This window comes from Gopherus evgoodei, chromosome 5, assembly GCF_007399415.2.
Source record: "Gopherus evgoodei ecotype Sinaloan lineage chromosome 5, rGopEvg1_v1.p, whole genome shotgun sequence".
In the NCBI taxonomy this organism is placed as follows: Eukaryota; Metazoa; Chordata; order Testudines; family Testudinidae; genus Gopherus; species Gopherus evgoodei.
The window spans coordinates 67,680,706-67,740,383 of record NC_044326.1 but is presented as its reverse complement, the minus strand read 5'-3'; the positions used below and the strand labels follow the sequence as shown (position 1 = coordinate 67,740,383).

At 39.1% G+C, this 59,678-nt stretch overlaps 1 protein-coding gene across 1 annotated transcript; it reads right to left on the bottom strand.

Annotated features, from left to right (window-relative positions):
* Positions 1-30,191: 30,191 nt before the first annotated feature.
* Positions 30,192-48,405, bottom strand: AGA (aspartylglucosaminidase). Its single transcript, XM_030563542.1, is given in 10 exon segments — positions 30,192-31,373; positions 32,214-32,347; positions 35,692-35,799; positions 36,844-36,919; positions 38,044-38,161; positions 39,416-39,528; positions 42,859-42,971; positions 43,860-44,013; positions 48,238-48,381; positions 48,384-48,405. Coding segments are annotated over 10 exon segments (1,083 nt in total). The 3' UTR covers positions 30,192-31,272.
* Positions 48,406-59,678: the final 11,273 nt, after the last annotated feature.

Here is a 59,678-nt window from a genome sequence, read left to right as displayed (position 1 = left end):
GTTAAATGCTATGCTATACAAACTGAAACAAATGCATCTCACTATTTTTAGGTTAAAGGGTTATAGCTGTTTGTACATTTTAGTGCCGATTTTTTTTGTGCCCTATTCCAGCAACTTGGGAATCCATATAGAAAAATATCAGACTTGAAAGGCTAACAATCTGATCAAAGAGCAGTGAGCTATAGAAAGCAATCAAATATTAAATTTATTTTTAATCAGAATTCCCCATTGAAACAAGTGGTCAGTCCTGCGTAAACTCAGGACATGATATGTGCCATGCATAACATCAGCAGATCAGAAAAGGGCTTCTCTTTAAAATGTCTGTTGTTAGGATCTGATCCAACACACAGTGGAGTCAATGAATAGACTCCTAATTATTTCAGTAGGTTTTGGATTAGGCATTTAATACACATACACTGTTACTGCTATTTAGGCAATATTTGAAAAAAGTCTCTCGCTATAAATTGCAGAAAGCAATTTAGAAATTGGAGTAAGAAATATGTTAAACTAAATATTTTTCATGGTTATGGCTAATCTCTTTAATAATGAATTTTCACAAAGCCTGAATAATTTAAATGTATTAGAAATAAGTTACTGCATTAAAAAAACTGCATTCTTTTAAAATGGTACATCTTGTATCAAAGCTTGCAGTTAATTTTTTTTATTATCATAAAAAAGAAAGCTCTGCTGAAAGCGTTTATCCAGGACTTTCCTATTAGTAGCCCGCAGTGAGTATAACAATTAAACATATTAGTACATTAAAGCCTAATGCATAGACTCAGACTTAGCATCAAAGGAATGTCCTAGGATGACCTACTAAGTAATCAGAAGTGACTCAGACTCAGACTCTAGGACTGGAAGGGACCTCGAGAGGTCATCGAGTCCAGTCCCCTGCCCTCATGGCAGGACCAAATACTGTCTAGACCATCCCTAATAAACATTTATCTAACCTACTCTTAAATATCTCCAGAGATGGGGATTCCACAACTTCCCTAGGCAATCTATTCCAGTGTTTAACTACCCTGACAGTTAGGAACTTTTTCCTAATGTCCAACCTAAATCTCCCTTGTTGCAGTTTAAGCCCATTGCTTCTTGTTCTATCATTGGAGGCTAAGGTGAACAAGTTTTCTCCCTCCTCCTGATGACACCCTTTTAGATACCTGAAAACTGCTATCATGTCCCCTCTCAGTCTTCTCTTTTCCAAACTAAACAAACCCAATTCCTTCAGCCTTCCTTCATAGGTCATGTTCTCAAGACCTTTAATTGTTCTTGTTGCTCTTCTCTGGACCCTCCCCAATTTCTCCACATCTTTCTTGAAATGCGGTGCCTAGAACTGGACACACTACTCCAGTTGAGGCCTAACCAGCGCAGAGTAAAGCGGAAGAATGACTTCTCGTGTCTTGTTTACAACACACCTGTTAATGCATCCCAAAATCACGTTTGCTTTTTTTGCAACAGTATCACACTGTTGACTCATATTAAGCTTGTGGTCTACTATGACCCCTAGATCTCTTTCTGCCATACTCCTTCCTAGACAGTCTCTTCCCATTCTGTGTATGTGAAACTGATTGTTCCTTCCTAGGTGGAGCACTTTGCATTTATCTTTATTGAACTTCATCCTGTTTACCTCAGACCATTTCTCCAGTTTGTCCAGATCATTTTGAATTTTGACCCTGTCCTCCAAAGCAGTTGCAATCCCTCCCAGTTTGGTATCTTCTGCAAACTTAATAAGCGTACTTTCTATGCCAACATCTAAATCGTTGATGAAGATATTGAAGAGAACCGGTCCCAAAACAGACCCCTGCGGAACCCCACTTGTTATACCTTTCCAGCAGGATTAGGAGCCATTAACAACTACTCTGAGTACGGTTATCCAGCCAGTTATGCACCCACCTTATAGTAGCCCCATCTAAATTGTACTTTCCTAGTTTATCTATAAGAATATCATGTGAGACTGTATCAAATGCCTTACTAAAGTCTAGGTATATCACATCCACTGCTTCTCCCTTATCCACAAGGCTCATTATCCTATCAAAGAACACTATCAGATTAGTTTGACACGATTTGTTCTTTACAAATCCATGCTGGCTATTCCCTATCACCTTACCACCTTCCAAGTGTTTGCAGATAATTTCTTTGATTACCTGCTCCATTATCTTCCCTGGCACAGAAGTTTAACTAACTGGTCTGTAGTTTCCTGGGTTGTTTTTATTTCCCTTTTTATAGATGGGCACTATATTTGCCCCCTTCCAGTCTTCTAGAATCTCCCCAGTCTCCCATGATTTCCCAAAGATAATAGCTAGAGGCTCAGATACCTCTTCTATTAACTCCTTGAGTATTCTAGGATGCATTTCATCAGGCCCTGGTGACTTGCAGGCATCTAACTTTTCTAAGTGATTTTTTACTTGCTCTTTTTTTATTTTATCTTCTAAACCTACCCTCTTCCCGTAAACATTCACTATACTAGACATTCCTTCAGACTTCTCAGTGAAGACCGAAACAAAGAAGTCATTAAGCATCTCTGCCATTTCCAAGTCTCCCGTTACTGTTTCCCCCTCCTCATTGAGCAGTGGGCCTACCCTGTCCTTGGTCTTCCTCTTGCTTCTAATGTATTGATAAAGTCGTCTTGTTTCCCTTTATTCCCATAGCTAGTTTGAGTTCATTTTGTGCCTTTGCTTTTCTAATCTTGCCTCTGCATTCCTGTGTTATTTGCCTATATTCATCCTTCGTGATCTGACCTAGTTTCCATTTTTTATATGACGCCTTTTTATTTTGTAGGTCACGCAAGATCTCGTGGTTAAGCCAAGGTGGTCTTTTGCCACATTTTCTATCTTTCCTAACCATTGGAATAGCTTGCTTTTGGGCCCTTAATAGTGTCCCTTTGAAAAAGTTGTTTTTCCCCTCAGTCTTAATTCCCATGGGACCTTATCTATCAGCTCTCTGAGCTTACCAAAATCCACCTTCCTGAAATCCATTGTCTCTATTCTGCTGTACTCCCTTCTACCCTTCCTTAGAATTGCAAATTCTATGATTTCATGATCACTTTCACCCAAGCTTCCTTCTACTTTCAAATTCTCAATGAGTTCCTCCCTATTTGTTAAAATCAAGTCTAGAACAGCTTCCCCCTAGTAGCTTTTTCAACTTTCTGAAATAAAAAGTTGTCTGCAATGCAGTCCAGGAACTTATTGGATAGCCTGTGCCCCGCGGTGTTATTTTCCCAACATATATCTGGATAGTTGAAGTCCCCCATCACCACCAAATCTTGGGCTTTGGATGATTTTGTTAGTTGTTTGAAAAAAGCCTCATCCACCTCTTCCACCTGATTAGGTGGCCTGTAGTAGACTCCCAGCACGACATCACCTGTGTTTTTTACCCCTTTTGGCCTAACCCAGAGACTCTCCACACTTCCGTCTCCTATGTCCATCTCCACCTCAGTCCAAATGTGTACATTTTTAATATATAAGGCAACACCTCCTCCCTTTTTCCCCTGTCTATCCTTCCTGAGAAAACTATACCCATCCACACCAACATTCCAGTCGTGTGTATTATCCCACCAAGTTTCAGTAATGCCAATAATGTCATAGTTGTATTTATTTATTAGCACTTCCAGTTCTTCCTGCTTATTACCCATACTTCTTGCATTTGTATATAGGCATCTAAGATACTGGTTTGATCTTGCCTTCCAGCTTTGCCCAGACCCTTCTTCCTCTCTGCCATTATAGCCCGTGCTCCCTCCTGTTTCCAACCCATCTCCCAGGTCTTGTTCCCCACTTACCTGTGGGCTTTGCTCACCTGTCCCCGTCAAACCTAGTTTAAAGCCCTCCTTAAGTAGCAGATAAGTAGCTTGTGAACAGCTGCACAAACTCAAGTTTTATTTTAAATCTGAGACTTCACACCAACCAACTCTGCTGTTCTACTGGGGGACTTCAACACTCATGTGGGGAACAATGGCAATACCTGGAGGGGAGTGATTGGGTGGAATGGCCTCCCTGGCCTGGACCCGAGAGGTGAGTTGTTGTTGGACTTCTGTGCTAGTCATGGATTGTCCATAACGGATGCCATCTTAGAACACAAGGTTGCTCATAAATGTACTTGGTACCAGATCACCTTGGGCTGAGGATCAACTTCATAGTCATCTTGTCAGACCTAAGGCCATATGTTCTGGATACTCAGGTGAAGAGGGGCAGAGCTGGCAACTGATCACCACTTGGTGGTAAGTTGGATTTGATGCATGGGACACCAGGCGGACAGACGCGGGAAGCCCAAATGATCAGTATAGGGCACCTGGGAATGTCTGTGGAAGACCTTGTGCGGAAGAACTTCTGCATTCTGGGTGACGTCTTGGACATAGAGTCCGAGTGGACTATGTTCAGGGCCTCAATCATTGTATAGCTGTGACCTGAAGGCGATTGGTCCCTGTCATGGTGGCAACACTAGAACCTGCTGGTGGACTGAAGTGGTGAGGAAAGCTCTCAAGTCAAAGGAGGCCTTCCGAGCAATGCTCATGAACCAGACTCCTGATTCAGTTGAGAGGTACCGACTAAGAGGGCTGCGGCTGAGGCAGTGGAAGCGAAAGCCCAGGCTTGGGAGGCATTTAGAGATACCCTGGAGAATGACTACTTACCAGATGGCCTCAAAGGTGTTCTAGCAAGTCATTTGTCACTTTAGGAGGGGTTAGTGGGACATTTCACAGGCTGTACTCAATAAAGGGTCATGAAATGCTGATCTTGACTGAGGAGATCATCAAGAGGTGGAAGGAGAACTTTGAGGAACTCAACCTGATGGACATGCTCCTCTTCCAGGAGGCAGCACCAGAAACCGACAGTGAGATTAGATCTATTTCTGATGCTGAGGTTGATACAGCAGTAAAGTGCCTTCATAATGGTCAAGCAGCAGGAGTGGACAAGATTCACTCAGAGATGTTGAAAACCCTGGACAATGTTGGGGTGTCATGGTTAACGCACTTTTTCAATGTTGCGTGGAAGACAGGTGCAGTATCTCTGGACTGGCAAACTGGGATGGTGGTCCCAATCTTTAAGAAAGGAGACCAACTTTGTGTTTCAACTATAGAGGGGGATCACACTCAGCCCCAGGTTGCTAGAGAGGAGGTTATGCCCATTAGTTGAACCTCAGATTCAGGAGGAACAGTGAATTCCATCCCAGCTGTGGAACAAAGGACTAGCTCTTTGCTCTCTTGCATATACTTGAGGGGTCATGGGAGTTTGCTAATCCGGTCTACCTTTGTTTTGTAGATGTGGAGAAGACACATGACTGCATTTTCTGAAGTGTCTTGTGGGAAATGCTGTAGGAGTACGAGTTGCTGATGCTGCTTTTGCATGCTATCTGGTCCCTCTATTCTCTGAATGAGAGTTGTGTTCGTATTTTTGGCGTCAAGTTCATTCAAGGTGGGCATTGAACTCCATCAAGGGTGTGTGTTGTCCCCACTCCTGTTCATGATTTTCATGGTTAGGATATCAAAGTGCAGACAAACTGTGGTATACATTTGGTGTGGGGACTTGGAGGTGGCATCTCTGCCGTTTGCAGATGATTATGTCCTTGCTTTTTCAGACTGCGATCTCCGATGCACACTCGAATGTTTCACTGCTGAGTGTGAAGCGGCTGAGATGAGAATCAACACCTCCAAATCAGAGGTCGTGGTCCTCTGCCCAGAAGAAAGTGGACTGTTCTCTCCAGTTGATGGGGGAGCAGCTGCCCTTAGTGGATGAGTTCAAGTACCTAGGGCTCTTGTTCACAAGTGATGGCAAGCAGGAGCATAAGATTCAGGTGGCGGTGGCAGTGATGAGGCTGCTGTATCGATCCATAGTACTGAAGTGGGAGCTGAGTTCTTGGACAAAGCTTTCTATTTACAGGTCACTCTCCATCACTATCCTCACCTATGGTCATGAGCTTTGGGTATTAACCGAAAGGACGAGATCGTGGGTACAAGTGGCTGAAATGTGGTTTTGCAGTGGGATTGCTGGGCTTACTCTTTGATATAGGGTGAGGGGCTGAGGTATTTGGGAGATTCTCAGAGTAAAGCTGCTACTTTTCCAGATCAAGAGGAGCCAGTTGAGGTGGTTTGGGCACCTGATAATAATGCACCCTGGGAAGCTTCCGCTGGAATTATACCAGGCATGTTTCACTGCGTGGTGGCCCCGAGGCAGACTCAGGACACGTTGGAGGGATTATATTTCCCAGTTGGCCTGGGAACACTGGGGAATCCCCCCAGAAAAGCTGGAACCTGTTGCGGAGGAAAAGAAGGTCTGGTATTCCCTACTTTCCAAGCTACCCCTGTGAACCTCACCAGGAAAAGTGACATAAAGGAAAAAGAATATGACTTCACATAAAAGGGAGATTTTATATAATATTTGATTTTACTAGAAAAGGCTCAGTAAAACAGATAATTCCAAGCAAGTTCGCAAGAAATTTAAAGTTTTATGAATGAAAGTGATTTCTGCTACAACACTATTGTTTGAGCTAAACAGTTATCTGAAGAAAATGGAAATCTAGTTCAAATAAAGCCAATCAAAAAGAAAAATATGGACTGGTAAAACGTATTATAGGTATTTTGAAGAGCAAATAGCTAAAGCTTTCAGGAATAGGGAGCAACTGAAGAAAATAGGCTATTAGAAATGCAAACGAAATATATTCAGTAAAAAGGATGCTACTGAGTTACCTATTTTTCATTAATTCCATATACAGAAGCTTCACTTAGGAATGATTTCCCCACTGCCTCAATAAACCCTTGAAAGCATTTAAATAAGGTATGAGACACCTACCTCTTTACCTCATTCTGACATTGATACAGTATGTTCCTATTGACAATTCTCTATCATCCCAAGGAACTTCCTACTCTTCCCCTCATTGATAAGGAAATTTTACACAGAACACATTAATCTCTGCAAGTATAACCCCAGTCCTTGATTACAACCTCATGCTTGCCCCATAAAAATACCACAAACTTAAGCTGTTTACACTTTAAGTGAATAGTTGAGGTTCATAAGTAAAGTTTCCAGAGCTGTGCTTTTTGGTGGAAATAAGCCTTTTGGGATTTGGGCAGTTATTTCCTTGCCTTTAGGGTGCGTGTGGTGGGGCTGAGGTGTATCTTGGGATAAATAACCTGAATCCCTTTTTAAACAAAGTTGTGGTTCATGGAATTTCCTGGGTTTTTAAAATGGCAGGCACAGGAAGGTTTGATGGGGTAATGGGGCAGGTATGGTGTGTCCCCCGTCACCCTCTTATGTATGTATTATGGCAAGCGGAGGGATTGAAGATGGTTCTAGTGTGGGGAAGGGGCAACTAGTACAAGGCCATGAGTTCTAATCCCACCTACTCTTTTGCCAGTGCTGTTCATACTCGTGTGTTTCACAGCCCTTATTACTCAACAATACTTAAAGGCTACACCTCAGGAGGCAGTCAAGTATGAGGTACCACTTTTTAACAAACAGGGTATCTAGAAGATTGCAGTGCTAGGAATTAAATGTAGGTGCATAATATAGTACACCTCAATATCATCCTCTTAAAAAGCATTTGTCTACATCAGCGCTCAGCAACCTTTGGCACGCAGTCCATCAGGGAAATCTGCTGGTGGGCTGGAATGATTTGTTTACCTGCAGCGTCTGCAGGTTCGGCTGATCGCAGCTCCCCACTGGCCATGGTTTGCCATTCCAGGCCAATGGGGGCTGCTGGAAGGAGCATGGGCCAAGGAATGTGCTGGTCTTCGCTTCCCACAGCCCTCATTGGCCTGGAATGGCAAACTGTGGCCAGTGGAAGCTGCGATCGGCCGAACCTGTGGATGCTGCAGGTAAACAAACCGTCTTGGCCCGCCAGCAGATTTCCCTGACAAGCCACATGCCAAAGGTTGCTGATCCCTGGTCTACATGCTTGGCAATGTTCTCTGAAACCACTAAAGTGAGGTCTTCTAGGTTTCATACCCTGTTGACAGCTCGTTTGGGGGATTCTTACGTTTGCATTAGTGTGTTTCTGGTTTGTAACCTGGTTTATTGTATTTCTTAAACAGGTTTTCACTATGAAACCTATTACTATGTCAGTTATGGCAAAACATGAAACAAAACAGGTTTTTTTAGATTTCAATACTTTATCAGAAATTGTGATGGCTTAAGTTACATGCTGGTTTGAAGGTAGCTGACTATGATAGCAAAGCCATGAGTGAAAGGGGAGTCATCTTTCCCAGGGGTAGTTTGTGACTTAAGTCCCACTGAAAACAATGAGAAGGGGTAGCCATCTTTACTAGGAGTCTCTGAGGACTCTGTTTCAACCTGTATCTGTACACAGATAGGAAAAATGGAGTATGCTAAAACTGGTATATCAAGTTGTTATAACTTGTAAGCGAGACTCACTGGGGCTCGACCCTCCCGGATGAGGAGGGGAGCCACACCAGCCTCGACTTGTCGTCTGCAGGTCTCGGTCTCGGGACTGTCGCCCACCGCGCGGGTAGTCGGTCCCTATGGATAGGACCGGGCAGTGATACAGTCAGCGGGGGCCCGGCCCTGGGTTCGGGCGGGCACCAACACACAGTTAATTAGGAGCTCAGGCCGCCTGCTGCAAGGCTAAGCAACAATATACAGTCAGTTCGGGGCTCAGACCCTCTGCTGCAGGGTTGAGTAACAATACACAGTTATCCCAGCTCCGGCCCTTTGGTTCAGGGCAGGCTGGCAGGAGTGCGGGTCGCTCGGGCCCTTTGGGGACAGGGCCGAGCAGTGGCCCAGGCAAAGGGGGCCCAGGCCTTGGTTCGGGCGGGGCACCAGTTACACAGTTATAACCGTTCTGGCCTTTTGGAGCAGGGCAGAGCAGCGGCAAAGTCAGAGGGGGCCCAGCCCTTGGTTTGGGCGGGGCACCAAACACAGTTATAGAGGCTCAGATCCTCTTGCGTCAGGCAAACACACAGTAGGCCTAATGGCCTCCTCAGGCCAGGGGGAGGGGGGATTCTGCCACCTGGCTACGGGTGGCAGGGGGAACGCAGGCCCACCCACTCCACTGCGTTCCAGCCCGGGGCCCCAGTAGCGGTGATCACCGCTGCAGGTGGTCAGTGGGGATCCTGACCACAACACACTGCCATGGGTATCGGGAGGTCTGTAGCCTGACTCAGGTCTGCTGCTCCCGGGCTACTTCCAGTATCCCCCTCCGAGCCTACCTGGTTCATGGGATCAGCTTCAGGGACGTCCCACCACATCGGCTCCTCCCGGCCAGGGCTGGGCGGCAGGTCCGGCAGCTCTTCTGGGAAGTCCGGCCAGGCCTGTTCCGGGGGGTCCTCAGGGCCGCAACAAGGGCGGGGCGGGGCGGCTCCAGCCACTCCTCGTCGTAGCAGGCGCAGGGCAGCTCCGGCAGCTCCTCGTCGTAGCAGGCACGGGGCAGCTCCGGCAGCTCCTTGGCGTAGCGGGGAGGTTCTGGCCAGTCTGGACACCGGCCTGCGGCCTCAGCAGCTTCCCAGTCAGGAGCTCCCGCGGACAGGTCTGCTCCTGACGGTGGCTGGGCTCCAACTGAGGGCTGGCTTTTATTCTTCCAGGTCGCCGCTTGACTCTCTGGGGGGGCGGGACTTCCGCTTTGAGGCCCCACCCTGATGGATGATTGACGGGGCTCGACCCTCCCGGATGAGGAGGGGAGCCACACCACCTCGTTACAAACTACTAACCCATTATACAAGCCCCTCTTTAAATAAACATTTTCTTTTCAATGGATGTGATCGTTTAGTGCAGTAATACTGTAAACAGAAGTGGTAACTAATTTTTCAAATCATCTGACTGGCAGTGTTACTCTTAAAGGCCAGTCATTCAGCTTTGTGCAGGAAATAGTACTATTTCACATTTTAATAACCACACAGATTTCCTTGTAAAGCACTGTGAACTTTGCTAAGATGTTGGGTAAAATTGTTTGAGGATAAGAGAAAGGTCATACTGGAAATGAGAAGTAGAATATTTAAATCCAGAAAATGCTAATGTCATACCCAATTCATTTTATGTTAGCACGTTCTCTATTATTTCATGTTGAATTTACAAGGGAGTAAATCTTTGGCTTTAAAAGGAATACTTGTTTTCCAGTGTATGACATACTGGTTATAGTTGACACATTTTATACTTTAGTCTCAGACCTTTATCCTCTGATTTGGATTGATTTTATTACCATTTATTTTCTAAGGGCCATGTACTGTTCTCAGTCCATACACATAACTCCCCTTTGATGTTAATAGGCATTCCACAGCTGGATCAAGGTTAGTCAGTGGCCTTTAAGTTCATAATTCACTAGAGAAAAGAGAGGCAATTCATAAGATACCCACAGTATATATTCAAAATTTAAGAAACTATTAAGGCAGAATTGTGACAATTTTTTCCCATTCTACTGCAGAGAGATTCAAGTTTGAGCTATATATTAAAAAAAATGCCTTTGCATGCAAAATGCAAGTTGCTCATAATGTTTTCCTGGAGCTATAAAAAATGTACATGAGAACTCAGCATGTAAACCCTAGTATGAGAAAAAATGTAGGTACAGTTTCAAAGCTAGGCTTAAGACCCTTGAAAGAGGGCATGCTTTTGATCTATCTATCTGTTAGCTGCCCCATCCTCATAACATCCAAGCACCAATCAAAAGTGAGAGCTAAGTTCTTGTTTCACTTCATGGAGTGTCTGACCCATCTCCCTTTTTCAGAAGAAAATTCCGCTGGGGGTAAGGATTTTGATTTCATAGATTTTATATCAGTCACTTGCCTTACAATTAGAGGTGTTTTAAATAAAATCTGTGTGTAACTTGTTCTGTAGGAAGCAAGAGATTAAAAACCATAAACCCAACAACACTAAATCAAAAGCAATTTTAATATTTTCTGCTGCTGGAAATATATTTACTTTGCTCTAAAAAAACCAAAAGCAATTGACTGCTGCCATATTTTTGCTTATGACCTCTCCTATAACCTCCAAAACACTATCCCAAACAAGAATTACTGTATAATGGTAGCTAATAGACTTCTAGGTGGGTTACAGTCATCACCATTTTGCCTTCCATTCTGGATCTTACCTGTACTCACCTACACTTTTATGCATTTAAACCGACATTTGGCCTGTGCTCTTGATACCAGCAATCAATGCTCAGCATATTGTACCTGCCTTCCCTTTCATTCTTCTAATACCTCAAAGCTTATTTCCATTTTTTTTCACTTCAACATTCAAGATATAAACTAAAAATCCAGTCAGACCATTGTAGAAATACAGTATAACCAGTATAAAAAACCAATCAAAGGCAGAAAGAGATGGATGAGTTTTTATTATACTGTACGTAGAACAGAAGGTGATAAGAGCAGATAAATGGGTAAGAATAGTTCCTCACATTTAAATAAAAACCTAATTTAAAATTCCATGGACACACAAGCTCCGTGTTCAGTTCTGCCTCTGCAAAGTTATGAGTTGGTGGAACTTGGAAATGTATAGATATCTAAATGTAACTGGTGCTTTGGTTGTTTTACTTGGCTGCAAGAGGACCTAGTCTCTTGGCGGCCACTAGTCACTTCTCCATGATGTGCAAGTCTTCTTGGACCCCAGATTTTATAATTTTCACTGTGAAAGCAGGTTCAAATAACATAGCTATTTTCTAGCTCTTAGGGTTGTGGGTGTGAGCTAGAAATTTAGTATTTGTTTTTAGTAGGAAGGCTTAAGATGAATGGCACCTTGCTGCAGATAGCTGGGTGTACAATTGAAAGTAAGGCCCCAGTTGTTGAGACACAAGGAAAGAGACAAAAGAAGCCAAAATTAGAGGTGCAAAATGAAAGTCTAAGAGTGAGGGAAAGTTTTTTTTTTTTTTAAAAAAAAAGAGGATTGTTCCTAGTTATATTTGGATATGGTTAACAAACCAATGACGGTGGAAGTGATATGGCCCTGCTCTTTGAGTGACATCTGACTGCAGCATTTTGCAAGCTTCTTTGCTTAACAAATGCAAATTGGTAAAGAGACTTGCACTACTTGATAAGGAATGTGATTAAGGCATGGAAGAGAACTGCCTTAGAGGAAGAATTGAGGAATGTGCTAGAGATGGTAACAGATTTCTACATAGGAGCAAGGTGGAAAAGTGTTCAACATTAAGGATGACCAAGATTTTTGGACTTTGGAAAAAAATGTGAAGTCTTATATTAATAAAAATGACACAGAGATATATACCAAACAAAGAGGACTCTTTACCTTGGAGAATGTTCACTCTGAAGAATTCAGAAGAAGAAAATCAGAATGCACCCAAAAGCTGACAGAATCCAGATAGATAAGATTCATGGGAAAAAAGACTGAGACAAGAAAAATATGAAGTAGCAAGGTGTCTCCTCCAGATTCAAACATGTATTTGAGAGTTATTTTAATCAAGAAACCAGATCTCTACTTGGCACACTTTTGATAAATGATATCCATCTATTAAAGAGCATTTATTCTGAGATTAAACTGCCAAATATGATGATCGAGTCTGTTTTCTCACATAACCTAAGCCTTAGAACATGACAATCATGCTCATTTAATTGCCCCACGTGCACTTTGTCCATTAAGCAATCTCCACTGGCATCTATTCTAGAATTCCAGTATCATTCAGACAGTGGCCATTTAAAACATTTCCTTTCCTCCCAATGTAGCATTTCTTCCACCAGAAATCCACTGGTTCAGGAAACAGTCAGTCCTAATCCAGTGCCAGAGTTATGCTTGATAGCTAGCAGACTTGCAGTGTTAAAGAAAGGCACCACATCCATTGGTCCATCCTGGGCTAGAAGCAAATACTGTAAATTCTGAGATATTGGACTTTAGTGTCCTGACATTTAGCTAAAGAAAAGTTTTTAGTGGTTTTATTTAAATTAAGTTAATTTTGTTCTCCCTTAGTTCCTTACAGTTGGGACCATTGCTACTACAGAGTGTCAGAAGCGAAGGAATACACTTAGCTTATTTTTGTATTTGACACTTCTTAAATACTTTGTCAAATGTTTGACAATGTGTATAGTGGCAGATTTTATTTACCATAATGTGAGATAACCCACATAAGTGATTAATGGCTTTGCAGTTACTGAGTAATGCAACCTCTGCTATTCATGCTGATGTAAATGTTACACCATGCCACTAGGAGTTCTCTATATAGATAACAGGTATTTCCAAAATGAAGAACTACATATTTTGGCTTTCAATTATAAATTCAGAAGAGAAATACAAATACATGTGGTAGTTGTGCTTAACTTTTACACTTACTGAACAGCAATAATTTTCCTATACCATGAAATCTCTATGTAAAAAGTATACCTCAAAGTTGTGTGACTTAACATCAAGGTTTTTGCTGGGGTTCACTATGATAAGTTTGCTTTCATTTAATTTTAAATTGATAAAGTAGTAACTAAACTTCCAATGTAATCATTTTAATTGAAAACCAAAGTTAAAAGCAGTTTCCAAAGAAGCTAGTGACAGACATGCACAACTCAGTGCTTGGAGCATAGGACAGAAAAATAGGTTCAGAAAGATAAACCAATAAGACTTAGACTCAAATATAGTTCTAAATATTAAACTAGATTAAAAACAAGACAAATTGCATTTAAGAATGTCAGATTATAGTGTTTCAGTTTTCTTCTTCTTTCTTCTTTTTAGTTAGCCTTCTACAATTACATATTTTTCATAAGTGAAGGATTTATTCAAAGGTTAGCTTGATTTCATAATACTAAAACATGTTATATAGTCTCAACCTCCGGTGGCTTACAGTTTAGCCTGATGTATAGTGTAATATCCTACAATGACATCCTGTTATGCTTATTTACTAAGAGTGATTACTCACTAGTAATTGTGTATTGTAGTCTTTTCTTCTCCCATTCTCCTCATGTGAACCCGAACACACCTTCATCTATCTCAAAGCAAGAGACAAAGATCAGACAGTCACAGGTGGAACACTAGCACCAATTTGCCCCATTTTAGAACAATTTCAGAGCAAGAAACAAAACTGTAGAAGGAAAGTGATAGGTAAGGCTAGTGGCACTTCTTAAGCAGGGAAACCAAAGAGATGGGAAAATGGGAGAAAAGGATGCAAAATTCATGGTAAATAATATTCCCTTGTTTTAGCTATGACCCTCTTCTGTTGTAATCCACCAGTGTTTATTATTAGTAGATGTTGTAAGTAACATTACCCTACAGGAAGGTTTGAGTATAAATCTGAAAAATGGAACACTGACAAAGAGCTCTAAATCTGCAGTAAAAAGATAGGGCTAAACTAGGAGACTGTCTCGGAAATAGGAAATGGATATCTCAGCCTACCAAGTTATAGATGTTGCCATACTTTGAGAAGGCTACACTATAATTCTAGTTTAAAATATCTTATCTTGGTCATAAGAAGGGAGCATACAGTCACTTAGTGGGCACCTACAATTGTTTTAAACATTTTCTAACTGGGAAGGAAAGGATAGATGAATTTATATGCTACCTATCACTGACATCTTTGCTTCCCACTTCTGGGCAGAGATGCTGTGTTTAAGGCAATCACTAGGAAGGATGAAAGTTTGTAAGAATATTTCCACTCTGTTCTATGTGATTTTCTTCAATATTCTGGGATTCAAGTACAAAGCAGAAAAGCAGTCTCTTAGTGCCTAACTTCAATCTCAGGAGAGGGCCCCTCTTCCTCAGGGGGGTTTTGTATCAAAGCTCCTAGCTATCCTTGCACCACAGGATCAGTCATGAGATCTGCAATCGACCTGGGCTCACTCCTTAACATTCACATCCAGAATGCATGTGCAAAGGAAGTAACTTACTTGAAGGTCTGTTGAGGTTTTTTTAGACTGTGGGTAGGTGGGAGATAAGGGAGGTTGAGTTTGAGAAGGACTTTTAGAAGACTCCATATCCCTAGGCAAATATTTGAAGTCACTACCCAGCAAAGCTAGGCTTCAGTGGTTAAGGAGTCTACAGCTACGTTATCTTCGTCTTCAAGAGTTGGCCAGAGCACTGAAGATGAAGAGCTTTTGTTGTCTAGATGATGAAATGGAGGAAGCGCTATGCTCAGTGGAAAGATGAGGATACGAGGAAGCTGTGTGGAAAGAAAAAACCAAGGCTGAAATACCTCATGGAAATTTTGCTTTAACTGAGCCTAAGGTAAAGAACTGGGAGGAAGGAGGCAAATTGCAAGTTATATACCATCTATGATTTGCCTCTTGCTCCCTAACAGATGGTGCTGTATTTCTTGCATAGGAAGTTGCCAGGTGTAACTGGAGAAAAGAGATGAACAACAAAATCACCTTGCATATACAGTAATTCAGTTCACTGTGCCTTGTACATAATGAGTACTTTTCCACCATCAAATAATGTCATTAAGTTATTTTAAAAGAACTGAATTAGGAAAACTATGATGTAAATTCAAACACAGTTTTTTTAATAAGACAGGACTAAATCTTCTGCTCTTGCATATTAAAACTTACTTTTACATGATCTCACACATACAAATAGAAATGATTGCTCACTGTGCTTTACAATAAATATTCAAGCAACGTAAGCTGTAAAATACAACCTTGCAATTTAAGTGACTTATTACTTTAACCTTATGCTTTAGTCATTCTATAGACACTGAAAAGCTTATTATTTCAAGTGGAATTTTGAAGGTAAAGGTGGTGGGTTTCAACTTCTTAGAGTACTTCCAGCTGAAATGGTCTTGAATGCAATGGTATAATTTACTCTGATCAGAACCATAAAAAACTCCTTACGCATGTTCTGTGCTTAGTCTATGAATAGTGTAAAAAGTGATTTTAAAATGCTGTGTGCTCAAGAGGAAAGGAAGCTGAAAGAACTGAATGAGAAACCAATAGTTTATTGAACTATTTTAAATATCTCCATGAACAGAAGTTTGACATCCACCCTCATATGGGTTGTGTTATTGCAAGGCTGTTTTTAAGTCATATTCATGTTACTTGAAATACTTCAAAAGAAAGCATAGAGTTCAGAGAGAGAACTGAAGACTACTGGAAATAGGATGGAACACAGCCACACTTGGGCAAACTTTAAAGGATCCAGAAAAATATAATGCACATCTTATATTTTTCTCATCATTGTTCATTACAGCATATTCATGTGTAAACAGTATCTTTTCCCTTCTGTTCTCCACTGCCTACATTTCCCTCTTCTCTTTTTCAAAATTACTTGTCAAGATCCAGTGTTTCGACAGTGCAGCTCTTCACCATACAAGCACTTGTATCAAGCACTTCACTTTTGTATGAATAGGCTTGTCTTCACTAGAAAATTTGGCTGGGGTAGAACATAACCTCGAGGAGTTTGGTTTTATTAAATACTTTTACTTAATATGACTTTGCCATCAGAATAGATAGGAACAAGTTGTGCAGTTAACATGACGTCTCATGGTTGTGTACTACCACAACTTAATTTTCTTGTGAAAAGAATCATGCAGGAAGGTAAAAGTTGCTAACCTCTCCTCCCCCAAATTGTTTACTTCTATGTCTTGTGGATAAACAGTAGTTGGAAACATAGGCTCATTCAGCTTTCAGAAAAATGTCATTTTTAAAAGTTTATCCATGTGTGATATTTTAAACGCAATTACCATAAATCAAAAAGAAACTAAGAATGTAAAACTAGAAGGTTATGAGGTGCTCAGATACTGCTCAGAAAGGTGCTCAGATAGGTGTTGGTGGTTCAGATAAGCACATAGGAAGAACTTGGAATTTTTAAAATTAGACATGACATGTTTGTATTTTCATTGTTCTGCTTATGTCAGTGTACCCTGACTTTAGAAGACTGTCATTCCTTTGCAGTAGTACAGCTCTAAAAGACATGCAATTTTCTTTTGTTTTCAAATTCTCCACTGAAGGTCTTTTGAACTTTATATACATATTAATCCACTGTAAATCCTGTGGCGCATTGCATGTGGTGGATTACCTTATTTTTAATTGCTTTCATGAGATTCTTCACTTATTTTTATATCATTTAGTATTTTTACACATACCACATTAAATCAATTAAAAGGTATATTTTACATGCATCCATTTTTGCCGTAACTACCTTCAGGGAAACTCTCTTAACAATAATAGAGAATGCAGCGTTGACAGCTTTTCTCATAGAGATTTCTTATCAGAGATCAGTCCCTGTGAGGGCACTATTAATCAAGCACAATTAAGTAGTAATCACAGGGTTCATGACAATGTTTCAGTGACCACCATCAAGCAGCCTTTGATAGAGAAGAATCTTTGAATGACAGTTTAGGTGAGTGAGTATAATCCCTGTTTACTGACAGCGTAAACCAACTGACTGAAAAATTTTTGATGAGGAACTTGCAGCTAAAGGTGAGATTCTTCACTGGGCATGGTAATGCCAACAGCCTCAAATAGCTCATTGTCCTCAGGATTCCTTCCCCCCTGCTGCCCGTTTTGTAGTATGCTATAGCCTTAGCAACCAATGGAAACTGATTGTGAGCACACTTGTCTTTAATGAATATTTAAGGAGTTAGGCAGAGCCTGACCATACTCAATATTCAGGTGCCTAAATGGTAGGCTTAGCTTCACCTCTTTTGAAAATCCCATTTGGTGCATAAACCCTTGGCCACAGCCGCAATACCTAAAAATCTCCAGGTATACCTAGTGTCCTTGCCCCATTTTTGAAACTAGCATAAATACTGGAGCACTCATGGAAAAACAACTTAGGGGGTGCTTAGCACCCACTGGCAGCCAGCTCCTCCCCCTCCCCCCTGCACCTCCCGTTCACCACGATCAGCTGTTCCATGGTGTGCTGCTGGTGCTGGGGGAAGGGAGAGGAGCTGTGTTGGGATGCACTCAGGTAGGGGATGGATCTGTGTGGGAAGAGGTGGGGTTGAGCACCCCCCGGGGAAAGAAGGAAGCTGGTGCCTGTGATATAAAGTCACATTAAAACTTATTAGCATGGATTTGGTCTCTCACAATTAGTGGAAAATCCAGTTCTAAACAACAGGTTTATTCTCCTTCCCCAACCCTGCAGGAAACATGAGAATTATATGCATGTAAAACATACCATTCTTAAGGGAAATATTTCTGTCTCCTTTGCGTATGAAATATATAGTTTATATAGAGGAGATTAAAGGGAGAGACAATACAGCTCAGTTGAAAGGATGAACTTGCTTGTGGCCTTTTATAGACCCAATCTTTGCCAACCTTGTTCCAGGACAATTTCCTGGTGGGGCAGGGGAGCAGAAGAACTACCAGCTGGTCCTAAAGCCCTGCTCTGACAAAGGCACAATTAAGTCAAGCTATTTTTCCTCTGTTACCTTCTTCCTGAACGGGAGATTTGAAAGGCTTTTTTACTTAAATACATTTTATTGATAGCATCCCCTAGAACTAGTGAAAGATTTGTGGTGTTCTTAGCTCACCAGATTTAAATCACATTAACAATGCAAAGAAAGTATTTATTCAAAGATTACAAGAGAGGAAGTAAATAGATAAACACATTTAAAGGACATTTGTTCCTTATAGTTGAGGTTAGTGAATCTACCTCTGCTAAGGGAAAAAAACCTACATCATGACAGCTACAAATCTCCCTCTCTCTCTAGCCCCTCACCACTTTCCTCCAGCCCCCAGCAGACGCAGTCTCTGACCCTCAGCAAATATTGTCTTTACTGTAGTTTAGAGTGGTCTGATTTGACAGCAACTTGTATTTCCTTTTCACCTACAATACTTCAAAAACCAGTGATTCTGGCTAAGAGTAGACAGCATTAGTGAATTCTGGATCAGACACAATATAGGTCCACTAACTACACTAGCTCTTTGAGATATGCAGTAGCTACACCTCAACTGAAATGCCACCACCATTATGGGCTGGACCCGTCACCTAAAATAGACTGTAGCCCAGATTCTCAAAAAGGTACTTAGGCTCCTAAGTTCCATTTATTTTAATGGAATTTAGTAAGCTAAATTTACCTTTGAGAATCTGGGCCTGTGTATCTGCGAGCCTCTTCCCCATGGAAAGGGTAGCCCTCTGCTCTGGTACTCCATCTACCCAAGGATGAGCATTCAAATAGATTCTTTCTGTGTTTTATACCAAACTTAGACTTGAAACAGTTGCTTAATTTTCCACCACTTCTTACAAGCCCTGCAGGAGTCTACATAACTTCAATTACAAAAGCTATCTTATCTGGAACACCATATGATTTTGCTACTTTTCATTGGCTTCATGAATGCATTTGATTCAGTTTGGAGGGAAGCATTATGGAAACAGCCAACATCTTTATCTCCATTCTTGTTTTCTCTCGACCCCTACCTCATCCCCAAATCAACCATCAAAGTGTAAATATCTGACCAATGCAACTTCAGCTTGCTCTAAAGCTGCACTGTTCCTTGCCTACTACTTCTTTTAAAACTGGCCTTAATCTGTTAATTACTTTCATCATGATTTTTCCCAGTACTGACAAAAAGCTTATGCCTCTATAATTATTTAGATCAGTGGGATTTCCTTTCTTCAAGATTGGTACAACTATTGCCTTTAGCCAGTCATCTGGTACCTCCTGTTGCTCCCATACCTTCTTTTATATATATTTTATAATACTTTATTAGAGGTTGGTCTGCTGGTGTTTAGCAGCTCAGCTGTTACAAAGTCTGTTCCTGCAGCTCTCTTATTTTTTAAACTGCTTCACTGCTCTTTTAGTCTCTTTTGATGGTGGTTCAGTGCTCCCACCCATTCTGCCTTGCAAGCTGCCCTGTTAATCTACCATGTCTAAAATGCTTGCATTTGGACAAATACAAGGTTCAACACTTTGTCAACATGTTCCTTCTATACTTTACCACTTGAATCATTGACCTGTATTGTTTCCACAAAACTTAAATCTCTTGGTATATAATTTTCTGACTTCAAAAAAAAAAAATGTTGAGCCTTTCCTTTCCAAAACTTTTGCTCATCTAGCCTTTGTGATTTCTTCAGCATAATGCTTTTACTTCTTAAGCTATCCCAGCAGTCTTTGTTTGTTTACACTTTTTCCTGTAGTGTTGTTTTGCCCTGCTTTTCCTTGGTTGCTTATGTTTACCAATAATTTCCTCCACTATGTTTTGCATCACTTCCTTGAATATTTCCCTTCTGGTCTTTCGTGATATTTCTTCATCACCACAAATTAAAGGCCTGAAACACTCTCCAAGTGTCACCTTGCATGCTTCCCTCACACAGCTATTCCTGAACTTGTCAAGATTGAATTTGACTCCATTTGCACCCATCTTTTTGGTTAACTTTAAGTTAATCTTTCCTATTAGTAGTTCATGATCACTGTCCCATTAAGCAATTCTATAGATTTGAACATCCAACACTGCATATTTATGCATCTAGGATTTTTATACAAGATCAAAGTTTAACTTTCAGTCTCCGTTTTGAAAAGGATTTCATTCTTACGAGTATGAAACACTACAGAAATCTAACTGAAAAGCAATGAGTGCTATAAACTATAGAAATAATGCAAATTGTCACAATACTTGTTTGAAACTGAAAATGTAAGACCTTCCATGCTGACAAGTTCATATTAATTACAAATAATTAAATTCAAATAGCATTATAGTTCATAGACACCACCGTGTATTAACAAATCTCAGATTTCACTTCATGCTCCTAAGAATTACTCCAAACTTTCATAAGTACAAAAGCTGAAGTCTACTGTAACATTTCAGGTTATTTTCATAAGTAAAGTAGATATCACTCAGTTATAGTTATACCAGTATGTTGCTCAGTATTGACTTTTAATACTTAAATTTCAATTTGTTCTTTATTGTAAACCTTTAAGAGTATTTCTTTAGAGACTGATCATCCAGCCGTTACACAAGGAAAATTTCTACTAACAGCATATAGACAAAGGATTGTCTTATTTTCACACCATTCTACTAAAACAAAAAATTAATCATTTTCTTTAGAAAGTGTCAGATTGTACAATTCTTTGGTGATCATCAAGACTGCCATTTTATGGTTGTTTAATGAGATAGGTATTTGTTTTCTGTACAGCTGACCTCTGATTGTTCCCCAGGCTGTATCTTGTTTTTTTTATTGCATCACTGCAGCATTGCTCTATTTAATTGTAAAATGGCTGGCAGAGCAGTAGGAAACTCTGCTAGAGACATGGCATTCTTGGCAGAAAATATGTGACAAAAGAAACTGTCAATTCTATATTGCTTCTCAGTGTTACAAAAATGACTGTTGCAGATTGAAGTGTTTAGTTAAGGAAAGTTTTTGTCTGTTCAAGCTACAGTATATACCCACCTGTCAAGCTTAGACTCATTTCTCAGAGACCATACATGGTAATTTGCTTTGGAATTTTTCCCATTAGAGGGAATATCCAGGAAGAAGACTAAGCCACCAGTGTACTGTTGTAGTTTAAAATAGTATCTTCTTGTCAGTCTATTTTTTGGGATGACAGCACAATTATTTGACACTAGAACAGCCATTTTGTTTTCAAGTAGCGTACCACACACTGTAACAACTACCATACCAACAAAGCATGTGTTATAAACAATACACATGACATTGCCAAGTTAAAGTAAATCTATATAGGCAAGTGTAGTATTGCTTCTAACAAGTTAAAATATATACCAGAACAATATAGCTATATGGCGAATTGCACCCTCGTATTCATATGCTATACACTATTGTAATAATCTTTGTACAAAATATGCCACATAAGATATCATTTGAAAACAAATAACTTGCTGTGTAAAGTGAAATATGTGGTGAAATATGTGTAGCAACATTATAAGTAAATGTATGAATATAACCTGAAATCATGACTGAAGTGTGTTCACCAGGCAAGTCTGGGAAGTGGGTAAGCCTGTCTCTCTAAAGGTAAAAGGGTTAACTGATGTATCTAGATAACTTTCAAAGTTGATGGGCTATCATCTATCAAGTGGCCATTCTTTGGCAAGTAACTTAGCAAACAAGAACTCCTTGTCTCTATCCTCACAGTGGGAATGAAAGTTATCTAGGGGTAACCTCAGGGGAAAAAATGCATTTCAAAAGGCGATGGCTATAAAAATGAGGGGAATACACCCTAAGTTCTCTCTCCCTATCCATCTCTCTCACCTAAGACTACTCCTGGAGGAATTCTGCACCAAAAATTAAAAATTGTGCAAAATTGTGCATATTTTATTTGTTAAAAAAATGCAATACAATCATACTGGTTTCAATTATTTTGGTAATTTATCTAAACTACAATACAATGGATGGAGAATGGGAGTGGGGAGCATTGGAGGAAATCCCCCAACCCCCTCTGCCTAATAGCAATGTAGCTAGTATTGACCCTTTACTTCTAGTTATTATTCAACAAATATATGCAGCCATACGCTCAGTGTTACATCGTAGGCAACTGAAGAGCAAGCGAGAGCTGGGAAACTCAAACTCACAATTTATATTGGCTATTGACCATCTCCAGAAAGGTCAGCAGCAAACAGCTCACAGAGCACATTTTGATAGGAAATATTTTCAGTCCAAAAATTTAGAGCAGTTCTAATCAGCAAAGCACCATAAGTATTTATAAGACCACACTGACCTTTACAATAAGATTCCTTTACACAACTCTGGCAATGTATAGAAGCCTTAAAATTTTTACACCTGTTTTATACTCCTGGGGGAATTCACTAAGAACAATGGGAACACTTCACTAAGCAGGCAGGCTGCTATATTCTGCGCTGCCTGAGGAGATGGAGCCTGCCTCAGAACCCTTCCCCTCAAAGCCCTGCCCCTCCACGTTAAGTGTCCTGCAATAGCGAGCAAGAGGGACAGAGTGTCTCTCTCACACATTCGACTACCCAGCCCATTCCTCCATTGGTGATTTGTCTACCGGCTGTTCTGGGCACCCAAACTGACCTGCCCGCACTGCCGGGGAGAGGTGTGTAACTGCTCTAGTGGCTTCCCTTTGTTTCCCCATCAAAAGTCATTTTTCTGCATGGAAACAAAGAAATCTGCAGAGGCCGTGAATTGTGCACACATGCAGTGGCACACGATTCCCCCAGGAGTAGAAGATAAAAGAAACCGCTGTTGGACTTTAGAAGCAGATCCTGACCTGATAATTTGGTCAGCAACGTTACTGGGACTATGTGTTAAGGAAGTCAACCAGATCCCAACATGCATGTAGACCTTCACCAATTAACACTATTACACCCAATTTACACCACCCATTCAATCCAAGTAGAATGATCAACACTAAAGGCAAAGTAAATACAGAATATAGTAGGAACTCTATCAAGGATGACATAGCTCACCTTGTATTAGCTACAGTCCTAACATGGAGAAAATCATTTCCAGGACACTCTGAAGAATGTGCAAAGGTAGAATTAAAGGCAACAGTATGCAATGAAATTCTAGAATTGGGAAGGCTTGACAAATCATCTTTGGTTTGACCCTATGAGACTATCATTCATGCCCAAATTTTGTACTGAGTAATGTACATACAGCCTGCTGTACCTCCAGACATTCCCACTGACTTCAATGGGGCTCTAGCTAAGTACAGCAGTCTGCTTGCAGGTTGCACAATCCCATATCTGGGCCTTAACTTATGCAGATATTGTACTATCAGACATGTTTAATGATGCTACTCTTTGATACCTTGAAAAATTGGTGCAGATGACTTGGACTTAGAATAAATGTCAAGAAGATGAAGTAGTTACATCTTGGAAAAAGAACAACAGATAAAGTTTTGAAACACAGCAGCAGTGAAGTTGTAGAACAAGTAAAATATTGTACCTAGGAAGCTTGATCAGTGCCGACTATTCCATCAACAAGGGAATAATAAAAGTTATCTATGTCACAGAGTTTCTTGTGAGATTAAATTTCTTAATGCTTGTAGAGATCTGATATCTTCAGATGGAAGGTGATAGGTAAATGCAAAGTGTAACCATAAAATACAATAAAACTTTCAAACTACATTAAAGTGGCCATTTACAATTTCATTTTTAATGCTTTATCCATGCATAACCAACCAAAGTCCATTTTTCAAAGAAGCTTCTTCAATAATGTAATTGAACAAAATACAAACGCTCAATGAAATTTGCCAGCCTGGAAAACAACATCATTCAAGTTTCGAAAAGAAAAACTTCCAGTTTAAATCATACATAAAAAATATATATTCATGCAGAATCTTATATGGATCATTTCTAACAAACAAAACTTGACATTTCACAGTAATGTATTTGCAAAAGTCTACCTGGGGAGGAATTTTTTTTTTCCCTAAAGCTTTCTCCCTATGTTGTTTCAAACAACCCATTAAGAATCATCAGTAACATCTCACAGGAATTACCTAAATAAGTGGCATACTTACAAGTTGCTATAGCTTTTATTTCACATAACACCACCTGTCATTGTAAACATAATACTGTAGCTATACACTACAAGAGTGTTGCAGCAGCAGGTGTATTTAGCTATGTTGATTCCATCTGTCCGGGGAGCAGATGAAAACCCAGCAAATACTCTTAAATGCACAAACATCTAAAATGTTCACCACCTGACTCAGCATCTCAAACAATAATGGCAAAACTAGTTCATAAAAATCAGAGATTCTGCCACATCTGCTGCATGGACATTTTCATAATGTTCTTTCACTGTAAATTTAATGGGAATTACATGGAGGAGAGAACAGACCCCCTGGTGAGGACATTTGTGATGCAGTGCTTAATTTACAAACATACTCGCGTACACTCTAGTTAGTCAGAGTAAAGTTAACCATGTTACTGACATTTCTGTCCCACTAGATCTAATTGTTAGTAATTAAATCCAATGCAGTGCTTACTTCCTGCTTGCATCTTGTTTTGAGATGGAGGTAAAAAAAACCTGGTAAGGTGAGAATAGCTATGTACACATAATCATTAGTATCAGCTAGATTAAGTGTTAATAGATAATTCAGAAATTTGGGCTTTTCAGGCAGCAGCATGGATGTTGCTATTTAAAAGAATCACAGATTTAAACCAAAATTACCATTACTCAATTTCTAATTTACAGAGTAATCTTCAAAACATTCTGAACTGGTTCTCTCTAATGCATTGTCATTGAGATAGGGTGATTAGATGTCCCAGTTTTATAGGGACAGTCCCAATATTTGGGATTTTGTTTTATAAAGGTGCCTATTCTGCCCCCCGCCCCTCCCCCACACACTCCACCCTGATTTTTCCACACTTGCTATCTGGTCACTCTCCTGATGGAAGAAACCCAGGTAAATACTGTGATCCAATGCATCACAACACCATGGCTACCTGTCCTAACATCACTCCCCCGCTGATACGCCAAAATGCTGCAATGTTCCATAAAGCTCACCGAATCCAGGAAAACAGATGTCTTCCTATTTACCAAGACCTTGACAACACCCCCCACAATGTCTTACGTCCCACAAGCATTTCTGGGAACATTCATTTAGCCTCATGCAATCAGGCTATGATCAGAAGGAGGCTTGGAAAGCAGATTGGGCTAAAGAAGACTAAAAATATAAGTGCTTGTGCCAGATCCCACATAGAAGGTTCTTGGGTTTGACCTCCCAGTCATCTTGGTCAACTCTGAACCGAATTCAAACCAAACCATGGTAGATATGGATATTTAATGCACAAATGGAAAACCAAGGACTCCCAGGTGTGCGAGTTTGGCTCCCCGTGACATACCATTGAACATATCACTACCTACTGCCCAATTTATAAATATGAAGGAGGCATTACTGCAATAAGTTCTGCTACTCCTGAGGTAGTCATTTGGCTTAATCAACTTCAGGTGAAATTGTAGTTGTTGCTTTACACCAGCCATACAAAAGAAGACTACAACTGATGGATGAAAATATATTAAAGATATATAGGCAGCCACAATGAAGCACCATTAAATATTTCCAAGGACTAACAGGGATCTAACTAAATAGCAGTTCAATGCCATGTAAAAACAAGCTGCACCATGTTTTCCCATCAGTTAGACCCAGACAGCTGAAGTATGCAATTTGTGTCTGTATAAATCTGGCAAATCACTAATTCAGTAAGGAATACTAGGGAACCAAGATGAAAAAATAGAGTTCTAAATTCAAAAGCTAATTTACAAAGTAGGACTCAAAGGATATATCTAGAGGGTGATAAAAGACTTGTGGCACAGCTGATTTGGGCTCCTGGAGCTGGAACTCAGGAGCTATAAAACTGCAGTGTAAAGGTTCAGGTTTGGGCTGGAGCCCAGGCTCTGAGACCCTGCAAAGGGGGAGGGTCCCAGAGTCCAGGCTTGGAACAGCTACACTGAAATGTTATAGCTCTGCACCTTGAGGTAACCCAGGCCAGAGCAGGTCTTTTATTGCAGCGCGCACACACACACACATTATTCAGCAAGCAGAACACAAATGGGACCCAATACACTTACTACACCTGAGGGATCCCAGTGTTGAATGTACATTTACCTGTTTTGTGCATACTATTCTTTTAAGTTGTCTTTCTAGATCATAAACCCTTCAGCACGCTTAATAAGTGAATTAAAGTATTAATTGCAATACTGATACAATTTTTAAGCAGTGATCAAGATTATGAGACATCTCTTTTTAGTTCCATGATGCATACATGTACATATAGCACACATTTTCAGTCCCACTGTAATAGAACATATTTATTTAGAACTGATGAGCAACAAGTTATTGAACTATGACATCACATCATGCCAATTACCATCTCGCTTTCCCTCTTCACTCCCATTTAAATTTCTCTGTAATTTTTAGCAGTTATTTTAAGAACTGGAATAGCAATGAAACAAATAGTTTCTATGACCCATATGTAGAGTCCCAGCTTTGAGTGGAATGAAGCTGTCTAGCAAAATCTCCAAATAGTAGATGCAAAATCCCTATTGTAGCCACAGTGATAAACAGAAAGTGAGAATGTCATTTTAAGGTTCACTAGCTGGTGAACTGCCAAGGTTGGAAACATTGTGGCAAACCAGTACAAAAGTTTTTGGGACAAGTAAACTTTTCTAAATATTAGACTTGAAGCAGCAATAAAATAAGTTCAGTCCTGGTCTTTTGCCTCTATTAATATCTTTTGTTTTAATATTTTAACACATTCCTCCCAGGAAAACAAACTAACAGCTAACTATAAGAGTTCTTGATCTGATGACCCTCAATTCCATATGGAGAAGTGATCCCCGTTCATTTGGGAAATGTTTTTACGAGCGTATGTTCTCCTTTTAATAATCAAAATATAATTGAATAATAACTATCTCAGGACTTATTTTGCCAACAGATAGTTCATCACCAAATGTCATACCCTCGCTCTCTCATGACAAAGTTTCAGAAATGGCTAATTCTTGTTATGGAGGCATTATTAGGAACTCCACAGATAACATTACAAATTTAATACCCCCTCCACCCCGGAGGGACTAAGTTCTTTTATACTCACAATAACTTGTTCCTAAATGGTATAAATTTGATTATGTTTAGGTTACAGGTTTAATTTAAATGGAAGCAATATTATTCAGGCCCCAAGGCACAATACAGCCATGCCAAAGCACAAACAATCCCACATAACTGGTATCCATGTCTCACTGAGAGGCAGCTAAGTTCTGCCAAGGGAGAGCCAAACCCAAGGTGCTCAGCAGAATATGCTCCCTGGCATATTCAAGCCTCCTCATAACATTCCAAATGGGAAGAACTTGGATGAGTTCCCATTGCATGCTCCCCTTTTCCCCCCAACCCAATTTTATATCAGTTCCTTTGTTCTCTACTATGCTGAACTCAAACCCCAATGGCTCAGTCCTGCTCCTGGGGGCTGTACAGTCACTCTCCTCTTCGCAGCCCAAGGAATATTTAATTTATAGAAAGTGGAACAGTTCTAACAGGAGAATACCCCAAAGTCCAGCAAGTAGGTCATTCACATGGGATATAGGAGACCTAAGTTCAAGTCCCTGTTCCAAATCAGCCAGAGTGGGGATCTGAAGACAAGTCTCTCACAACCCAGCTGAGCTGTCACATATTCTGGACATTCTCCACTCAAATCTAGCTGCCTTTTGTGCAGTTAGGAAAGTTCTGAGCATGCCCACTGGATCACACAAAACAGACGGGAGAACACTGAGACTTAGGCTTGAGTTAGAACTCCACGCAGCTCGGTGTCATCAGAACTGAAGGTTTTGTGCATGCACAATGGTGGCAACTTAGGCACTTAGGGAATGTAGGTACTTACAGAGAGAGCTAAGCAGCAGCTGAGCAGAGCTTTTCCAGATTTAAGTTGTGCTTAAATGTTGGCCTTACCTGCTTATGTCCTATTGTTTATCTAGCCCTTTGACTACTTGTTTGCATAAAAATTAACATACAGAGAACTGACACTTTTACAGAGGAAAAGCATTCTGAGTAGAGTTAATTCAAATCCATGAAAACCTTCCACAAGTGTTCTTAAAGCATCTTTTCATCCACATTCAATAGCTAGTGAAGGAAATGAATCCTCCAAATTGAACTTCATCAACAGAACAGTTAATAGCATGTCATTAAAAACAACAGCCATTCTTGTCTGGAAGCTTTCCAGCTTTTAAAAACACAAACTCAAAACATAAGGCAACGACCATTTTAATGCAGAGTATACAAGGACACCAAAAAACTAATTATTAAGATACATTAAAGTAAACTTGCATTACCCAGTGGTTTTATTCAAGCAGACAGAGCTGATAAAAATATTTATGGTACGATACAGTCATTTTAACTTTTTTCACTTTTAAATTTCCTTATCAATCTCAAGCTCTTGATTTAATAAATTGATCAGCAAGCCTGCCAAGTTAGAAGGAAGATCAAAGATCCTTTAAAACCGATCTTCAAAAATCTATGGAAAGAACCACAGTATGTAGCAGTACATTATAAATAAGACTTGGTATCTGCAAATGAGATGTAGTAGGAAAAGAAATGAGAAACAGCACTTTCTCAGGGCACTCAAATAATTTTGTTCCCTAAAGATAAATTCCATTGTATACATGCAATTGCTCCTTTAGAGGTGTAACATACAAAGGGTGTGTGTGTGGAGGGGGGTGGGCAGTAGGGCATGCACAGAGTACAACAGGGACAAAGGAAGCATTTCTCTTTACTAAGCATCCTGCACTTCATAATTCAATTTTCAATAAAAGGCAGGACTAGGTATTATCCAGACTGTCCTTGACAGGTGTTTGTCCAACCTCCTCTTAAAAATCTTCAATGATGGAGATTCTACAACCTCCCTAGGCAATTTAGTCCAGTGCTTACCTACCCTGACAGGAAGTTTTTCCTAATGTCCAACCTAAACCTCCCTTGCTGCAATTTAAGCCCATTGCTTCTTGTTCTATCCTCAGAGGTTAAGAACAACAATTTTTCTCCCTCCTCCTTGTAACAACCTTTTATGTACTTGAAAACTTATCCTATCCTCTCTCAGTCTTCTCTTCTCCAGGACTAAATAAACCCAATGTTTTCAATCTTCCCTCATAGGTCATGTTTTCTAGACCTTTAATCATTTTTGTTGCTCTTCTCTGGACCTTCTCCAATTTGTCCGCATCTTTCCTGAAATGTGGTGCCCAGAATTCTCCAGTTGAGGCCTAATCAGTGGGAAATTGAGCAGAAGAATTACTTCTCTTGTCTTGCTTACAATATTCTTGTTAATATATCCCAGAATGATATTTGGGATTTTCTGCAACAGCGTTACTCATTTAGCTTGTGATCCACTATGACCCCCAGATGACTTTTCACAGTACTCCTTCCTAGGCAGTCATTTCCCATTTTGTATGCGTGCAACTGATATTTCCTTCCTAAGTGGAGTACTTTGCATTTGTCCCTTATTCAATTTCATCCTATTTACTTCAGACCATTTCTCCAGTTTGTCCAGATCATTTTGAATTTTAATCCTATCCTCCAAAGCACCTGCAACCCTCCCAGCTTCATATCATCCACAAACTTTAAGTGTACTCTCTATGCCATTATCTAAATAACTGATGAAGATATTGAACAGAACCAGACCCAGAACTGATCACTGCGGGACCCCACTCGTTATGTCCTTCCAGCATGACTGTGAACCACTGATGATTACTCTCTGGGAACGATTTTCCAACCAGTTGTGCACCCACCTCACCTCATAGTAGCTCCATCTAGGTTGTATTTTCCTAGTTTGTTTATGAGAAGGTCATGCAAGACAGTATCAAAAGCCTTACTAAAGTCAAGATATAGCACATCTACCACTCCCCCCCATCCACAAGGCTTGTTACTCTGTCATAGAAAGCTATCAGGTTGGTCTGACACGATTTATTCTTGACAAATCCATGCTGTTACTTAACACCTCTAATTTATTAATATCTGTGGTTCAGTTGCCAAAAAGGTCAGTTAAAATGAAGAGATTTACAAAAATGAATTATGACCAGTGAAACATTTAATACAGAAAAATCAGTCTTATTCCACCCACAGTTCTTCTAGAACTGTCCTGTGGGCTCGGAATCTGTATATTTGATGGGTGCTTTACCTGAGTGTAGGCAGCAATGGAATACTGATCACAGAAGCACTGCCCACACTGATAGAACACAACATGGGAAGTGAAAAGGGAAGCATAGTATGGAAACCATCTTCTGAAAATAAGTCAGTTACTGGGATCCTACCCAACAATTTGGGATTGAAAGGGGAGTAAGAAACGTCTCCATTTGTTCCCAGAAATAAAGGAAAGGAGGGAGTGAATATATAATGTACCTGAGTCACAAAAAGCCACAAAATACTGTATCTTCCTGACACTGCAGGATAACATTTGCAATGTAATACTGCATCACTGTGACTGAACATCATGGAACGATGAAACATCACCACAAAAGCAGAAGCTTTCTTCATTGCTCTCCATTCAGTCACGAAATTGTTCTCCAGTTCTTCTTGGTACAGCAGTCATGCAAATTTTCATCTTTTTTTGAGACTGGTTCCAAAAGTCATTTCCCAATTTAAACTATAGTCATCAACATACACCAGCAGAGTATTTTGAAATCCCACTTTATCATTAGTAGGTATTTTGGATCTCTACACAGTATCCTGGAATCTAAAAAAGAAAAATAAAAATCAAATTTGTTCATCCTGTAGATGAAGCCAACTTGCCCACCAGAATTTAGAAAAAACCTGCCAGATTAATAAATTAGTTTGCTACACTGAGAAACTACAGATCAAGTTTACTGACATATTGGTGACATGGTAATAAAACAAAATACATTAAAAAAGGAGAGAGATATGTGCTATCTCCACATACAATACTCATCCTCAAATATCTGTGCAAAAAGGAAACTGCAAACACTTTGTAAAATGGCAGCCAGTGAGCCTTTTCAACCTTCTTTTTTCCTCCTTCGTGTTTAATTGTAAATGCAGTTGGTACAGAAAAAATTAAATGCAGTCTACTACTTGCTCAGATGGCTGATTTAGCAAAGGACTATAAACCATGAAGTGAAACTGAGTGAATCCCGGAACTTTATTGCAGGCAGCACCTGGGAAAGAAAAAAAGAAACAAAAAGTGACTTGCCTATTTCCTATAGGATTAGTATGTCTGTCATATTTCATCTTCTAAAGATTCAATTATTAATTCTGCTACAATGGTGTAACTTCCTTTTATAATATGTTTAACCCAACATTGAGATTTCTCAAAAGCATTTTACTTTTCAGTGTTCTCATTATGAGTGTAGTGCACTTAATAAACTTAGTAACGTAAATTAGAAAAAATATATCTTAATACTGATGAGTGTAATGTGTTTCTACAACTCTAATCTCTCAAACACAGAACTGTGGGAAGTAAGATCAAAGATATACAACAAGCAGTCTACCCAATAAGCCATATTGATCTGCAAATTTTACTTTCTACTGATCTAAGGGTTCACTAATGAGATGCCCAGCATAATGACTGACTTGGATTGCTTTGAAGCTGTGTACATATTCCAACTACCTTATGCCAAAGAAGTGTGGGCTTTTTTTTTTTTTAAAAAACAACCTTCAAATTAATCATACCTATAAAAATATGAGAAATTGAGGTTGTAAATGGTTGAGTATTTACGAACTCCTCCAGGAAAGTTCTGTGCAAATCTTAGATATTAAGGTTGAAGAGGGCCAACCTGATTCACTGGGTGTTTGGCAGGATACCATTTAATCATGTACTCTCATGCCTGGTATTTGATAGTGAGAGAGCGGACTGTCCCCTTGCTCCCTCCAGCCCCCAACAATGGTTAAAGTTAAAAAAAAAAAGTTGCAGCCTGCTCCTTTAAAATCCATCTCTATGTTTCACTCGTTTGTGTCAAAGTCCTTTGTGTTGAACAAAGTATAACAGTAAGATATACCATAACTTCCAGTTGTGTTGGCACAGATAACAGCACCAAAGAAGTATGGAACATACTTCTGGATCCTGGAAATAACTTTTTGGCAAGCTGTAGTTGGATCTGTTCCTGTCCTCATATATTCCACTGCTTGATAGCTGATTTAAGAAACAAATCAGAAGTGTTACTCACTGTGACTGAATATAATCAGAACAGACATTCTAAAATATGATAGATCAGAACTCAATAAATTGCATGTCTACTTAATATGAACACAGCAAAATAATTTACTTTGGAACACAAATACAAAATTGGAGACTAAGCTACTGATCAACTCCTTCCTCCTTGAAGTTTGCAAGAACTGTTGAATTGCTGTTTTTCCTCATTAATTACGTTTGTTTTTTTTTAAGTTGTCTTAGATTTACCGGGGATCCATCAAAAGCGTTTTCTTTTTTTAAAGGTGTTTTATTTTAAATGCAAAACCAAACTTTAATACTTTAATATAAATAGTAACTACATAATAATATCATTAGACTAATGATACTGCTGACCAGTTATACATTTCCACAATGCAAAATCTCAAAGTCAACAATTTTGAGTAATGGTACAACATGGGCCTAAAAGAGTATTTCTTTTGTTTTCAGAAAACATGAACATATCAAGCCACTATGTCTTGCTAAAATAAGAAAAACTCAACTAAGGAGGGAATGAGCTTCAAATCTGGCATTTTGGAGGAGGGCTACTATCACATTTTGGGAAGTTCCTTATCTCTGGACTCCATATCTTCTGTCACAGAGATATAAGTTACCAAAAAACCCTATCTATTCCTATGAGCTGGATAAAAATTTGAACATAGAGCTATATTCCACAGTTTGTTTCCTCATAAGTCAATTATTTTGAGACATTAACTTATACTATACATCAATATTTCAGAAGTGAAAAAACAAGGGGTAAAATAATTACTGTTTTCTGGACTTTTGACAATTCAAAGCTATTCCACCATAGACTATATATCGTTGTCAATCTGCACAAGCAGCATACAGACATAAACAGAAAGGACACAGACAGAGTCTTCTAGTCCAGTCATTTATCAAAACTGGTAGGTGTAAGCACTGCTTTTTCAAGCTTTTGCAACCAGTTCTTCAGGCTGTCTAAGAGATTACTTAGCATCTTAACTATTAGCTCGTGAGCTGAAATCAATGTAGTGCTATAGCTAGCTTCTCAAAATTCAAAATAACTCAATGAATTATGCCAATGTCCACTCTTATTTCAAGACTGATTTGGAGTAGCTCAAGATCCACTGAGGTCTACACCACTTACAAGTGAATACGAGCTGGCAGGCACTGATTTGTGTTGCCAGAGTTTTAGAGTGGACAGTTCAGTTGCCTGAATAGTTTGGATCACTGCTGTGAATTCTATCGTAAATATCAATGTCTCTGTAACTTTCAGAATAGAGTACTGTAATGTATTCAATTTGAGGTGATCCATGAAGATCATTTGCAAAATTCAGACACCCAGATTTTAAATAGACTACACCTTTTTAGAAAATGAAAAGGCGCAGGCACATATTAAGATGCTGACAATATATGATTCCAACGAATCATAGATTTTAAGATCAGAAGGGACCATTATGATCATCTAATCTGACCTACTGCACAATGCAGGCCACAGAATCTCACCCACCCACTCCTGTATCAAACCTGTGTCTGAGCCACTGAAGTCCTCAAATCATGGTTTAAAGACTTCCAGGTGCAGAGAACTTTCCAGCAAGTGACCGGTGCCCCACGCTGCAGAGGAAGGCGAAAACCCTCCAGGGATTCTGCCAGTCTGCGTTGGAGGAAAATTCCTTCCCAACCCCAAATATGGCAATCAGCTAAACCCTGAGCATGTGGGCAAGACTCACCAGCCAGACAGCCAGGAAAGAATTCTCTGTAGTAACTCAGATCCCACCCCATCAAACATCTCATCACAAGCCATTGGGCATATTTACCACTAGTAGTCAAAGACTAATTAATTGCAAAAATTAGGCTATCCCATTATACCATCCCCTCCATAAACTTATCAAGCTTAGTCTTGAAGCCAGATATGTCTTTTGCTCCCACTACTCCCCTTGGAAGGCTGTTCCAGAACTTCACTCCTCTGATGGTTAGAAATCTTCGTCTAATTTCAAGTCTAAACTTCTTGATAGCCAGTTTATATCCATTTGTTCTTGTGTCCACATTGGTACCGAACTTAAATAATTCCTCTCTCTCCCTGTTATTTATTCCTCTGATATATTTATAGAGAGCAATCATATCTCCCCTCAGCTTCTTTTGGTTAGGCTAAACAAGCCTAGCTCTTTCAGTCTCCTTTCACATGGCAGGTTTTCCATTCCTCGAATCATCCTAGTAGTCCCTTCTCTGAACTTGTTCCAGTTTGAATTCATCCTTCCTCAAACATGGGAGACCAAACTGCACACAGTATTCCAGATGCGGTCTCACCAGTGCGTTGTATAACGATACTAACACCTCCTTATCTCTACTGGAAATACCTCGCCTGATGCACCCCAAGACTGCATTAGCTTTTTTCACGGCCATATCACTTTGGCGGCTCATAGTCATCCTGTGATCAAACAATACTCTGAGGTCCTTCTCCTCCTCCGTTACTTCCAACTGATGCCTCCCCAGCTTATAACAATAGTTCTTGTTATTAATCCCTAAATGCATGACCTTGCACTTTTCACTATTAAATTTCATTCTATTACTATTACTCCAGTTTACAAGGTCATCCAGATCTTCCTGTATATCCCAGTTCTTCTCTGTATTGGCAATACCTCCCAGCTTTGTGTTATCTGCAAACTTTATTAGCACATTCCCACTTTTTGTGCCAAAGTCAGTAATAAAAAGATTAAATAAGATTGGTCCCAAAACCAATCCCTAAGAAACTCCACTAGTAACCTCCCTCCAGCCTGACAATTCACCTTTCAGTATGACCCGTTGTAGTCTCCCCTTTAAACAGTTCCTTGTCCACCTTTAATTTTTCATATTGATCCCCATCTTTTCCAATTTAGCTAATAATTTCCCATGTGCAACCATATGGTGAAGAAAATAGCCACTTCTGAGACCACTTTCTCTTCTTCCTAACACTTAAGAAATGTTTTGTTCCCACAACTGAAACTTGAGTGTGGTTCACAAAGCATTTTTGGTGGAGTGCATTTACATCTGGAATCCACTCATTCCTTCTGTCAAAGTCCAGGTTTGGCAACATTCACAGAATTTGCAATAAGGTAGCAGAAAACATGTTAAAGAATTGGTAAGTGATTTGTTGTCTGTAACAGAGTAGGTGGGGCTAGTCTGGTTTTTATGGCCATGTTGATTGGCATGAATAAAAAAGCAAGCAATGGCCAACTATGTTAAACAGCCAATAAAACTGATAATTTTATTAATTCATCACTTTATTTGTTGATTTGTTTCACAGGAATTATCTGGCAAAAATGTAAGCAATCTTCCCCAAAGGGACAAACCTGGGCAAAAAGCGCATCATGATATCACCATCTCCAGTGGCTGCCGCTCCTCCACTTGTACTATCAGCATAGGCTCCAGCTCCAGCTATTGGCGAGTCCCCTACACGACTATACAGAAGAAGGAAAAGAAACCCATCAATTTAAAATGAAGACAGTTAGTTACAATGGGCCAAATTCTGGTCCCAGTTACACTACTGTGCAACCTGGCTGAAACCAGTGGGGTTGTCTCAGTGTACCAGAGCAGAGCTAAACCCAATATTTACAGGCAAATTCTTAGGGTACTTGTTTCGAAAAATAAAATAAATAAATATATAGCAGCAATGAGAACACACCAGAATTTTACAGTTTCATACTCCAGGAACTCCTAATCTTACATCATGGTAATGAGAGCACCTACTCTCAGTAACAACGACTGACACTTGGACACTCCAACACACTGCCAAGCAAAAAGCAAAACCACCTGGTGAAATAGTGACTGTTCCACAGTTTCAGCCTTCCAGAGTATTCTTCCTTCAAGATACAGAAGGTTTCTGGTTCACCTTAGTCAACTTCCACAGTAGATTAGGCAAAATTGGAAAAAGGCACTCATTCTTAAATAAAGAGTTCATACAGAGTTATTCAAGAATAGTCCTGAATAGGTCCACGTTTAAACAAGCCCTCATTCCTTGATCCTGTGGTGACTCTTAAAGTTCTGGAAATATTTATTGGGTCAGACCAAATCAAACTTATCACTGACATGAGTTCTTTAAAGAGTGAAAACATGTGTCATTTATCATATTTTTTTTTAATAAAAAGCTTTTAAAGGCTATTACAAGCATAAAGCAACAAACTCAATTCACCCATAGATCCACACATTCTTTAGACAATGCTCATAAATAACCTATTCTTGCTCCCATTTAAAAATGAAAAAAAAAGCAGGCCTAAAGTAACTTCTACTATATTTATACACAAAGTTGAAAAAACAAGCCCACTATAAATTGTAATTGCAGCAACGACTTAAAGACCCACCAGAAAATGGGGCCCTATTGTGCTAGTACCTGTATAAACGTGATCATTCAGATAAGCAAAATATCACCTCACCTACACAGATACTTACATGAAATAAAGGATTACAAATACCGTATGTCTTTTTCTCAAACTACAAATACTAACCCCTGGATTTTGTGGACTGCACCATTTGTAGATGTCCCCACTGCAACATGTCCGGAACCACCAATTACAATCATGCCTATAGATTTAAAGAATGGTGAAGCTTAAAAGAATAATTTCTTATATATTTGTTAAAACATCAGTGTTACAATTCAGCAGCATGAAAAACTGATCATATTTTTATTAGCCCTTGTAAGGGCCCTATTTTTAAAATGAAGTTTTACACTTGAATTGTCATTTTCAGAGAGATCTAAATATTTGTATTTTAAAATATTTGAAAATTGGGCCATATATAATCATTGTTGGTAAAAAAATTATAAGTATAATTTAAATTCTCTATTGAGTGTTTATTTTATCCAGATTTCAAAGAGTTCAAAAAGCCTCTAGTACAAACATTCTAAAATACATTAATGAAGTTTAACTACCTTAACCAAGTACAAATGAAGAGGTGACATACCATTCAACATATGACCCACCAACCTTGGCATCCCCTTACTTCTAGCAGTTATGTAATTCAGGCCTCAATTCAGAACGATTCTTAAAGCAGTAAGTAGTTCCACTAAAGTCAGTCAGGCATGTTCTTAAGTACTTTGATGAATTTGTGTGTGTCTCAGCACTTAAGTGGTAATTCTTTGGTAATGAAAATTTTGAAGATTTTTTGCATGACAATCAATCAACAAGTTGGCAAAGATCCAGTCCAAAACGCAGAAGATAAATTTTAACTGACAAAATATAGATAAATAATCTGTACTGAGGTGTTTGGAAATGTGTCTCTGAAGTCTGCAGTTCTGGAATGTCTGCTATGCTGACAACATGTGAAAAATTCATCATGAAACACAAGAAATAATTTTATAAAACAACAAAAAAAGTTTTACCAGTAAAGTATCAAAGTCTTTACAAGAATATTACTCCGAACCTATTTTAAGCACACCAATTTGCAAACAATGCTGTTGCTCAAATCAGAAGTTAAAAAGTATAGGAAAGATTAAAATAGATTCTAGACTTACAAACCCTAAATTGACTAAGGAATTGCAACAAACTCCTTCATAACGTGTGTAAGTAGTACACACTTGACAATGGTGCTGTATATCTGGTATACTACCAGTTTTAAATATTTTTTTATTTGAACTCAGTAAGATTGAGTTGATCATGAAGCAAAAAAAAGAATATATCTTTTAGCATAAAATAACCAAAGAGAGTTACCAATTGTATCATGGTTATGAATATTTATTCTTTTCTGTGAGTTGATCCATTCTTCACTATTTAATTGTTTAGCCTGTTTGTATGGGCCGCAGGATTTTGAAGCATCTGGTATTACATTCTGTAATCAATATTTTATTCATATGAGTCTTTAATATTTCAATAAAGATGCATTTTAAACAAACTACTGCAACAAAAATCTAAATTCCACTATATAACTACCACTCTACAATATTTTAAGATATCTAATGCACAGTTGTACTGAAGTTACAAAAGCTATGGATATTCTTATTAAGAGATGCATTGATTGGCTTTCAATAATGTGTGATACAGGGTCTGTTAATCTGATAGTGCCTATCAGAGAAAAGTAGCAGAACAATCACAAGACTCATTCTTTGGTCAAAATAAGTTTGCATTCTTCAGCACGATAAAGAACCCACAAAAACAAAGTTGATGGTTGATGTTAATACCACACTAAGAGATAAAGTAAAATCCTGTACTTAGGATGACTAAAGTTGGTTAAAAGTAATACTTTAGGCAGGACATTTTATCAAGGAAATGAATAGGTAAGAGAGTATGTACCAAATTAAACTGTCTCAATTCCACTACATTTCAGATACATAAAGACAACACAATCTACAGATGAGTGGGTTCTGCAAGTATGTAACAGTCTGTGCACAGAGACAAACATGCTAACTTATGTTTGTCATCATCTACAGCTACCAATTTAGGCTTTAATTTTGGAAAGACTTAAGCCTATGAATAGTCCCTATGATTTTAATGGGACTACTTCCACATTTAAAAGTCACTCATGTGACTAAATACACCTCGACCCCGATATAACGTGACCCGATATAACATGAATTCGAATATAATGCAATAAAGCAGTGTTCCAGTGGGGCAGTGCTGTGCACTCCAGTGGATCAATGCAAGTTCGATATAACACGGTTTCACCTATAACACGTCAGATTTTTTGGCTGCCGAGGACAGAGTTATAGCGGGGTAGAGGTGTACCTGCAAGACCAAGGCCTTAATTTCCAGTAAGAGATTTCATTTAGAGACTCAATTTTAAGTTTCTGCACTCATGCCTCACTGAGAAATCATCCTCTGTTGTTGAGTTAGGATTTTCTCTGAAATTCAGAAAAGAAATATCACTGTACTAACATCAACATTAACAGAATTCTACAAATCAGGCAGCAAACAGGCTTCCAATCCTCAAGTATATCAAGTGAGCGAGAATTCCAGGATTTTTAAAAAAATGTTTAATGGAACATTCTTTGTTCCCTTAATATGAAGCATTTCTTTCTTTAACAGGTCAAGAGTAACAAGTAAAGTTGTGTGACCAAATTTCTAAAATAAAACAAATATACTGTACCTTCCAGTAGTTTGGCTGACAGCTTTGATAAAGCCACTTTAAATATATTGAAAGAGAATTTTGAGTGGTTAAATCTTCACATGGAAATCCCATGCTTTCTGCAAACAGTGAGGCTTTAACAGGCAAAAGACAAATTCAACAATATTGTAGCATGAGTACATTAGATTTATCATAAAATATATGTTATGATCAAGATGACATATTAGTTTATATACAGCTCATCCCCCTGAAACTATAGAATGTAGTTCCTCTGACAAACGGTGTATCAGTGTAATCTCCGATATACCATCGGCATCCAATTCCTCCTTTACTGAGAGCACTATATCCTACACTTCTAGGAGGAGAGATACTATCTACTATGTCTTTTTGTCTCTTCATTTAAATACGTTCGCTATGACTATGATGAGAGAGCTCTCTCTTCAGACATGTTGCTATACAAAAGAAGCAAAACTTTTCAAACAAACAGGATAAATACCATCCAAATCCAAGATTGTGCTATGTGTAACCTGGAAATTTTAATTTAAGCAAGCAAAAATTTGTAAGTAGCAAATTAATTACAAAAAGACACTATCAACTTGATATCTATACTTTTTCAAAATATGAGGTAAGCAGAAAAAGATTCGGATATCAATACCTGTCCCTGAGTACCTCTGACAATTTCTGTGGCTTTATCATCACACTTTCCTAAGAGTTAAATTTGATTATTTATTTCTTAAATATTTTTTTACAATTGTTACTGTGTGAAAAACAATCATCAACAACAGGGGAAACTGTCCATACAGGAGAAGAAATGAAAGCAATTGCCACAAAGCACAGCCAAATGCAAAGTAAATGAACTGAAAAAAAATTAGAAAAAATGCTATTCATTCACCTTTCAGTTACAGTATCAATCTGGAAGAAATCAAATTCAGATAAAATTGTTTACAGATTTGTAAGTTACCAATCCCTTCCATGCTTGAATCCTTAGATATTTATGTGAACATAATACATAGTTTTACAAGATTCTTAGGAGTTTCTGCTTATCCCAATATTACAGAAAAAACCTTCAATTTATTTACTAGTTAATTTTTTATTGCTTTTCTAAAACTACTCATGTAATGGGAATTTCATGAGCAATAGTTAAGTTATTGAATGTTTACCAACATTTCAGTATCTGGAGTACCTACTAAGAGAGCAAGTGAGCTCAGAAAAGTCTGATTGTTCATGTTTATTGATCCTCCTTTTATGACTTCTATAGCCTGTTTTTATTCCAGAAAGTGGAGCTGTTGGGCAATGTGCACAAAGGTAGCATGGTTTCGTAAAAAAAAAACAACAAACAAACAAAAACCAACCAAACAAAAAAAAAAACGCATCTTTCATACTCCCTAACTGATATAATTTGGAGTTACTTAAACTGAAAAGGACTCTGAGGACTGTTTAGGAAGTCAGAAATATAAGATTCAATTATTTTCAATGATGAAAACCTAAAGTAACAAATTCCCGTTAAAATTTTAGAGCCAGAAACAATATACTGTACTTTCCACACATTAAAATACCATTATTTACAGTAAATGTTATACAATGCTTAACAGTTAAGGGTGTGGTTGTGTTCTTTTTTCTGTTAAAAATTCAAAAAAACCTGTGTGCAGACAGAAAAATTGAGATTATCCTAGTTTCAAATGTTTTTATCTTTTACTCCCCAAATAAGAGCAGAAATACACCTCTACCCCGATATAACGTGACCCAATATAACACAAATTCGGACATAATGCAGTAAAGAAATGCTCCGGCAGATCAAAACAAGGTCGATATAACACCATTTCACCTATAACAAAGTAAGATTTTTTGGCTCCCAAGGACAGCGTTATATCGCAGTAGAGATGTGTGTAGAATGCGACTATCTGACTATGTAGCTTGATAAAAAGCAGAAACAATCTTGCAGAAAGACTCTTACAAGAAGTCATTCAATCTAATCACACTTTAAGGACAATTTTTTAAAAATTGTTTCTAATACTTTGTGTAGAACAGAAATTTTTCTTCCTCTCCTCCACTGAATTTAAAGTTCAACTACACACTCTAGTGAGTCTGCTATCCTCTCCCATCAATGTTTGCTTTACCAATTCCCAGTGTCACTCCTCATATTTGCTTCCAACATCCCTGCTCTCATCCCACTGAGCTCTTCCAGAGAAAATTGGATGACCATTCCAACTTCCTTCAGAAAGAATTTGCTTTTTCCCCCTTCCATCTTCTTTACCCTTCTGACACATGGTGCTGAAGCTTGTCACCCCCTCTGACTTGCTCTTCAAACCTGCCTCCCTTATTCTCAGTCATTCCTGGTATTCCAGGTTACTCTGCTATTCCCAAACATCTTTTAGTTTACCCTGTCCCAAACCTCTCTTTCACCTTGAAGCACAAAGTCTATTGTGACTTTCTTTACATCCCACTCTACTCATTCCCTCCTGGATCCCTTGTATGCTACTGATATTCCTCTTACCACAGCACTAGTGACCGCTTCCTGGTCAAATCAAAAGGGACTGTAAACTACCTCAAACTCCAGCCCTCCCTTTCCAGACCCAGTCTTTGCATCAGCTACAGCAACTGTCTCCTCTGTCTTGTCTCATTTCCTTCATTCCATCCAAAATGCTAGTGCCAAACTCATCCTCTCCTATCAATGACCACATCACCTCTTTTTAAATTTAATCTTTGCCTTCATGATTTCCTCCATGCAGCCCCCTACACTTAAAAAACCCTTAAGCCAACTAATCTTCCATTTCCTATTCAAAGTCTTCCTAGAAACATTTCTTCCATAAAGTTTAAAGATACTAATCCACCAATAAAGTATTAAGTTACCTGAAAAAGATAAAACCTCCACTGTTTATAGAATTTATCACCATGTGGTGTGTTGTGCCAAACTGTACAGTACCTGATTTATTTAAAAGCTCTCTGAGGCAGAAAGTATTCATGTACTTTGCAATTTAAAAACATACGACTGTGCTCAATAAATATGAAAATGAACTTTGAAATAAAATTAGGTACAAAATTCTGCCATTTATTTTTTTAGTAAAGCTTCCCTTGTATTTTAAATGAAATATTGGCATATACCAGCTTCCATTTATATAGTGTCTTATGTCAAAACATCTACACTTAGTATCTGCATTTTCAGTGATATTAAAACAGCTCTGGCATTAAAAGTTAATAGTTGCAGCTGAGTCTGTAGAGGGATACATAACCCTTTGTTTTAGTTCAAGCAGAAATAGCAGAATAAAAGACCCTGATAATCTGTAGATATTTAAGAAACTTAAAGAAGGATAAATACTTTTCAATTACTTAACAGCATTCATTTGAATATATATGTGGGGGATTCCTCTACTATCAAGATTCATCTATTGTAAGTCTCCTTATTGTATAGTGATAATTAAGACAAGGGTAAGAACTGGAAATAACTGAATAAAGTACATAATTACCTGATTCCCCCACTAATAATGTGTGCTTAGTATGCTGAATCACTTTCCGTGCTACACCAATAGCATTTTTTATACGTCTGAGATCTGCTACTGCCCCAACTTCCATGGTGTCGCTGAAACAAGAAGAATATGGAAGTGAGAAATATTTAAGGTGTGCATATATTAAACAGTAACAGAGGATAATAAAATGATTACATATCTTCTGCTATATATACTTTGTGCTTGTCTACCGTTAAGAAGTTGTACCATTTTATCTATACTGGTATAGTTAAAGTAGTACAACATCCCTGAAAGCAGCCATATCAGCATAGATGTACATTATACTGTACTGGTCGAAATCATCTTTGTACTGATATAAACGCATCCATATTCGAGTTTTACTAGTGTAAGTATTTCAAGTGTAAATAACTGCACCCCTAAGCAAACAAATTACTCTAGTAAGACTTCCAAGTGTAGGTCAGACCTAAACAATGAATAAGGTCTAAAAGACATCACATAGAATTGTCATGAAAGTAAAATTTGTATGGAAATTAAAGAGCAAATGGTCCTCTATTAAGATTATACTTAAACCTTCAGATATCCTAATCCTGCAAAAGTAAGCCTCTCTCTGCCTCTTCAGGCATACAGTCGTATAGGTGCTGTACATTATGCTTCATTTTCAGAGAGAATCTCTCCTCTGCAATACCCAGGAACTCCATATGCCACTTTAGCTCCCATATCTGGCAATCAGGCTATCGGAAAATGAATGTCAGGGATTGCAACAAAAATGCTTAGTTAGCTTCCAAGCATCCTGGTGCCGTGGCAATCTATTCCCTGTTTGATTGGATATTTCCCTCTTTCTACTGTACCCACGAACACATCAATTAATATTAGAGTGAGTGCAGTATTATGTCTATTGAACACATCAACATGATGGCATGGTACATATAACAATGCTTACATCATCTTGAACTGTACTAAAAATCCTTAGGATTATTCTCTTCTCCAGGTAACTTTCTTACCCATCCATAATCATGGCATCTAATGTTGTTTCTCCATGTTCATCTGGACTTCCTCCAAATCCCACACTTCCATCACACTGATCAATCTCACACTGAGCGCAGCCTCTCTCCACTGCATCCAGCTCAGAGCCTCCTGACTGTAAGGTGTACCATGCTGTAAGCAACACAAACACCAGGTAAGTTAAAATAATTACTAATATTTTATTTAAAATTATAAAAACAAATACACAAGAAACTACACCAGCTATGGCAGCTAAAAATAAACTGTATAATATGTTGTTATTCTTAGGTGAAATCTAGAGAAAGTGTTATTCAGAATATAAAAAGTCAACTTTTTTGCATAATTGGCTAATGTTTCTGAATGGGAAGTGATGGGATATTTGTGTGAGTGGGGAGTTGTTGCTATAGTGTCCACAATTATAGTGTATTTCATATACCAAGTAAAAAAAAAAACAACCAACAATAATTTACGGTTGTGTAATTAAAGCACTCCTTCTCTCCAAGGCATGAATAGTACTAAGGCTACACATACAAACTCTTCCACACAGGTATATCCAAGCTCACATGGAGTCTAAATTAAGTCTGTGTAGCTATGCAGGATCGTGGCATATTTAAAGATTTTTTAAATATACAAATAGGAAAATGTTATATTAAAAACATTTCTTAAGAGCCATTTTAGAGAGAATTAAGCATAGTTAAAATGAGCCAGGCACACAATTAAACCTAACAGTGTTTAAAGTATATAACCAAACAAACAAACAAAAAACAATATTTATGCAGCACTAAAAATAACCATCTCTTTTCCTCTCCCTTTCTGTCATCTATCCTTTGAGATCTAGTTTGTGGCTTGAAAAAACCTTTTATGTGAGTCAACACAAATGGCTCTGCTGAACTTGGCCCACAGACCTTGATCATGCAAACTGCTTCATAGGGTCAGAGCCCTGAGTGTATGTGAAGCCACAATGAAGTTAATGGATTCCCACATGGGTGCAGAGATCCACCCCCTGGAAAAATTTGCCAGGATTAGGACATGGGCCCAGATCCTGCAAATATTTATATGCATATGTGATGCTGTATAATGGGGAAGGTGATCGACTACACTAATATGATCAACACTACTTTTGAAAAATTGTGATAACTCTTGTACAAAATATCATTGAAAAATTTATAATCTGCTGTGTTTTGTTATCTTGTTATAATGTGTATCAATATTGTATATGGAGTTATGACATTTTGCTACGTGCTTGTATCTCAAACTTCTTGTGAGTCTCAGAAGCCCCCATAGGTTAGCCTTTCAGGAATAACAAAAGGAGCTATGAGGACACCCTAGCAATAGCACACAAAAGGTGCAAGCAACATTTACAATTCATATGAAGAACTGCTAAGCCTGCACCTAGGAAATGAAGCTAGGAAGCAGCTAGAATTTTTCCAGAAGAGAGGGCAAGATATAAAAGGCAAGAACAAAAAGCACCTTTTACTTCTTTCTTCTTTCCTCTGGACTACTGAACTTTGACAAAGGAAAATTTTGAACAAAGGATTGGAGGTTCCCAACACTATTTGGGCAAACCAGACAGACTTGTAAAAAACTATCTGACATAACATCCCTAACTAGCATTTTGGATTTACACCCTTTAATTCACCTGTAATGTAATTTATGAGTTATGCAGAGGTTTATTTTCATAGTTAATAAATCTTTAGTTTACTAAAGAATTGGCTGCAGCACTGTATTTGGTGAGATCTGAAGTGTACCTTGACCTGATGGTAAGTGACTGGCTTTGGGGGCTGTAAAAACTCAGCGTGTGGTGATTTTTGGTTTTAATAACCTTTCAGCACAATAGTTCAGTTTGTCTGGGTGGTAAATGTGACTGCAGCACTAAGATGACTAGCTAAAGCAGAGGTGGGCAAACTACAGTCCATGGGCCGCATGCAGCCTGTCAGACCTTTTAATCTGGTCCTCGAGCTCTGGCTGCGGAGCAGGATTGAGTGCTTGTCCCACTCTGCGCACACCGTGGCTCCTGTAAGCAGCGGCTTGTTCCCCCTCTGGCTCCTACACGTAGAGGCAGGCAGGGGGCTCCGCATGCTACCCCCGCCCCAAATGCAGGCTCTGCAGTTCCCACTGGCCAGGAACCGTGGCCAATGGGAGCTGAAGGGACAGTGCCTGTGGATGGGGTAGTCTGGCCGCGCCTCCACGTAGGAGCTGGAGTGGGGACATGCTGCTGCTTCTGGGAACTGCTTGAAGTAAGCGCCACCCAGATCCTATAACCCGATCTTCTCTCATGCCCCAACCCCTTGCCTGCCTCTGAACCCCTCAGCCTCAACCCAGAGCACCATTCTGCATCCCCAACCATCACTTTCCCTATTCCAACCCCCTGCCCTAGCCCTGATCCCCCTCCAAGTCCCTCAGTCCCAGCCTGTAGCACCCTCCTGCATCCCCAAATCCCTCATTCCTAGCCTCACTCCAGAGCTCACACTCCGAACCCTTCTGCTCCCACAGCCCCTCTTGCACCCATTTCCAGCCCAGACCCCCAGCAGAGCCCTCACCCCAACCCTCAATTTTGTGAGCATTCATGGCCCACCATACAATTTCCATACACAGATGTGGCCCTGAGGCCACAAAGTTTGCCCACCCCTGAGCTAGACTGTCAGTGGTTTTCTGGTAAGCTAGTAAAGTGACCCAGGAGCACATATACCTTGCTGGTTTGGCTAAATCTAACTATAAGATATACTACCAATTTGGAAGTGTTTGCCAAGTTTGGACAGTCTGACCTAATACTGGCACTCTCCGTTGTGACTAGGGCTACCAGATAGCAAGTGTGAAAAATCAGGACGGAGGTGGGGGTGATAGGAGCCTATATAAGGAAAGACCCCAAAATCAGAACTGTCCCTATAAAATCAGGACATCTGGTCACCCTAATTGTGACCTCCACAAGACACAGGTGACAGCATACTATTCTGAGTAATTCCCCCATTGTTTCTGTGAGACTACTCAAAAGTAATCAATTTAAGCCTATGGATAAGTGTTGGCAGAAATAGAGCCTTATATTGCAAGTGAGATCTTTCGTTGCTGATAAAATTAGGTTTTAACTCATATCAAAACTACGGTAGTCTAGCTTGGGTGCATTTTCTAAATGTGTCTCTACAACCTATTCCTACCTTTTGCTATGGCTACACTTGAAATTTCAAAGTGCTGCAGTGTGGTCGGAGCGCCAGTGCTGGGAGAGCTCTCCTAGCGCTGCACATAAACCACATCCCTTACGGGTGTAGCTTGCGCTGCGACACTGATTACACTGAGGCTTTACAGCGCTGTATCTTGCAGCGCTCAGGGGGGTGTTTTTTCACACCCCTGAGCACGAAAGTTGCAGCACTGTAAAGTGCCAGTGTAGCCAAGCCCTTTTATGGGTGATACTAGGAGTGAACAATACACATGTTATCTGTAAGTTGCCATATAAACCTCCTAAAAGAGGTAAAACAGAGTAACAAAAATTTTGATAATGGTCAAGAACTGCTGCTGTCTAAATAATTATGTGGGATGGATTTTGAACAGACACACTGAATTTTAAAATATATATATATTTTAAGCACACTTTTTAATACCTATGTTACTAATATCTATTCAGATTATTAGAAATGAAAGTAATGTAAAAACTCAAGTTTGTGCCAATGTATGGTCCAACCTGAGAAAATGCAAAAAGGAAACCAAATTACTTTTATGTGTAGGTTCCTAGTGGTGTGCTATTTGGGGGAATGGTGATTTTTTTTTTTAAATGATAGTTACAGCAACATAGAAACACACCTGTTACTCTCTGGTTTGCAAAGCTTTTAATAAAATTTAAATTTTGGGCCAGATGCCATAGGGAAACATCCCATCCCCCCGTGTTTAACTGAGGCATTTATAGTTTCACTTCCTATTGCTTGAACACTTCCATTACTAGTTTGACTCCCTAAATGTAGCGAAGTTGGCTTAGGAACTTCTTTGGGGTAGTCTAGCCACAGCAATTGTAGCCATTTTGGTAAACCAGCACTGGGGGTAAAAAACAACTCTCATCTCTAACAGTATCAGTACACCTGTGTGCACGACCAGGACCAAGGGTTTTCCGAATACCTGCACTAAGCAATACTCCCGAGAACAGCATCTTCCCCCTGCTGCCCAGACTCCCCCACGCGATCAAGGACAGCAGTGCAAGACCTGAGTCACAGCCACGCCACCCCACCCCACTGCACTCCAAGCAATGCGGGGAGTGCTGCGGGCTCCACCGGTCCGTGCGCTGTGCAGGTGCAAAGGTGAGCAGAAATGCCCCCGCCCCCAACAACAAGCCCAGCTCCCCGCCCGCAGGCGCCGGCCAGCCCAGCATGAGGCAAAGCCCGGAGCCAGCGACACCTGTTTCCGTTGCTTTCCTAAATGCCCAGGTGTTGACGACTAGCGGCAGCGCAGCCGCACCCGCGCCCCCGGCCCCAGGCACAGGCAGCAGCAGCACCAGCAGAAGGAAGCGGAGCACCCGCCGCGCGCCGAACCCCATCGCGCGCGCCGGCTGCACTCATACATCATCCGGGATGCGCGCGCCTGAGCTCGTGACTAATCACGCGGCCACAATTTCACAATCCCACCCGGAAGACGCGCTCGACCGCCAGGGAGGGGAAGGAGCAGCCAAGTCTGACGCGAATGGCCCCGCCCCCTCGCCTTTCCGGGCTCCCTCCCTCCGCTGTTACCGCCGCCTACCCGCTCCTCCCCCGGCTGCTGAGCGGTGGGCTGGCGTGCGGTCTCTCGAGCCCAGCGCCCTCAGTGCAGGCGGCCGGTGCCAACAGGGCAGAGCTGGGGCGGGGCTGGCCCCCACCTGTAGGGCTGAGGGGGTGGGAGGGGGGCAAGTTTTTAGGTTGGCTATTAGGATACACTATTAGGGTGGTGAAGCACTGGAATGGGTTACCGAGGGTGGTGGTGGAATCTCCTTCCTTAGAGGTTTTTAAGGTCCGGCTTGACAAAGCCCTGGCTGGGATTATTTAACTGGGAATTGGTTGTGCTTTGAGCAGGGGGTTGGACTAGATGAGCAGTGAGGTCTCTTCAAAACCTGATAGTCTATAATTCTAAGTGGGGCAATTTGTCCTAGGGCCTAACAAGAATATAGTATTATGCAGTATTGCAATTTTTTTTCTGGAAGGGGCCCGCAAAATTGCCCGAGGCCCCCTGAATCCTCTGGGCGGCCCTGCCCACTTGCACCAGGTGTGAGCTGGACCACCTGTTGTTCTGTGCCCAGGTGCCAGCTCTGACTCAACCTGGGGTGAGGCCGCCCAGGGTCGCTCACCTGAGTGCTGTAAGTTAGAGCTGGCGCCATGGCACAGGAGAGGGGGAGCTGGCCTCAAGGCGATGCCTTATGTCTCAGGCATTGGGACCCATGCTCTGAGGGTAGGGCAAGGTGTGGGCAGTCATCCTAACTCAGAGCAGGCACCCTTGCCAGCCAGGAAAGCACCTGTGCCACTTGGATGACTCATGCAATGCACAGAGCAGGCCACCCCCATCTAAGATGTGAATGTGTGTTATTTCATTATGTTTCAATGATTATTATTTGTATTGCTGCACTGCTGTTGTTGCCACCTCTCATAATATTTGATGTTTGTCTGAAAACTGCAACTCCGGGAGAATTTCAGGTGTCATTTAAAAAAAAAAAGTTTTTAGCCATCATGGTTGCAGAGAAAAGCTTGAAAAGAGGAACGCTAAAGGCTCACAAACCAGAAGGCAAATAAAAAGTTGTTGTTTTTTTTAAATCTTATGAGTTTTAAGCTAGTGGCATGATTTTGGGAGGCCTGACAATTAAACTAAAGTTTGTCAGTGATTGAGAATGAACACAATACATTAGGTTTCCAAGCTCTTGGGGAAAAAAAAGTAGGCTCTTTCTATGTATGATCATAAGATTTATGCACCAGCTTCTATGTACCATTCTGCTCTTGTATGAATGTTTCTTCTAGGGCGAGTGTTTCTGTGATGGGCTTTAACTAGTTTCCATGATCTTTCACTGTTGTGGCAAATCATTTATTGAAGCTGACTTTATAAAGTTTCTCTTTTTAAAAGAAAAACAATCAGAATGTATATCATATATTTTCATAATCCTGCCAACTGTGCTAAAAACGTACTGATTAAAAAACACCTGCAACAACTAGTTTAAAAGTGTTTAACATGTTACTATAGCAGCTTGAATTATTTTAAAGCCCCAGGCTCACATGATGTTAGCACCTCAGACACAGTCAATACAAGACACTGATTGTGTTCAGAATAATTGCATACAAGCAACCAAATACTTATGAACAACAAGAAAAACCAGCTGCTGTTCTCAGAACTGGGGTGTTATAAAGGTATTGCAGAAATACTTTTCCACTCAATATCATTGATCTTTCTGGAATACATCATGGGCCAAATTCAATGAAATTGTACCAAGAATGTATTTGGCCTCATATAGCTAGATAATTCATCAGAAAGAAGAAAGATGAGATGTCTGGGTTTTACATATGGCGAGGTCAAGTTTGTAGGCATGCATAAATTGTCAGTACACCCAAGTTGGTTTAAAAAGCCTGCAGCTATATTATTATTATGACAAAATAATCCACAAACTTTGGAAGGCTGCTGTAGTCACCAAGCAACAGTATTATCCTTTATTACAAAAGTCAACAACATAATAAAGCACTTAAAATATTGGGCCTGAACACAAGAATAACTCGACTTTAGCTTTCAAGATTTCCCATGAGTAAAACTGCAAGAAACCTTATTCAGGTAAATACCCTGTTAGCTAATTCATTTCTGATATTAAAGTTCTTATTTCTGCTATATATCTCTTTATAAGGTTTGCAGGGAAAAGATAAGGGCAAAAAGAAGTATGAGTTACTGCTAGCTTAAGGGAATAAGGAGAAAGAATTACTACCGAAAAAGTAGGCCTGTTAATAAATGAAAAGGAAGACAAAATTAACCACTATTCTAAATTGGCTATGTTACTGAACAACTTAATTCATCTTTTAACAAGATAAATAAAAAAGGAGTATGGACCATTATGAAGTAATGAAGAACTTGCCTACATAGCTTTTGTGCAGAGGAAAATACTCATCATGATGAATGCATCTGCATCATGCAAGCCTAGAAGGCAGGACATTTAAGGAACCTGCATGTTTGGTAGGACACATGACAGTGTGGCATTGGGTCATGATGCTTATTTAAATGTACATTTGGTTGGTTTTGTTTCTATGACAGTTCTTTGTAAGTGGTAGTCAAAATTTAGTAACACAAATGATTAAGTATCAGAGGAATAGCCGTGTTAGTCTGTATCCACAAAAACAATGAGGAGTTTGGTGGTACCTTAAGACTAAGATTTATTTGAGCATAAGCTTTCATGGGCAAAAATCCACTTCTTCAGATGCATGGAGTCAAATAATTAATCTATCTCATATGGAAGAATGTTACTATTTGTTACTTGTATTGCAGAACTCCTTTTTGCTAGGCGCCGTACAAACACATAGGGTCAAATTCTGGCCTAACTAATACCAGTGTAAAACTAATAGTAAAGTCAGTAGAGTTACTCTGGATTTACATCAGTAAAACTGAAGGCAGCATTTGGTGAGCATCACTCAAGGCCAACTATTGGTGCTACATCCATCTACTGTAAGTTATTTGAACACTTGATTTTAATTCTGCTTTGTAGTAAACTGTTTTAAAAAAATATTGTTGCCTTTGAAAGTTGTTTGTACCTCCACGGACATTGACTGTATTCTTATTTTAATTTCCTTTCTGGATTAATGGAACCTCACCGCAGTCTGCTACTATCTTGAGTGTTAATTGCACTCTAGAGGGCCATAGCTAAATTAGAATGCTGGTAGAGGTAGGAGATGCCACATCTAGTGAACAAAGTGATGATTCCAGAGATTGAATCCTGTTAGTAAATTATAAGAAGAGACAATATTCTAGAGAAAGACTTTCTTTTCAAAAATCCACAGTTCACTATAAGATGTGCACCAGTCAGCTCCTTGGTTGATTGGTACTGAGTAAATAATTAAAACAGGGAGAAACTCACCTCTCCTACTAAGAGCATCTCTTCTACAGTGGCCAGATTCTGCCACAAGTTACGACTGTGCAGTCTTATTTGGGACCATCTGTTAAAAAACTGCAAGTCTAGCAGGGGCGGCTCCAGGCCCCAGCACGCCAAGCGCATGCTTGGGGCGGCAAACCGTGGGGGGGCGCAGGGTGGCAGGCAGACTTCCTCTGACGGCTTGCCTGCGGAGGGTCTGCTGGTTCCGCAGCTTTGGAGGACCAGTGGCCCATCCGTAGGCAAACCGCCGGAGGCAGTCTGCCTGCCGTGCTTGGGGCGGCAAAATCCCTAGAGCCACCCCTGATGTCTAGCCACACTTTGCTTGTCTAATGTTTCAGATTTTGATATCATGAAATAAAATTGATTTCTGTATTTGTAGTTTGTAACTTGTTGACATTTTTAACCTTGATTAGGCTTTATGACTTTCTGAAATGAGCACACCTATACACAGACAAAAAACATCAAACCAGAGAATATTTTCCTTGAGTGAACCAAAAGGGGTAATTATTGATTGATTGACATTTGTTGTTGAAATTTGTATTGCTGTACATTTTTGCTAACACTGAAGATTTGTGATTCATAAGCCATTTTTAAATTAAATTAATCTTGCTACTAATTGAATAGATTTTTTATTACCTTATTAGATTATCTTGATCTATTTAGAGTAGTTTTGTGGAAGTAGATGTCCTCCATTAGTCTGTAATAAAATCTATTGGAGGAAATCATGTTTTCCTTCCTTCCTGTTACTGTTGTAAATATTCTGTTTCATTTTTAAAAAAATAAAAAGTTGTACCAGAATCCCAGATTATGATGGCTCACTTTCTTGTTTTTGTAGCTGTTCAAAGTAATTATTGTGTCTTATATGTTCTTACAGTAATAAGTTGGCCTGTTGTGCTCCTTTGTCTCAAAAGAAGCTACAGTATGTGTAATATATATCCCATTTGTAATTGCAATACTGGTCCACTGCAGTAATAAAGTTGTCATACTGAACATGTAAGGGACCACTTTACATTGTTAGCACTGCCTTTTTTATTACAACTGTTTGTAACTTTATGTCTTCATTAATGTGATCCATTGCAGTAATAAAGTTGTTGGACATCTCCTGCAACTTACTGTTTTCTACCCCCAACCCTGAAAGTTACTTTGGCTTTGGCAGTTGAGTTTACTTTCTATTTCAATGTTCATATTGAGGTAACCAGAAACATGGCTACTATAATCATATTATTGAATAAATGTGGCAGTTTATGAGATCTGCATCCATTTTATATAACTTTGTTATGATTTGGTATCAATAATTTTAAATGTGGACTTTACTGAATTAGGAATGCATTCAACACTGAAAACAAACATACATCGGATGATATGCTCCATTGACGTTTTTGTGGACCTGGTATCCAAATGCAATATACAACATTTAGGCCCTGATCTTGGAAATGTAAGTGTGTGGGCGGACCCCTGAGCAGAAATCTGTTGAAATCAATGGGTTCTGCCCACATGGTTCTCTTTGCCAGATAGGGGCCTTAACAACTCTTTGTTCTTATTGCAAACTGGTGCCTTTTTGTATTTTGGAAAAAAATGCTACTTTTGAACAAGTGCTTTTTTAATTAAAAAATGTTCCTCTTAGCCCCCCAAAAAACCATTCTGTGTAGGCTATTTGATTGAGAAAAAGGCAAGCAGTGCTATTTTCTCAGGGTTCATTTCTTAAAATATATTTTTAGAGTTGTCTATTAACTAGTGAGTTTTAGCTTATTTGGAAAATGCTTTTGTAGCTGCCAAGAGATTTAGGCCCAGATTTTAGCCATGGGTTGGTGGGCTGCAAAAGAGCCAATTGCAGCTCTCTGATTCTGGAGCTGGTTCTATGTCAACCCCAATATAATTTAGAGCAGCTGGGGTGTACTCTAATTGAACTCTCATTGGCTATAGCCTTCAAAGCCCATTATGGAAGTTCAGTACAGCTGGAATGCAGTATGCTATAGACGTGCCTGCTCATGCCCACAAAATAGAATGGTGTAGGAAATCATAGCAAAGTGACATTTTTGTTAATTTTATAGAATTCTTTTCTGAAAACATGTAGCAAAGAAATCAGCTATGTGGTCTACACACTACACACCGGCTGGGGATATCTGGCAGCAGGCACCATTCTTTGCACTATCAACAGTGTATAGGGGTCAGATCAAAGTATCTAATTAAGTAGTAATTTTCCATTCTAATTATTTCCCTGTGGAAGCTATGTAGAACTCCAGAGCTATTCAGCTGTGGAGGTTACCCTGATTCTGAATGGGGAAAAAATGCATCCTTTTCTTTGGCTGCAGAATGGCAATTAGGCATTCTGTGCTGCTTCTTCCAAACCAGAGTTTCTGATTCCATCTAGACTGTGTGTGGCAAACTATATTTTAAACTGAGATGACAAACACAGAACATGGCATTCCTACTTTAAGGCAGCCACTACATCTTTAATTTACACTCTTGAACACACATATTGCCAAGTAAAATGATTAGAAAAAGTTTACAATGCCTGGACTAAATGGGGTAAAGTAAGGATTAAATAGCAGCTGCAGATCTGAATTCCTTGCTTTGTGAGGATTTAGTCTGAGTCTTTGAACACATTAAGCTACGTTCTGCTCAGTCACATCTGTGCAGCTTCACTGAAATCAATGGGACTTGCCTGGGTGTAACAAAGCAGAATTCTGCTCAGTATTTTTGTGTGTTTTAATACATCTAATTTCTTCTGAAGCTTTGGCAGCATTCAGACTATAAATGTAATTACTTTACACATTTGCTGATTATCTTTAATATTTATCCTATGAAATAATTTGTTAAATTAAAATCATCATAAGTCTCAGGTAGAATCTTTTCCTCACCTCTGACTTTGATTTTAGAGTGCAACAACAGTGGGAGTTATATTGCTTCAGTTGCCTCAGACACATGAATTCAGATTGCAAATGAACAATAATGGACCTGATTCAGCAAGCCCTTACTCCTGTGGTTGGTCCCATTGGTTTCATTTAGATTATTCACAGAAATCTGTTACAGTACTCCCATCGGTAAGAATTAGCAGGATTAGGCACACCTTCTGATCACTTTCGGAATCCTAGTTGTCTGGAAATCATTTTTAGTTTCAGTCTTCCATATATCAATATTTGTACACACTTTCAGAAAAGAATTCTATAAAATTAACAAAAATGTCACTTTGCCAAAGATACCTGTTTGGCATACAAAATGCCTATTTTTTCTCTTATTTTTCCAATAACCTATTTTCTCTTTGTTTAGAAAGAAATCCTGAACCTGAATGCAATAACTTTTTCAATTCCTTTTGAAATGTAGCATCAGTATGCTTATTAAAAGCACACTGTGATAGCTTTTTCACTTATTTTTTATTTAAAAGGGTTGTCTCTCATTCTTGATATTCCTGTTTATTTTTTTGGTTTATAATCTAAGTGTATTTTTATTATATACTTATTACCCTAATTATTGTCTGTATGTTTTACATTGATGCTTGTTTCCTCCACATAGTTTGAGTCTTCATTCTGTTACCTCAGCTTTACATCATCTTAACTTCACTAATTAAGGTGATTTACACTGGTGTAAAACTGGTGCAATGGACTGGAGAATCAGACCTTTGTTCTCTAGTTTTCATGTGTTTGGCGATTAAAAAGAGGTTTTCCTGGATATGCTTAGAGAATTTGCACACAATTGCTGAGAGTTTATTTATCAGGTTTCAGTAGCTTCATAAAAAATTGTGAATAGAAAATGCACTGCTATTTACTATTTTACTAGTTGTAGTGCTGCACACAACACAATTAACCATCTGCTATTAGAAATATGGCAAATGTTTTATTTGTGTCTGAAGGAAAATACAAACAGATTTTGCCTTGTAGAAATTGCCTTTTATATGTTTTTTTTTTGAGATCATATTACAGAAAAGCCAGGAATCTATTGAACAATTTGTTTTGTTCAGCATAACAGCAGGAATATTCTGAGACTTGATTTAAAAATGAATAATATCACGCCGGAACTGCTGAAGTTACTATGCATGCCTCCTTCCAAATGACTCTTAATTTCCTGCTGGTCTGGTAGAAAAATCTATTCATTATGACTCATTTTTAACATGATCCAGCTTCAAAATAGAAACTGTGTTGTTCTTATTCTTATATAAAGGAGAACCTACCGTGATGATTACCCAAAGCAACCATTAGAAACAGGAAGATGTACAATGTGACTGACACTGGATATGGTCCATATGTTAACCTGCATTTTCCAGCCAAAGCCAATAAACACAAAGTATTTAGAATCAGTAGCTTATACTACATATTTATTATTGAGAAGGACTATATAATTCAGTCTTCACCACCCTGAATGTCCAACCACATTTTCTATGTTACATATTTTTATCATTTAAATATTTGTCATTCAAATATGGAAGAGCAGCTGTGCAGCTTGGGGCACATAAGTTGGGTGATAGTGGAGATACACATCTGGTGCCTGGTTCTCGTTGATTGAATTCCAGCTGGAGATTTAAATTCATATCCAGCAGTGACACCAGAAATTGAGGGGTGCATATTATTCCACAGAAATTATCCCATTGGGGTGTTTCATTGAGATGCATTTTAACAAGAATACATTGTGCAATGCTGCTTGGATTAATGCTTTCACCGAAAGATATTCATTGATAGAACATCATGAATCTTCCTTCTCTAGTCATTGCACATATTGGCAGCAATGCATCACTTGTGTGACTCTGCTCAAGTTAGAGTTACAGGTATGAATTTGATCCTGTTTAAAACGCATTTTAAATTTAGGGAGAGTAAAACCTGATACTAAGGCTCAAACATTCTAAAGATACTCAAATGACAAATCCCTATAATCAGTTTGCAGCTGGCTCAGTATTTTAACACCACATCAACATATCCCTTGGAAAGGAGAACCAGCAGGTGATTATCTTAAGTTAATTGAACATACCACACTTTATAAACTTGTGAGAACCAATTACTCATTTTTATTTATTCTGAGATTTCTAAAAGTCACCGATCATGGGAACAAATGTTAGAAGACACCATCACAAAAACAACATGGAGGTAAATGTCAAATCAAACGAACTCCCTCTAAAACTTCACGTCTGTTCCTCCTACAGTTACCAAAACCCAAAGCCAGTACAAATGAATATGGTTTATACAGCTCTACATCGATATAACGCTGTCCTCTGGAGCCAAAAATTCTTACCACGTTATAGGTGAAACCGCGTTATATCGAACTTGCTTTGATACACCGGCGTGCACAGCCCCGCCCCCCCGGAGCACTGCTTTACCGCGTTATATCCTAATTCGTGTTATATTGGGTCATGTTATATCAAGGTAGAGGTGTACTTTTCCTAGAAGGTCAATGAATTAGGGCTTTCTCCGGTCAACAGGGGGTGTGAATTTCAGACTAACGGTACATCTACACTGCAATAAAAAGCCCATGGCACAGAGTCTTAGATTCTGGTCAATAGATACAGGGTCTCAGAGCCCAAGGTCCATCCAGCCTGATCCCAAATGTCTACGCTGCAGTTTTCAGCCCCACTAACTCCAGTCAGCTGACCCGAGCCAATGCAGAGGTTCCCTGAACGGCCTTGTATCAAGAACAGCTTGGGCCAGATTCTCAGTTACACTAGACTAAAGCTGAGAAATAGGTTTCATATTAAATTATTTTTCAGTGAAAAAGGCAGATTCAGCAACATCAAAATGTTTCATGAATTCATCAGGATTTCAACAAATTGTTCCAGTAAAAAAACCCCCCAAAACCTAAAACAGTTTAACCCCCACAAAATTTTGTTTCAATATTTTTGAACCGCTTTTCATGTCAAAATTATGTTTAATTTATTTTTTTAAATGTTTAAAAATACTCAAAGTGGAAACAAAATGTCTCCTTTTGGGTCAAACAAAATGTTTCTTTTTCCCTAAAATGATTATTTAAAAAATTTTCAATTTATCAAAACTTCTGAAAAAGTTCAATTTTTATTCAACATGATTTTTTTTTTACCAATTTTTTGGATTTTCTAGTGAACCAAAAAAAATCCATTCTTCACCCAGCTCTATGATAGACCATTCTGCCAGAGTAAAAGCTGCCTTAGGCTACATCTACACTACAAGTTCGGGGTGTGATTCCCCTATTTCTGTAGAAGCTGGAAGATGAATGTTTCTGCAGGAACAGGCTATTAACAAATAGCCACAATTGTAAGCACCTTGGGACTGCCTTTTTCTTCATGTATATACAGCACTTAATACCATGGAACTTATTCCATGACTGGGGCTGAAGTTGTATGAAATTTTCTGAATTCTGATGTTTACAACAAAAAGGGAATAATCCTTTGCAAAAATATTTGCAATTCCCTTCCTTCCCCTCCTCTCCATCCACCCTCCGATTTTTCAACCAATTCTAACTGGAGATTTTTCGTGCTACCACAATACAAAAATAATAATAATTAAAGGGACATTTATTATTCTACACATAAAATAATATACAAATAGATGTGCAGGGTTTTTCTCTCCCATATTATAGACAACGAGGAAAAAAAGGCAAAAGTTTTCTTTTTGGATTAGATTCCTAGCATTATTTTAGGGATGTATATATTTTAGGGGTGTATATATTTGTCATGTAATTAAGGGAAGTTATGATGGCAATTCTTTCCAAAAAGAAAAATTGTAAAATATGTTACTGTACATTTAAAAAACAGAGATCTTGCCTAAGTTACACAATATACATGGAAATCTCAGCTATATGTTCCATGAGAGTGATTCAGCAGTGAGATCTTCATGTTTAATTTGTATCATTGTTTTTAGAAGACATTTGGTAACAACAGATGCTAGGTTTTACTTTGACTCTAAAGACAGAAATTCTACTGAAGTGAGTTAGAGAATGGGTATATGGCATGCATAACAGAAGGCAAATAAAATGCAAAATCCAAATCATGGTAGGGAAAATTATACTATCTGGAAAATAACTTAGGAGTGTTTCAGTAAACTAGGAAGTTTTGTAAACAATGTAAAAATGAAAATTATTTTGATTGTGCTAGAAAAGTAATTATATTTTAAATTTTCAAGAATTGTTTTTAAAGTTTGGTATGTCCATTTTTTATCCAATTTTTTCTGTAGCAAAAAAGTTATTCCAGCAAAGGTATCTTCTGTGATAGAGTTATAACCTTAGAAATATGCAGGGACTGATTATAAGTAATACTTCTGCGTATGTCAATGAACTTGAATTCATTAACTTCACATATTTTTGTTTATTTTTGGAGTAGCAGTACAGAGTCTGTGCCAGGCAATTAAAAAGATCAAATTATGAACTCATCTACAGTACATAAGAATTGGCAAATGAAATAGCATATGTTTCAGTGTGTAACTCTCTAAAATAGGTTCCAGTAGGGGAAATAGGAGATTACAGCTTAATCTATTCAATAAACATAATCTTTAGAAGCTAAAAAAAAGGCAGCTAAGAGAAGTAATCAAATTCACTTGAAAATGAGACGGGACATGGAACTTCCTTCACGTTTCACATTAGAAGATGTGTGTAGATTCTTAAGTAGAGTTTGTCATTATTTGAATTTGTGGAACATAAGGAGCAGCTGGTGCAATACACCATATACATTCAATTGTAGTGCTTCTCTGACAATTTTCAGACCAATAAGAATCTACTCAACCATGGAATTACACCATTCAGAATGATCACTGATCAACAGATGACATAGTAACAATATGCCCAACTGAGAGACCTGCCTTTGGCC